This window comes from Cebus imitator, unplaced genomic scaffold (genome assembly GCF_001604975.1).
Source record: "Cebus imitator isolate Cc_AM_T3 unplaced genomic scaffold, Cebus_imitator-1.0 Scaffold247, whole genome shotgun sequence".
Classification (NCBI taxonomy): Eukaryota; Metazoa; Chordata; class Mammalia; order Primates; family Cebidae; genus Cebus; species Cebus imitator.
The window spans coordinates 1,870,603-1,942,691 of NW_016107562.1; the positions used below are offsets into that span (position 1 = coordinate 1,870,603).

General features: G+C 35.3%; 1 protein-coding gene across 1 annotated transcript; it reads right to left on the bottom strand.

The window, feature by feature from the left end:
* Positions 1-25,356: 25,356 nt before the first annotated feature.
* Positions 25,357-52,949, bottom strand: RGS18 (regulator of G protein signaling 18). Its single transcript, XM_017498642.2, has 5 exons — positions 52,556-52,949; positions 51,988-52,089; positions 50,873-50,934; positions 30,589-30,755; positions 25,357-27,792 (listed from the first exon to the last, which is right to left on the bottom strand). The coding sequence occupies exons 1-5, from the start codon at positions 52,672-52,674 to the stop codon at positions 27,535-27,537; spliced, it is 708 nt and encodes a 235-aa protein (XP_017354131.1). The 5' UTR covers positions 52,675-52,949; the 3' UTR covers positions 25,357-27,534.
* Between the last annotated feature and the right edge of the window lie 19,140 nt (positions 52,950-72,089).

Consider the following 72,089-nt stretch of genomic DNA (forward strand, 5'->3'; position numbering starts at 1 on the left):
ATTTTTGTGGTAGCCCTTAGTAAGACAAATATTTCCCCCACTGGCAATATTTTTTTCCATTTTATTTTTATAAATCTCACATATTTTCTAAAATCTAAATAAAGTACTGGTTTTTTTGGAAGCCTGTGCTTTGGAAATGCCCTTTCTGATATCAACTATGTGACTGCCTTGAGTTGTTCTTCAGCTTTTGAATTATTTAAGTCTTCATACCTCAGTCAAACAATGCACAAGCAACTAGGAATCCCTTAATATGAACTAGTAATTTTATATATTCCTTTATTTAATCTTCATAAAATCACCATGAGATATGTGTGATTATTTTTTATCTTTATTATAAGGGAATAAACTTTCTCTCATAGATTAAATTACTTTCCCAATGTCACACAGCTGATTAAATGTTACAGAGTATAAGTAATTCCCAGACTTCTGAATCTAATTATAGTGTGCTCTTTTTGTATAATGGGTACCATTTTTTTCCCAATAGATTTTAAGTTACTAAAAAAATGGGCTTGTGTCTAGTATATTTTTATGATTCCCTGCAATTTTAGGAGAACCTTGCACACAATAGAAATGCAATATATATTTGCTGATTGATAAATTAAACATACAGATCTTCTTCTTAAAATATTCACATTTCTGACCAGCTCTTAACTGAATTCTATGCATTTTTCAGAAGAAACATTTAAACTATGTTATTAGCCAACACTCTTATACTACATTTCAAATCTCTGTTCTACTGGTGCACTTGTTTTCTGTTGGGCACTTAATCATGTATCACCTTATTACCTGTTCCATATTTCAAATGTCAAATACGTTATGACTTTGGTAGTCAGTCATTATTTCCAGTTTCCCATTCAACATAGTTAATATCTGAGAGAAATCAAAGGCATCGCTGTGAGATGAGAAATATATATATTTTACACACACACACGTCTATATGTATATGTGTATATAGATGTGTGTGTATCTATATACATACACACATTAGCTTCTCAGTTAGCTATCCATGTATAACTTTTGCCTCCCCCAAAACTTTACTATTAAAAGGCTCTTCTGACCAGAAGTCTTACCAATAATGTACACAATTAACCTATATTTATATACTGTACTCTTAGAATAAAGTAATCCAGATAAAAGAAAATGTTAAGAAAATCATAAAGTAGATAAAATGCTTTTATTATTTATTAAGTGAAAGTGGATCATCATAAAGGTCTTTATCTCCATCGACTTCACCTGAAGTAGGCAAAGGAGGATGGTGGAGAAGAGGGCTTGGCCTTTCTAGCTCAAGAGTGGCAGAGTTGAAAGAGGTGGAAGAGGTCGAAGGTGAGGTAGGAGAGGCAGGTACATTCGGCGTAACTTTATGAAAATACATAGCAATCTTGGTTGACTGTTTTGCTTTCTCATTTCTCTAAAAATGTTTCTGAACAATAGCAATCATTCTCCCAGGATTTGCTTTAGTTTCAGTAACTTATCGTAGATGGGTCCGTGTCATGAAAGACGTCAAAAGCAGACTTGAATACTTCCGGTCCTTCTGCCAGATATTCTGTCCATTTGTTTTCTGGCACTGCTGTTTCTATGTCTTCTTCCTCATCATCTGGTGCTGGCTGGGAAACACTCATCTTCATCAAGTCATATTCCATTAATTCCTCTGTTATGATGCCTACTAGCTTTGGAATTTCTCCAAGATCAATAACTTGAAAGCCTTCGCCCCTCACCCTTTTTGCCGTATGCACAATCTCTTTCATGGTTGCCTCGATCAGCTCTGTTGTAAATCCTCTGATGTCAACTGCAACGTCTGAACACAGTTTTCTCTAAGAATTAATTTTTTCAGGCTTGGTGGCCTTCACAACTTCTATAAAAGTCATGGGATGGTGTATTCCTTCCACACTCTCCTTATATTCTTTTTATCGAGTTTCTCTTCTATAGCGTTGACAATTCTTTCCATAGAATACCACATATAATTAGATTTAAAAGTTCCAGTGACCCACTTGTTTAGAGTCTGAATTCATGACATTGTATTTTTGGCAAGTAGACCACTTTGATACCTTTCATATAGAACTCATTGGGTTTAGGGTGACCACAGGCATTTTTTCAATATCAAAATGACTTTAAAAGATTGTCTTTTATTGGCAAGGTAGTTCTGACTTCAGGGATAAAGCATCACTAGAACCGATGTAGAAAAAGAGCTCTCATTGTTCACGCCATCTTGTGAAACCAAAATATTAGCAGTTGATATTTATATTTTCCCTTCAAGGATTAGGGGTTAGCAGCTTTATAGATAAGGGACGTTCTGCTCATAAATCTGACTGCCTTTTCACAAAACAGTTGAGTTAGCCCATATCCCTTTTCGACTTAAGTCTTGGTGCTAACTTCTCTTTCTTACTAATGAATGTCATTTGTGGCATTTTTCCCCCAAAATAGGGCACATTTGGTCTGCATTAAAAACGTGCTTAGGTAGATATCATTTCTCCTTAATGATTTTCTTTTTTTTTTTCTTTTTTAATGGCACCTGAGAATTCATATGCTACCCCTTTATCAACAGAAGCTGCTTCTGCCATCTCGACATTTTTAAAGCCAAACCTCTTTCTAATATTATCAAACCGTCCCTTACTGGCATTAAATTCTCCAGATTCAGATTCTTCACCTTCCCTTTGCTCTGTATCATACAGTGAACTTTGCTTTTTCTTGAATCATGTTATGTTACAGTCTATAGGTATGCCTGTCTTACAGCAATTCTGCATCCACATAAAAGCTGCATTTTTAATACAAGATAAAAAGGTATTTTATAAAAGGTGCAGCATTAACACCCAAGCTGGTATAGCTGTAACAACAGCTTCAAACCTTTTTTTTTTCCCTTTTATTACAATGGTCCTTAAGCCGGATGCATTAATCCTGAAATGGCAGATGACTGCAACTGCAGACCTCAATCTATGGCACTTATCAAGCAATTCAACTTTTTCTTATAATGTCATGACCTATTTCTGCTTCCTAGGAGCATGTCCAGCGTCACTAGTGACACTGCATATGGGTTCCATGGTGTTATTCAAGGTTGATGGCATAGTGATAAACATGATGAAAAGTATGTGAGAATCACAAGAGATTACCTTTTACTGCTATATGCAATTTACTGGACAGACAAGCTGTTCATGCAGAGGCAGTTAGCATCACATGGCCTTTTTTTTTTTTTTTTTTTTTGAGATGGAGTCTCAGCTCTGTAGCCAGGATGGAGTGCAATGGTGCAGCCTCAGCTCACTGTAATCTCTGCCTCCTGGGTTCAAGTGATTCTCCTGCTTCAGCATCTTGAGTAGCTGTGACTACAGGTGCATGCCATTATGGCCAGGATGGTCTCACTCTCTTGACCTTGTGATCCACCCACCTTGGCCTTCCAGAGTTCTGGGATTACAGGCCTGAGCCTCCATGCCAGGCCCGCATGGCATTTTAAGTGGTTATTTGCAACACTTGAGATCACTACAGGGGCAACAGGAAGTGACTACAAAATTATTACAGTGGTACAGTATGTACTGACGTTAATTTTACAGTTATGATTTAACATGCATATTTATTTTTTACCTTTCTCTTCACTTTGAATGGTGCCAGGTGCAGTCTGTGTTTTTGTAAGTTTTGATAAATTGACTTTCTTTTCTTTTCTTTTTTTTTTTTTGAGATGCAGTTTTGCTCTTGTCACCCAGGCTGGTGTGACAAGAGAGAAAAAACCCAGCTTCCTGGGTTCAAGCAATTCTCCTGCCTCGGCCTTCCGAGTAGTTGGGATTACAGGCACCAGCTACCATGACTAGCTAATTTTCATATTTTTGGTAGAAACAGGATTTTATCATGTTGGCCAAGCTGGTCTTGAACTCCTGACCTAAGGTGATCCGCCTGCTTCGGCCTCCCAAAGTGCTGTGATTACAGGCTTGAGCCACTGTGCTCGGCGAATTTTAACTTTTGATAATAGATTGTGTATATTTCATTATGGTAAATGATAAAATAAGCTAGTGTTTACATATATTTCATGTATTCATGGCATACCTAAGTTAAATTAAGCAAAAATTATCCCTGAATTTTAACAAATTGTTGCAAATCTCCAAAATTTTTTTCCAGTATGTTTATTTTTAAAAGTCTGCATGTGAGTGGATCCATGCATTTCAAACCCAGGTTGTTCAAGATTCAGCTGTGTGTGTATGTATGTTTATGACATTACAAAGGTGTGTATATGCATACATATAAACATGTAAAATACCAGAAGGTTCAACTTAGTTTTAGTTTTGAAATTTGTGAGGCTGTTTCTGGAAAAACTGCTTAAATTAGTAATTCCACATGACTCTACATTATGTGGTTAAGTTTTTTTTTTTCCCATTGGGCTAAACTTTCCAGAGGGAAAGGATGCAATTCCAGCCAAGATCTAATCATATTCTGATATGGCTTCTTAATTAATTTCCTATAAACGGGACTGCTCTAATTATGTGGTGTTTTCCAAGTATATATTCTAAAGCAAAATGTGAACTACAAATGACTAATCTGACCTGTCTCAGGAGTAAATCTTAGCAACTTGCTCTGGACAATGATTCATATCAGATATTTGCATCAATAATTTTTTATTTTAATTAATATACTTTTTAAAATTTAGCTTTAGGTTTACAGAAAAATTAAACAGCGAATACAGATAATTCCCATTTGCTTTTTTCATAACCCTTGCCTGTGTATTTTCCCAGTGTTAACATCTGGCATTGGTGTTTGTACATTTGTAACAGTTGATGAAACTTTGTATTATTGTTATAATTTGTTTTCTTGAGCATAAGAAAAAATGTTGAAGTTTTCATTTTCTATTTTTGTTGCAATATAAAATGTCAAAACAATTGAAATTAAATAATATTCTCCTTGGCTGTAGTATTTCTCTCACCTCATCATCTTCAGGAATGACAGTCTGCTACTGATAAATTCCTCTTCGTGTCTATATATAAATTATCACTGTTTTTGAAATTGAAAGAGGAAGTAAAATCAGACAGAGGACTGACATATAACCTTCCACTAGGGAGAAGCTAATAGCTCTATTTAAGAATTTTTCTTCTGAAAACAATTACACCACAAGACATGATTTATATAACCACAAATTAGATTAGAAACAAATATACCATAATAAAAAGAAATGTGTTAAAATGTCTAAATCAGAGAAAATAAATTTATTTAGCCCAGGTTGTTTGGGGAGTTTTGTGTACCAATTGTAAAAATCCTATAGGCAGTTAAGCCTTTTACATAACATGTGTTATATGCCATAACAACACTGCTGTTCACATTTTCAAAACACACCCTGACTTCATTCTTACATGTTAAAACCTACTCATTGTATTTGCAGCATTTGGCACTGTAAACAACTTTCTCCTTTTTGCTTTACTTTCTGAGGACCAGGCGCATGCTCCACTATTTCTATGCATCATAATCTATTCACTTCTTTATGACACCTAAGTTTTTTGCTACATAGATCCTACCGGGTGGGAAGGTCAGTAATGTTATGCAATTGCAATTTTATTTTAAAGCCTGTTTCTACAATGTAAAAACATCTAATTACTTATTTTTTAACTGAGTTTTCATTTATTACATTTTTACTTGGATGGAATTTAGATCTCTATAAATGAAGTTAACAAAATGTTCTCAAATGACTATTTATTTTAACATGTGAAAAGAAGCATATGCTGTTATATACTTCTAACTATAAATTCCTCCAGCTAAAAAGAAATAATTGAGGGTGAAGTATAAGTAATAATTAAACTTACATAACAGGGTGATTAGTGTGCATAGCTCTTATTATGATGAGGTCAGAGCTTTCAAAAAATGTAAGCAGTTTCTCAGCAATTGGGAAATAAGCAGTGTGTACAATTTTAAAAATATTTGTGAATATCCCAACCAGAAGAAATCAGAAACCAGAGATGTTATCTGGCCACTTAACATTTCATGGATTTCAGGGGATTACAACACATAATTGTTCTGAACTCCATATTTGTGTTTCTCCAAAATTCATATGGTGCAACCCTAATGGGTTGGTATTAGGAGGTGGGGCCTTTGAGAGGTAATTAAGGTTAGATGAGGTCATGACAGTACAGCCTCCATGATGGAATGCGTACCCTTATGAGAGGAGAAAGACTTGAGCTTCCTCCTTTTTCAAAAAATATAAAAATAGAGCAGCTATCTACAAAAAGTCTAGAAAAAGTTTTATATACTTTTAATATTCAATCAATGAGTACAATGATGTCTGTGTTATGATATCCAGGGGCCATTAAAGACAAAATGTTAAATATTGTACAAGCATCTTACAGATAATTTTCATGTTAGTGTTTCAAGGGATTAGTTGTAACTACCATGGTAAAGATAGATTCAAAAAGCAAATATAGTGAATCTAGAATGAAAAAGGCAGTCAACAATGATTTACATCTGTCCAATAGTAACTTGTGTCTTTACTTTTTTATTGTTGTTTCAAAGCCTTATATCCATAATGAGTATTTAAAACCCAAAAGTAGTAACCCTTTTTCATCAAGTTCTTTTAGAACTCTGTGTTCTGCATCCTTGTTATCCTCTTAGTAGGTTTAATTTACAGCGGTTTTCCATTTTCACCTTGGGTTTGCAACATTGAAACTTTTATGGCAGAAACAGAATTGCTTCTGAATGCACAAAGTAAGCAGAAAGAACAGAGAATGATACAAAACAGCCATTGGTAAAAGAAGTCAGAAACAAAACATCTACCTCCTAAATCTACCTCCTAAATTCTGAAGGTAAATATTGTTCCAACCTTTGTAATATACATGACCCAGTACATTGAGAATGCTTAGTGAGTTTTAGTAAAGGCAACAATGTCATAAGTGCACAGTGACTTTTGTGGCTAAAATAACTTGCTCTTAGGTTAATAATAAATCTCCTTTGACTGAAGGAATATTAAATCTGTATTTTTTTCAGCAGCTTGTGACTATTAGCATATTTGCAATGAAAGAGAACTGTGTGTTGTTTTCTTTGCTATTGTGAAAGGTAATTAGGTTATTTGCTAAGAAATTACTTTTCCAAATTAACTCTGTTCTTGGTTATTATTTTTCCCTTTGGCAGAACTTAACTCTTTTAATACACTTCCAGTAACTTTGGCAGCTATATAAATATTCTATGGCAGAGTAAGTCACATACAAGTAAAACTTTAGAAATTGTAGGGACAGATCTATGAATTTCTGGATATTGAAATTCTGGGAAAAATCCTCATCTTAAATTGTCCTCATTATTTATAGGGTGCTGCAGTTCTCCTGTGGTGTGAAAGGATGTAGATTTTTATTAGCTTCCTAAACTGAGAGTGACGTGCCACCTGCACAGGGGCATTGACAGAATATTATTGATTCTGTCTGTAATAAAGCCAAGTCAGGGTGACTCCTGTTTGCTGAGCCATCTTGCTCTTCCACTGCTGCCAGTTGTCTTCCTAGGGAATTGGGGTATAAAGTTGATTCTTATTAAGATTTCAAATTAGCATAGACTTTTTTTTCATTTGTTAAAATAAACTGCCTCTCTGTCTTCTACACCAAGCCTTCTTGACCTGACTATCTTTTGCCTTTCTTTTTCTACCAAACCTATGACATCCTTTTAAGAGGAATCACTGTCAGAACTATGAAAGAGAACGAAGTCCCTTTATGTTCATAAAAACATGTACTATTCCTTGGGGTGGGGTAGTGGAACTGCACCCAGGGCCTGCTCAACCCATGCCTGTCCTAACTGTCAGATGTTGGTGGAAGCTGTCTGAGTTTTTCCTGAGTAGCTGATGTTGCAGAAGTGTCCAGATGCTTCTAGGATGGTAAGTAGAAACTTAGCTTCAGGAGTACAAGCACTGAAAATTGATGTTAGCAGGGTCTCTTCTTCAGATGTGGCATCAGCCTTAACATTTGGCATTCTTAGTGTCTTCTGTGGATTAGCAACTGGGTTTCCAGGTAGACATACCTTAAAAAATATAGGTATCTTCATGCACACATTTTCTTCCTGTGCTTATTTCCCTCTCTAACCCTTCAGCATAATTCAAAGTATATTCTGCTAGCTTATAAAAGATTTTGTGGATTTGGATGGAAGTAAATATAAAGCTTAGTGTTATTTACCTTCTCACTTTGATACTTTTTTTTTTTTGACTGCCATGCAAAGGTGTGGGTGACATTTAAAGTACAGTTAACTGATTTGGAAGAGTCTTTTTAAATATAATTCTAGAAGCTTTTAAAAGTCTGTGTGGGCTTTGAATAGCAGGTGGTGAATGACAGCTGTTTGGGCAGAATACAAATGAGAATGTGAGACACCTCCACATTATGGAAGTTTCAGAAACCAAATATGTTGGGTCTGATATATAACAATGCATGTAAAACTATATTTGCTTTTTTCCTTTCTTTTTTTAAAGTTCTGGTTATTTTTTCTTTAGTTTTAATTTAATATAAAAATAAAAATGGTTTAAATAAAATTAACTGTTTCAATTGAAAACCTGGTAAGATTTTCACCAAGAATAGAATTGTAGCTTTAACTATTTCAAATTTTGTACGTCTCATTTGTCTTTTTTGTAAGAAAACAAGTGGAAATCATTGTAATTAGAAAACCTGAATTTGATGTGTGGATCTGACTTCTGATCTCATTTCAACTACTGTCATTTAAAGGAGTTAACAGAGGTGAATATTTAAAACTGTTTTTAGTATAAAGTCTTAAAATCAATTTATTCTTTTCAGCTGACATTCATTCATTCATTGAATTTTTTTTCTCCAATTTTTCAATATACATGAGACCCCTTGTATCCAACACAGTGTCTCAGGTAAATCATGTTGAAATTTTCAATGAGCCTTTCATCCTTGGAGAGTGATAGTCTGTGATATGTTTGACTCTGCATCTCCACCCAAATCTTATGCCAATTGTGATTCCCAAGTTTGGAGAGGAAACTGGTGGGAGGTGATTGAATCATGGGGGCAGATTTCCCCCTTTGCTGTTCTCATGATAATAAGTTCTCTTGAGATCTGGTTGCTTAAAACTGTAGCACGGACGCCTTCACTCTCCCTCTCCTGCTCTGACATGTGAAGCCATGCTCGCTTACCCTTTGCCTCCTGCCATGATTGTATGTTTCCTGAGGCTTCCCTGAGCCATGCTATCTATAGAGCCTATGGAAACATAAGCCCATTAAAACTGTTTAAAAAAATTACCAACCTCATGTAGTTCTGTATAGCAAGGTGAGAACAGACTAATACAGTATGTAACATAGAAAACTATAAATATGGCCGGGCGCGGTGGCTCAAGCCTGTAATCCCAGCACTTTGGGAGGCCGAGGCGGGTGGATCACGAGGTCAAGAGATCGAGACCATCCTGGTCAACACGGTGAAACCCCGTCTCTACTAAAAATACAAAAAATGAGCTGGGCATGGTGGTGCGTGCCTGTAATCCCAGCTACTCAGGAGGCTGAGGCAGGAGAATTGCCTGAACCCAGGAGGCGGAGGTTGCGGTGAGCCGAGATCGCGCCATTGCACTCCAGCCTGGGTAACAAGAGCGAAACTCCGTCTCAAAAAAAAAAAAAAAAAAAAAAAAAAACTATAAATATGTGTAGAGGATGACTGCATTATAATGTGGTCAATACGTTTGTAGAATTTGGAGCATTTCTAAGTTCCTGTAGTTGAAGTGTGGAACAGGGAAGATAATTGTACCATATTTGAGGAATGGCTAACACTTCTACAAAACAAGAGTTGGAAACCTTCAAGGTATGGTTTGAGCCAAAATTTGGACAGTGGATACTATTGAGAATGTGAAGAGCACTTAAAGATACTTAACTCAGCAACAAGGAGTGTTTAACAAAATGTGGTTGATATGGTTTGGCTGTGTCCCCATGCACATCTTAATTGGAATTACAGTTCCCATGATCTTTATATGTCATGGGAGGGACCTGGTGGGAGGTAATCATGAGAGCAGTTACCTCCCATGTTGTTCTCGAAATAGTGAGTGAACTCTCACAACAGCTGATGGTTGTTTTTTTGTTGGTTTTTGTTACGCTTTTTGGGGGACAGACTCTCCCTCACTCAGTTGCCCAGGCTGGAGTGCAGTGACACAACCTTGGTTCACTGCAACCTCATCCTCCCAGGTTCAACTGATTCTTTTGCCTCAGACTCCCAAGTGTCTGGGACTACAAGTGCCTGTCACCACACCCAACTAATTTTTGTATTTTTATTAGAGATGGGGTTTCACCATGTTGGCCAGGCTAATCTCAAACTCCTGACCTCAAGTATTCTGCCCACCTTGGCCTCCCAAAGTGTGGGATTACAGGCATGAGCCACCGTGCCTGGCCACTATCTCACAGTTTTATAAAGGGCTTTTCCCCCTTTCTCAGCATTTTTCTCTCCTGCTGCCTTGGGAAGAAGGATGTGTTTGCTTCTCCTTCTGCCAGAATTGTAAGTTTCCTGAGTCCATCCCAGCCAAGTAGAACTGTGAGTCAGTTAAACCTATTTCCTTTATAAATTACCCAGTCTTGTGTATTTCTTCATAGCTGCATGAGAATGCACTAACACAGTAAATAGGTATGGCAGAGCAGGGCACTTCTGTAAAGTTACCCCAAGAAGACTCAAAGATGTGGGGAAGTTTGAAACTTCCTAGAAACTTGTTGAACGACTTTGATCAAAATGCTGATAGTGATATGGAAAATGAAGTACGGGCTGAGTTGGCCTCAGATAGAGATGAAGAACTTGTTGGGAACTGGAGTAAAGGTAACATTTGCTATGCAAAGAGACTGGTGGAATTTTGCCCAACCCTAGAGATCTGTGGAACTTTGAACTTGAGAGAGATAATTTAAGATACCTGATGGAAGAAATGTCTAAGCAGCAAAGCACTCAAGAAGAAGCAGAACATAAAAGTTTAGAAAATTTGTAGCCAGATGGATGTGATAGAAAATAAAACCCCATTTTCTGGGGGGTAATTCAAGCCAGCTGCAGAAAGTTGCATAAATAATTAGGAACTGAATGTTAATCACCAAGAAAAAATATTCAGGGCATGTCAGAGACCTTCATGGCAGCCCCTACCATCACAGGCCCAGAGACCTAGGAGGGAAAAATGGTTTCCTGGGCCTAACTCAGGCTCCCCCTCTTCTGCAACCTCAGAATGTGGTACTCTGCCTCCCATTTACTTCAGATCCAGCTGTGGCTATAAGGGGCTAATGTACATCTCAGTCCATTGCTTCAGAGGATACAAGCCCCAAGCCTTGGTGGCTTGCACATAGTGTTGAGGTTGCAGGTTCACAGGAGTTAAGAATTGAGGCTTGGAAACCTTTGCCTAGATTTCAGAGAATGCCTGGAAACACCTAGATGTCCAGGTAGAAGTTTGTTGCATAGGTGGAGCCTGCATGGAGAAACTCTGCTAAGGCAGAGTGGAAAGGAAGTGCCCTAGCAGAGCCCCCACACAGAGCCCCCACTGGAGCACTCCCTAGAGGAGCTGTGAGAAGAGGGTCACCATCCTCCAGACCACAGAGTGGTATATCCACCAACAGCTTGCACTGTGTGTCTGAAACAACCGTATACATTCAATGCCAGGCTTTGAAAACAAACAGGAGGGGGTCTGTAGCCTGCAAAACCACAGAGGGAGAGCTGCCCAAGGCTGTGGGGTTCCACCTCTTGCATCAGTGTTAAACGGCTGTGAGACATGTAGTCAAAGGAGATCACTTTGAAACTTTAAAGTTTACTGACTGTCCTGTTGGGTTTTGGACTTGCATGGTGCCTGCGGCCCCCTTGTTTTGTCCAATTTCTCCAATTTGGAGCAGACATGTTTACCCAAAGCCTGTACAGGCTCAGAGGTGGAAGGCACTTGCCTTGTCTCAGATGAGACTTTGGACTTAGACTTCTGGGTTAATGCTGGAATGAGCTAAGAGTTTGGGGGACTGTTGGAAAGGCATGGTTGTGTTTTGAAATGTGAAGACATGAAATATGGGAAGGACCAGGGCAGAATGATATGGTTTGCCTGTGTCACCACTCAAATCTCATCTTGAATTATAGTTCCCATAATCCCTACATTTCATGTGAGTGACCCAGCAGTAGGTAGTTGAATCACGAAGGTGGTTATCCGCTTGCTGTTCTTGTGATAGTGAGTGACTTCTCAGTAGATCTGTGGGTTGACAGGCAGCTTGTACCCCTTTGTTTGGCACTTTCTCCTCCTGTCTTGTGAAGAAGTTTGTGTTCACTTCCCTTTCTGCCAAGATTGGAAATTTTCTGAGGCCTCCAAGACATGTGGAAGTGTGGGTCAATTAAATCTTTTACCTTTATAAATTACCCAGTCTTGGGTATTTTTTCATCATAGTGTGAGAACAGATGAATACAATAGGGCTGATATAAAAGCTAGGAAAATAGTGGAGTTATACCAGCACATGGTGACACAAAAATCAAGAGATGAGAGGTAGTCAAGACAATTAAAAATGATTATAATAACATTTAAAAGCTTCCTTTTACCAATTACTTTGTGTCTTCAATAGGGCTGATATCAAATATATATTAATTGGATAAATGTGTTATTTTTTTAATCCCCAAAACAATTACATGTAGTAGAAATAATTATTTTCATTTTATATAGAAACTGATGAGTGAAAAACAATTAGCAAATTGAGAAAATCCTAAATTTAAAACAAGTGTTAAGTTTTAGAATGGAAATTAAAAGTCATCTCACTAGACTCCAGTTTTTATGCTTATAACTAACATACAATCCTGTGTGCTCCAGGAAGGGAATTCAAATACAGGTACCATAACACTTACTTATAGGCTCTTAGACGTACTTGTTACTAAATAACTAGAGTCCAAAGCAGAGAAATGATTTAAGGAAAATGTTCCAAATTCAGTGTCAGATCTACTACAAGAGTGACTTACTGCAGAGTTGCAAATTCACTGATCTGAGGTTGCCATTCCAGCTGTTAGTCATAACTGAACTCCGAACTCTGGGGTAGGGACAATAAGCTAGATGGGCAATTGGAACAGCCACCATTGTTACAAAAAAAGTTCACACTGTGTTCATTAAATGTGTTAATATAAGTAGAAATAAAAGCTTGAGTTATTATTCTCTAGTGGATTCTTCCTATCTGGTCTGTTCAATCTACTTTTAACTGATCTGTTAGAATCCACCTAGTCTAGGTGTAAATCTATTATTTCATCCTGACTCAAGACTTTCAAAACACAACAAGATAAACCGAGATAACAGAACCCATGTTTTGAATAGAAACTAGATAGTCTATTTAAACAGTTAAATAAACATAAACACATATGTATAAACCATATGTAATTATTGTACAAATGAGATATTATCCATAAACATATGTATAATATCTCAATAGACACATCCCAGGCCACCATCTTCCCCATCTGAATATGGGTCATTTTAACTCACTTGCCAATAGCTCAATACAACATGTTCATAATTCTCTTATTATTCAAATATATTAATGTTAAATAGAAGCAAGTGTATTTTGTTTTAAATATGCTACCTAATGAAATATATGATTGGGAAAATCTTCTTAGTTCTAGACATTTGAAATGAGCTGCTAGAATCCAAACCAACATACCTGATTCTGATCACCCACCTCCACCAATAAAACAACAACATCAACAACAACCACAACAGTATTTCAGCAAATGTTTGGATTTCTGTATAAATATATTCTGTGTCCTCACTCATGTGATTGATACTCATTTTTTTGTCAGTATGAGTTTTAGACACTATGGTAAGCTTATTATATATATTATATGATTTAATTGTCATCCATTTTAAAATTATAAATGTGAAATCCCAGTATCCTTTGAAGCTACGTCTGGCTCTATAACACAGTTTTGGCCAATGTGGTCAGGCAGAAGTCTTTTGGGAGGAGTCTGTCCAGAAAACAGGGCGGTGCTTCACTATCAAGACACCTTTTGCACTTTTTCATCAATTCTCCCCTCTGTTGGGAAAGCAGACATCATGCCTATTTTTTTTTAATGAGGTAAAGTATGTTAATTTCCACCAACAAATTCGCCAGACATTTAAAAAGCAATAGAGGTGAATCGTGTAGTAGCAGCCTACTGGCCTTCAAATTTCAGAGTATTGTTCTCTCCCGCTGAGCTGTCTGCCTTGACTCATTAGTCTAATAAATGCACAGAGAAGGTGTACGTACAACAAATAGTACTTGTCACTGTTTAACACCACGATCACGTGGAAACATTGAAAGGAATCAGGTGCAAAGCCGTCATGTGAACCACCAAATCTGATGGTTGGGCTAAGGCTAAAATCTTGACAGGGTGTTTCTAAAGTGCTGAAGTGCAGAACATTCAGGCTGGCTGGTTCACCCAGACCAGAGAGAGAAACTGAAGTGAGGTTGGGAGGGCAGGGGGCCCAGAAGTGACTCAGCAATAACCTGCCCTTGTGTTCATTTCCGGAGACCAAAATTTAAGAATCTCAAGTAATTAACTACTGTAGCCATGTTTACAGTACAGTATCAGAGTTTACAATATAGTACCAGAGTCTCAGGGATGGAAGGAATTCATCATACAAGATCCCAGGAATACACATAATAGTTTTTTGTAAATGCAGGGCTAATTGGTGACACATCTGTGTTGGAAAGATACATGCGTACCACAAAACAAAACAACAACAACAAAACCAGGATCCAACCACTTGTATGTAGATGCAACATATTTCAATCATGAGAACAAAAGCACACAGGAAGAAAAATAAAGCAAAAAAATGTAATACATCCAAACCACAGATGTCATATGATGCCACCGGAGGAGCCCTGGCCTGCTTATTGCGTGAAGCTGTACAAGTGAGGCTGTAAATGTTTAAAGTCACTGTTAATTTTTGGTTAATAAAATTGCCACACAGGAAGTTAAGGGCTAAGATAAAGCATGGACATTAGTGACTACAAAGCCGGTATTTTTTTTCTATTTTGCCAAAACTGTCTGGGTTCGTATCCTTAAGGAACACATGAATTCCATGGAAAGACAGGCGAATTAAACAGCCAAAGTAATAGTAGCTAGGATATCACTACTATCATAATTATAAGCATAGCTTCATTAACACTGTATTTCATGTAATTCTTCTTGACGGCCTCCTGGATTTTGGAGAGCTAACCTCGGCAGAATTAACTGGCCCTTCCACCGCCTTTCCATCCCTCTCACTCATCCTCATAGAATGTGTCTCCTAGAATGTGGGAGACAATCTTTTTTGCAAAGCGGGAAAATTTTTGTTTTGTTTTGTTTTTTTAAAAGTAACTGGAGAAAACATTAACTATCACATGAAAGATATTTTCTTTCTAAATTGATGTTTGTTTATAGTTGTTCTCAGAGGTCATAGAATTATTTAACGTGTTAATAATTTTAATGTGTATTAAAGAGTTGTTCAGAAGTTTAAGTATTTAGTGCCACAAAAACTGCTTATAAAACAGCTTTAACTCTGCATCAATCTACAAATCACAGTAGCAGTAGTTGTTTCTGGAAATGTCAAATGCTTTCTGGTTTCAAATCACTCCAGAACACCAATAGTAGCTCCTCATTGACATTTTGCTATTCTGCTTCAAGCTAAAGACAGATGGCTGTGTATCTGTGTGATATGAAAAGCCATGTTCTTTCTACGATCAAGTCATAGTAAGGTTTCACTGAACTTTTTGAAGAGGTGTTTCACTATTCTTGTTTGCATCTTTTTTGTTCTGAGTTTTTGCTTTTTCAGGCTTGACGTATGGCAGAAAGCAGTTAGAAATAAGAATTTCAATATAAACATTATCTCTTTTGGAGGCCTATCGGAATTAGTGGTAAAGCAATAATAATGATGAGGTTAAACTATACTCCAGTTTATCATCTGTCTGGGGAATTCTAGATTGGAATATTAAAGTTTGTATTTTAATGTACTATCCATACTATTTGAAATTATAAACCTGTAATTAACTATAAGTCTGACACCTATTGAACTTAAGGTTAAAACAATGCTTAGAAATTATGTCATTATTATTCATTTTTAAGCACAAATCATTGCCTAGCATGTTTCAAAAGATGGAGGAAGCTATTTGATCTGGTAAAGTAACTAAAAGTTGGCAGTTTTTAAATAAATAGGACACCATGGCAATATATTTGGAGAGGAGTGATTCTGTAAGTATGATCATTAAAGTGGCTTTGTTAATAGCAATCCTCTTTTGCATTTGCAAAGTATGCTTCCTTCGAGAGGCTTAGAGTGCTTTTTTAATATCTTTGTACTGCTTCACAGTAACTGTGAAAAATGAAACAAATCTCCTCTCTAAAAATGTCATTGCAAAAAGAATTTTCGCTATGGGAATAAATGACCTAACATTGAATAAATAACCAAAAAAAAAAATCTATTGCTACCTTTATCTATCTCAAAGTGTGTAGTCAGATCAATGGTCCCATTGAACTTTGCATTAGTCTGAAATCATTTGATATATTTGATCAATTTGGGGTGTAACATTTTAAAAAGGAGTTGTCGATGATGTTTAATTTATCAGTTTGTGTATCCTCAGTACTTCTTATATGTGCATGATATATAAGAGTTGTTTAATACCTGAATTAAAATCAGGTGATGACTATGTAAATGCTGTAAAAGATGTAGAGGCTTGGAGGTTTAAAGAAATATATTAGTTTTCTCTTTATTGTTGTGTAACAAATTACTAAAAACTTAGAGGCGGGCCAGGATTCCAGGCAGGGCTTAATTTTGTTCTCTGCTCAGGGTCTTAGCAGGCTGAAATCAAGTTATTGGCTGGGGCTGTATAACTATGGGAGTCAACACCTCATCAGAGTTTGCTATGTAATATGACCTAAGCAAGCGTTTGACTACCCACATATGCACATGTTAAGTCCACATGCAAAGATATATGGTTGTAAGTCCTATAAATAGGGAGTGAGAATCCTGAGAAACTTGGAGGCCATCTTGGGATTCTGCCTACCGTAAGGACACTCACACACAAGCACACACGCACGCGTGCACACACACACACGATGGCAGCATCAAGGGAGAACCTTATTTGAATTTTTTTTCTGTTTTTTCACTGTTATCTCCTATTAGGAATAAGGATAAGGAAGAGAATTAAACATTCTCAGCTAGTTGCAGTTCAGTTATCTGAAAATTGACTTGTTTGATGATATAACAGCTAACTTGCCATGGATGCTTACTATGTGCCAGAACCTCTTACATTTTAGCTACATTAGCTCATTTGATACTACAAAAGCTGTGTAGAAAAGGCAACATTTTTGTAACTTTTCAGAGTTGAAAAAAATGAGACAGAAAAATATTAAGTGTTTTTATCAGGTTCAGGATGCTGGTGAGCGGCAATGATATGATAATATGCCAAGTATTTATTATATGCTCGATAAATGTAGTTAGTAATTCAATCGATTATTATTTAGGATCATTAGAAAAGGAAATAGTATAGGATAACCTAAAGGACACATAGATTTTGCTAACTAGCACTGCTGGTCTTTTATATTAGAACTAGTTGAGGATTGTGGTCATCCTTTTCCCAGAGAAGTACCAAACCAAATTTGAAAGAACTTCTAATTCAGAATCACTTCTGTTTAGCAGTGCCCATGACCTCTGTTTAGAAATTGCAGCACTACCTACCCACCTTCTCAGTGTACTGAGTAAGGAAATGCAGGGAGTAAAGACAAAATCTTATAATGATCATAAAAATTAAAACAGAATGGCCAACCACAACCAGGTGGAATCTTCATGACATTTAAGGAAGGAGGCAGATAATGAAAAGCATTTAGAGCAGCTCTGATTTAGTGGCATAGCCTGAGTTCGACCTCATGGAAAAAAGCTAACAAATAATGTGAGACGTGTTATTTCTCTAAAAGCTTGATTTGGCTTTTCCAAAATCAACAGCCAAAGGACTATTCTTTTTCCTTGACTTCAACCGTCTGTCCTCTGCCCTCAAATACTGATCGTATCAACATATTGTGTTCATTTAAGCAGAGACAAGAAACAGTTAGGGTTTGGAATCTGAATCAGGGTTGCTCTAGGAGGTGAAGGTGGCTGTGGAAGGAGAAAGAGGCTGCAGCAGGCAGAGGTGTCAGAAATTGAATGCCCAAGACCCAACGCTGCAGAAGGAAACCCGAGAGCAGAATATCACTTGCAGTATGGTTTTTCATACATTGCAGCAATTCAGATCAACAGAGAAACATGCTCATGTCCCTGAATTATTATTTTGTAGGACTCATCATAAAATTTTAAGACACTCTTTTAGATGCTCAATATGGTTTCAGAAAATCTGACTTTCTTTGTCAAGAAATGTAGAGAATTGCTACTTATTTTGATTTCAGGAGAGTAGTTTAGGTATCAGTTGAGACTGTAATTTTATGACACTTTGACTAAAATAATTTTAAGATAAAGAGGCCGTGGATCAGCAGGTGTCTGCCACGCTATTGTGAATAAGAATGAAATTTCAAACTTGTTCAAATAGATAAGCATGGGACATAGTCAATAGAGAAATGTGTACTGGTTGCCAGAGTTAAAAAATGTTAGCTCTGCCACCATTGATGAGATGCAAGGAGATAGCGTCATTATAAAGTCAACTTGGAATTACTGGTTTAGTAGAACTCTTGCAACTGTGTTTGCAGTTGAAAAGTTGCACTGATAAATTTTCTGAAACTAATGAACATATTAATTGTGTTGAGGTAATACAAAGGACTGTTTATTCTTGGCGTTTGTTGTTATTCCACAGAACTATCTCTTCATGTCTCTCAGGATGAGAGCATATTAGTTGACATCATCAAAGAAAAAGTTTGTTGTAATCATTGAGTCATTCCTTATAATAATTGCTTTTATAGCCCTGAGGTTGGCTTTAAAAGCTTGAATTATGAATGTTTCATATTACATTATTTTCATATTCCATGTGCATAGCTCATGCAAATTAACTTTCTTATAGCTTCATGCTGACCTTTACTTCATTTAAGGAAATTAAATTGTGAAATGAATCTGCTTAGGAAAATCTTTTTCAGGAAATATCCCTTCCTCTATTTTGTTAAGGTTTAAGAGGATCCTTTAGCATTCCAAGTTATTGATCTTATTGCATAATATAATGAAATAAAAATCTAGATAATTAATAAAAATTAATTTGAAATACTAATGTTTAAAACGTTGGAATTCAGCAGAAATGAAGTGTAGCTGTTACAATTAGCTCTTAATATTTTTAGGATATGAGGGTAAATTTCACATCATATACTGGCTTATTTGGCATTTTCCAGGCTGTTTGAAATTGATAAAATATATATTTAGACATAGATATTCAATAAATATCTAAAAATCTTTAATTTGTATGTTTGATGGTATATTTATTATGAAAAAATTAAAATATACCTTAAACACCTAGAAACAAAGCAGATACATTTTTTACATAACTATTTTTGTTTTATCTGAGGATGGTCTTGAAGAACTTTTTACATCTCTGATGATTTCTGAGAGAAGAAAGACTGAACATTGTGTATTTTCTGTTCATAACATCTCAACCACCTACTAAAATTCAGAAATGTACCCTAACAATGGCTAATGACACTGATGCCTTGTACACAAAAGAAGGAAAAAAAAATCTCTGGGCTTCCTGCGCATCATTTGTTTTAAATTCACATTGCATTTTATTTTCAAAACTCTGAAGTCATATTACATGGACATTACCTCCTTTATCTAAACATTATGATTCAATTTTCATATTAAAGCGTCTTTCAATGTAACATCATGCATGGGATCAGAAATAGAGCTTTGGTGTTTATTCTTACACCAACAAATGGTTTTGTTTATAAGCCAGATTCAAATTGAATATAAAGAGAGAGTTTATGGATTTTAGAATAATCTCAATAATCAATTACTTTAGGAAGATGAAGTCCGAGAGATAAAATAACCAAATCCGTAAAATCACGAGTATAAACACAGACTTGTTCACTGAATCCAAAGTAAAACGAAGACTAACTAGCTCTTTCAGAAATTTTAGTTTTGAAAGAAGCAAAAGGAATGATAATAACATCTGCATAGTAAAACTGTTAAGCCTGTTAACTTGAGGAGCTGTCAAGTAAAAAATATAAACAGACCTAATAATAGTTTAACAAAGTCTATGATGTCAGTTACGTAAAATGTATTGACACATACAAAATTCTTATCTGAACACGTTTTCATAGGGATTATGGCTTACATTCAAATAGTGTACCAATTCTCTGGTTCTCCCAAAACCTCCCATCCCTACCCCACCCCCACTTCAGTGCTCCTGACAAAGCTTAATTTTTCTTCTCTATAGTTGTTTTGCTATATTTTTATAATTCTTTATTTTATGTAGCACAATTTGAAGTTTAAAAAAGAATGCTTATAAAAACCTGTAAATGTGTGATCATGATTTTAAATTTGACCCTTTTCTGTGTTGATGATGTCAAGTCTGATCTAAATCATTACTTACCATTTGAGGAAACTTGACTAAACAAACCATTCTATATCTTTGCCAAAGAGCCAGCCATATAATATGGAAGGAAAAAATCCTCTGTCTTCAAACTTACTAATATAATTTAAATGTTCGCCTTTTATACTGTTGATATTTTAACCAGTATTAGTAATTCTAGTATTTATACTACAGATGAATTAGAATCTTGTATGCAAGGAAATACTACGTACTTATTTCAGCATATGTAGCATATGTAAAACATTAAAGAGAAGCAATGGGGCATTTTATAAAACAAAAGAATAGATTATCAGTGGATATTGTCATAAAATTATTTAACCTAATATCTAAAAATAAAGGTAGCTTATAGTTATAAATGAACGTAACATCCATATGAATATATGTCTTTGGCTTTTAAAGCCAAAGACAGAAATAACTTGGTGTTTTGTAATTGTGTATTTATTCAATTAAATGTGTAATTTTAATGTTAAACATATTATTAAGTACCTATCTGAAATTATATGCACAGGATTTATGTATACATATATGACTAAAATTTTAATACTTTTATGTGTCATGCATTATGTCTTACATTCAAATACTATGCTAATAAATAGAATTAATTTACTTCATTTGTTTCATGAAATAAAATTCTCCCAGTGATCACTCTCCCAACAATTAACATTCACTTAAATAGTAGTGTCTTTGGCATTTTATAAATAAAGTTTAAAACAATTGATTTTAATATAGCTTGCAATTCTTTCAACAATTGTGTATATGTATATTTACGAACACATCTAAGCATAACATTAGCAAAAATAAATTTCAAGTAAATAACATAGTTTCATATTGGATTTTGATTAATGTTTAATTTCCATTTAAGTAAATGAGATAACTCTTGTGGCCGGATTGAGAAAATACCTAACATTATAAGAGAATCTTGCTGTTTTGTAGGTACTAGTGAATTCATGGTTGATAAGAGGAATACATAAATGATACCGGTTGATATCTGAGTGACATTTTTACTCAAATTATTTATTAATGTTTTAAAATTAGTCTGAAATGACTTCCTTCTTTTGCTCTAAAAAATGTGAAGGTTTGTTGGGACATGAGCTTTAATTTCCTTCCAGCACTAGTGTCTAATGATGAAATAAAATTTTTAAAATCTGCGTAGCGCATAGCGTCTACTTCAGGCTCCCAGTAATGAGGTAGATTTCCCTTATCAGAGCAATGTCATGCTTTTAATAGACAATTTCAAATATTGCAAATCTTTTATTATTCAAAAACATACCACAATGTGCATTATTTGTAATAAAACACTGCATTTTGGAGCTAGTTCTAAATAGTTCTATTACATAATATTATATGCATAGTTCTATTTATATAAATATATATATATAGTATTTAGATAGTATATCAATATTGTCTCTGTTTTTGAACTTAATTTTTTCTCATTCTTTATCTTCACATGTTTTATAATCCAATTTTTTAATATACTCTATGATTTACCTCAAACATATCATCACTTGTCAATTTTGAGATTTGGCTATATTTTATTCTTAACTTCATTCTAGTTCTAGTTCATATTGATATCATATAATACATTTTTATAATTAAGATATTTTTTCAAACATTAATATTGTCTTTAAAACTTGATTTTTATAATTAATGTAATTCTATGGAAATTGATATTCATATTCATAATTCATTATTTCAGTGACAAAAATTTGTAGTAGATTTTTAAAAGAATAGAAGAGAATATAAATGTTAAAATGTTTATTTCTGGAATGAAAGATAAGAGGTCTTTTTTATTCAAATTAATCTCCTCCCATATTGTTTTTATTAATCTTTAAGTGATATGTAGAATTAATCATGTTAACTCTTCAATAGGTAGACCTTTATAAAAACCATAGCGTGATATTAAAGTAATATTCTTTTTTCCAGAATATATACTTTGTTTTTATTGCCAATATATATGCCCTTGAAATTAAAGGATTTCCCCCACGTAACCTTTTTTGGTATGTTAAAGGTCATTTAGACATATGTCAATCATTTGTTGAAAAATTAGCTTTGATGTATTATAATATGCTATAACAATTATTTAATGATCTCTAGAGATGTGTTTGCTGACTCAGCCATTCAAGGAAATGGGACTTTCTATCTAAAATACTTTTAAGTTTCTAAAGGCCTCAGAAATTCAGTATGAAAAAATGAGAAAAATAATCATGGAATGCTCTGTCATTTTCCTCAGAAAGATAATGGCAGTTGCTGGAGTGAACTCCATCAATAATTCACAATATTCAGTGATCAAAATAATGCTGATTTTTGCATGACTGTTAAAAGCACTACAACTACTATTTTATTGACTTCTCTCCAATTACTATTATCAGTTATTTATAATCCCAGTTTTCTAATAAGTCTTCTGAGTGATATAAATGTCGTCTTCTTACATCACTCCAAACACTTCCCTAAAGACTTTCTTCAATGAGGAAGAAATACTGATATTCCACAGCAGAGAAAATACACTCTACTCAATAGACTAAAAAGTGCTTATAATCATTATATATTCCCTTTAAAAAACCAAACTCTCTCTGTGTGTGTGTGTGCTCCTGCTATTTGTCAAAATAGATACCTGGAGAAAAGATAAAACAGACAAAAAACAACAGAAGAAAATATATGATGAGTTGATTACTAAAGAAAAAATATTTAATGGGACCAAACTGCAAGATTAGTGTTCCCTTCATGATCATGTGAACTTTTTAGACAATGTGTTTATTATATTTTCCAATAGAAGTGTTTAAGAATAGCACAAATAAAAGAATTTCATGAGTTGGATCATGATTTTCCAATGAACTTATTTAGTTGTCTCAGTTATCATACATCTAAGATCTTTTGGTTGATATTCATTTATCAGTATCTCTTAACATTCTTTTACAATTCTACCAAAAATGTACTCTCAAAGCCTCTATGTTAAATAATTTTCTATTAATATAGCTTGAATATATTTCTGGGAACTCACATTCTAAAGTAAGTGATAGCCGTTTATGAGATCAGTTCAGATTTCTAGAGATTGAGATTTTAAATCAGATTTCAGTGTGAATGAAACAATCAAATACCTAATCCCATGCTATAAAATATACTCACACATATTGTGAAAACACTGCGACATGACTGCTGTTAGCTACATTGCATGAAATTGACTTGCCATTTTTTTAGACATAAGGAAGTCAAGATATATTTGATGTGAATGTTTCACATGTCATAGTGAAATGACTGATTTATCTGTTTGCCTACACAGGAAGACCATTCATTGTAATATTACAGTGATAGACTTTACATTATTTTATTTGTCTTTGTATCTCTACTCTTCCGTATGGTGACTGGGACAGAGGTGAAGTAGGGCAAACATTTGTTGAACTATAGGACTCTGTGATTAAATAAGAAGAAAGGAAGTATAAGATATTTCAAACTATAGGTTATTAAATAAATTTATTCCTGCTATCATTGATACTGGTTTGATCTCACATGGGTTCATGTTGCAATATTTCAGTTTGTTTACATGTAACAACAGTTCAAAGTTGGAAAAATGATAGTTGGGTTTTACATGTTGATGGCAATCTTTCCAAATGTTTCTTACTCACTTTCTTGCTCTAGTAAATAGCATAGAATTAAAAGAATTTTGATATTTTTTAGTGGACCAAAATTCAACAATGATTCAGTCTTCATTTTTCCCACAATTATTCACTGTTTGTTACAGATAACAAAATACAAAATAATTAGACTGTAGACAAACGATCTAAAATTTAATACTGTTATTTTTAGCAAATACCTGATGTTTAAAACAGTTGCTTAGCTTATTACTCCTGAAAGATTCATTTCTACTCTATAAAATTTAATTAGTAGGTAATATTCCAGGTAAATGTATATATTTACCATTAAATAATTATGTCCTTAAAAACTTAGCTCAAATTGATTTTTTAAAAATTTTCCAGATGTAATATTTTACTCCCTGTGCTGCTAAATTTGTATTGTTTCTCAAGTGATTGAAGTTTTTAAATGTTTCTCCAAATGTTGTGTGTTTTTTCATCTTCAAAGGACCCTTCTATAATTGGCATTACAGTACATTTATAGTGCAAAACCAATATAATGGCCAAAAAACTCAAACCCATAATAAAATGTACTGATATGTACATAGGCTTTCATTTCTGCTTTTGTTTTATAAAAGAGGCACAAAGATATGCAAATTGGTGAAACTTTTATATTGTCCTTAAATACAGGAGGAAATTAGCTGCTTAACTCCCAGCTTAAAAATGTAAGTGATCGGCCGGGCGCGGTGGCTCAAGCCTGTAATCCCAGCACTTTGGGAGGCCGAGGCGGGTGGATCACGAGGTCAAGAGATCGAGACCATCCTGGTCAACATGGTGAAACCCCGTCTCTACTAAAAATACAAAAAATTAGCTGGGCATGGTGGTGCATGCCTGTAATCCCAGCTACTCAGGAGGCTGAGGCAGGAGAATTGCCTGAACCCAGGAGGCGGAGGTTGCGGTGAGCCGAGATCGCGCCATTGCACTCCAGCCTGGGTAACAAGAGCGAAACTCCGTCCCCCAAAAAAAAAAAAAAAAAATGTAAGTGATCATCTCCACCATTGGTCGTAGAAGGATTTGCTGTTTGGGATACATAAGAAGAAGAGTTTGAAACGTGGCTTTTAGCTGCATGTTGTAGAATATACCACGAGGAGAGTTTTTCTTTCTCTCTGCTTCCCTGTCACTCCCGCTATTAAATTCACTTTTGAATGCCCAGAAGCTAGCAGTGGCAATCAAATAAAAGTCTTCAATAAATACTTGTTCATTCATTCAAGTTATAGAATATGGGTTTTGATATGTTGCATGAACTTTTATTTTCATTGTTGAAAAGACTTCAGATGACAGCTGAACAAACATGGTTAAATTTGTGTTGGTAATTTTTTTTCTTTTTTAGACAGATGATAAAGAGCAAGGAAATTAAATATAAGACCAGTCTATATGGCACAATGAAAATAAATTAATCTTTTTAAATTTGGTTAATGCCATAGCTAAGGCTTAGCATCTGATGGGGTGGGGTGGGGTGGGTATACATCTTCATGCTTTGTCTTTTTTTTCATCTTAAAGATTTGCACAGCACATAACTAAAATGTTGGGGTTTTTTTTATTTTTTTTTAGAAAAAATATTTAAGCTTAAAATGTTCCCATATTTTAATTTAGCTAAAATATTAATTTTTATGAGGTGGAAATTATAAAAGTTTTGATGAGAGCAATAGCCATCCCCATACTGTAGTCAAGAAAATCTCATTATTCTCAAAAATATTTTTTGATTTGTAACCAAGACATTATTAGAAAAATTTATATTATAATTAAAATGTGATACTTAAATACAGAGAATAATTTCTAAAATCTATCCACACACTAAAGTCAATTAATACTATACTTGGCACTTTTCAAATATTTCAAAATTTAATCACCATAAGAACACTGAAAATTTTATTTCAATATTACAAATAACAATTGAAGTTCAACATAGTACACTTGGTAGGTAGTAGAGATAGAATTTAAATAAAAATGCACCACATGTTAGAGCCTTTACTCCTTGCTGAAATATTACACTGCCTTCTTTATAATGCTTCCTTTTTATTTCACTTGACTTTTCATTCATTTACTGAGTTGTTATGTACGTAACTTGACAGCCTAGGTATTTACTCTTGCTTATGGGGTTCAAAAATGCCCCAAATTATCTAATTCAACCCAAATTTATTTATCATCCAATACTTTAAAGACATTGTTACCACACATTTGACTGGTCAAAAAAAAAAAATCATGCTCTATATCCTGTGGCTTCGTTATTTTCATATATTTCTAGGTTTTCTATAATCTTGTATGCTATTTTTAGACAAACATCCCCTGTTAATTTTTAGTCTTAAGTTTTCCATGATTAATCATACTTATTTGCCTCTTTTCCTTACTTGGATACAAGTCAAGTGTTGCTTTGGAGAATATCAAGTGAACAAATTAGAATTAGTGAGTGTGGAGACCATCAGGAACACTAGAAAGTAGAAATCCTGAGTCTTTTTATATTAAAAAGAATGTGGATTACATAAGAATAAAGAAAGAGTCCTTAGAAGTTATAGAAACTTCTGAGGACCCCACATCCAGTCAGGGAGCTCACACACTGAAGACTTCAAATCTTGTCTCAATGGGTGCATTTTCCCGTCTTTCAGCCGACACTCAGCGCTTTCTGTGCATTTGGCTTCTTTCGCTTGTCTAATTATTTATTTTGCTTTTGTATTTGTGCACGTTGTCTCTTCCAGAGAGTGCAAACTTTTTGAAGTCAGGCATTAATTTTATGAAAGAGTCCTGGTATGTTTTTGAAGCCTCTTATTGAATATTTCATAATTCAACCCAGAGATTAGATGATTTTGAAGTATATTATATATGGAAAGGCTACATGATACGTATTCGTGGTACCAGAACAATGCCATTCAAATCAGCTCATGATTTTTCTGATGACATCACAAAGTTTGTATCAAGTCTTAACTCTGTATATGAAACAATTAAATTCTATGAAAACAGATTGCCACAGAAAAAGAAAATATAAATTAACCAAGGAAAATGTAAAAATCACCTTTTTAGTTAATTTTTGAAATGCAAGGTACTTTGTTTTTATATTCACAACAGTTCAAAGAACTGATATAGCATTAAGATCAATGATGCAATACCTCAATTAATGCTTTCTATCCCAATATTGTCTGAGTATTATTATTTGTACAATAGATATTAAGCTTTTTTTGTAAAAAATCCAAACTAGATTTTTGTTTGAACTGTTGACAACTTTGCAAAAGCTTAGCTTTTAATTAACTCTGCCATCTCTACTGCCTTTTAATTAAGAAATAACTTTTTTTCTGATTATCAATGGAATGACATCAAGTAGAGGATTTTACCAACTATATTGGCAGATCTAGTATGTATTTTGTTAGCAAAAAGTTTTATTTTTACATTTTAAGATCATTTCACATGATATATCTCAGTTTAAAAGATGGGACCAATTCTTAAACATGCTATGTCTTAGAAGCAGATGTCCAAGTTTATCATAAAAATGAGCAAAATCAATTTTCTTTACAACCAAATGGCAACATCTGATTTTACATCTTGGAATTCATTGCAGGTAAATGAGCGTGATCGTCTCCTAAGATTTGTTGGTCTCTTAGGTCTTCCTTCAATTAAGTCTAAATAGATGTCAGATTTCAAAAAACGTGTATAACTGTCTTGTTCCATGAGCTGGTACACTCTGCTTTGTGCAGCATCAAAACAGTGAGGGGTGGGTTGAGTGATGCTCTTTGTAATGACATCTTTGGTGTGAAAGTCAAGGTTAACCTGGATAAACAGGACAAAAAAAAGTATAATTATAGTTAATATGCTTATGTAAAAAACTTTGAGAAACAGCACAGGACTAATGCAATGTTGGAGTGGGCATAGTGGGTTTGGAAGCTGATATAATTTGGATGCGCACACGCCGCCCAAATCCGATGTTGAGTTGTACCCCCAGTACTGGAGGTGAAGCCTGGTGGGAAGTTACTGGAGATGGGGGTGGATTTCTCGTGAATGCTTTAGCACCATCCCCTTAGTGCTGTCCTTGCTATGGTGAGTGGCTTCTGGCAAGGTCTGACTGTTTAAAGGTGTGTGGCACCTCACTCTCTTGTTCCTGCTCCTGACATGTGAGGTAACTGCTCCCTCTCTGTGTTTGCCATGATTGGAAGCTTCCTGAGATCTCAGAAGCAGATGCTGAGCTAGTTAAAGTTCTTTTCTTACAAATCGCCTAGTCTCAGGTGTTTCTATTTTTACTAGCATATATCAAAAACTTCATTCTCTCTGTGGCTGGATATTCCATTCTATGGGTATGCCTCGTTTTGCTTATCCATTCATTTGGGACAATTGGGACAATTGAGTTTTTCCACATTGTGGTTATTGTGAACATTGCTGTTGTGAACACTGGTGTTTATGGCAGTGCAAGAATGGCCTACTATGGATGCTTGGGTATTTTCCTCTGTTCTGGACCAGCATTTCGTCTGGGTCATCTCTCCTGGTATTCCTGGTCCTTCTTAGTCTCCACTAATTTAGAATAATGGAATATTGCAATGCTAAGGATCATAGAAATAACTAAAGCTTAACTTACTTTCAAATAAGGTAACTAAACCTCACAGAGGTTAAATTATTTGAATCGTGAGAAAGAATAAGAGCGGGCATATTTGAGATTTTAATATGAGGCTTCTATTGATTCCAGTGCTCATTTCATTATGTTATGATGCTTTCTTCCAAGCAAACATGTGCTGCAGTATGAATGTGTTTTAAAGATATAAAATTCTTTAATGCCGTGGATTATAGCACTACATATGTATCTGGTTCTAATGGTGGTAGGTTTTCAGGTAGGGCTTTCTTTCCCCTTGCTCATAACACAGTGCAACTAGCTGCCTTTAAAAAAAAAAAATCTATGTAAAACATTGGTTTTGGGAGAAGCGCTATTTATAAAACATATAATAGAAACATAGAAGTCCTATTTAAATAATATTTGAGGGCAGTCAAGTCATATTAGCTAGTCTTATAACCATTTTAGCAATTGTATCACAATTACTTCACACTGAATTTGGAGGAAAAGAAATCTCAATTGTTTTCCACTTGAAAACTTGCCTAGTTAGGTTTGCTTCATCTCTCTATTATAAAATTTTTCTTTAAACTTGTCTTTAAAGTAGCCCTGAAACAAACAAAACTCTGTATAAATAGATGAGCCAAAATTAAAATGTGACATGATGCAAACTTCTTGATTTCTCTTGATTTCATCACTTACAGAAAACTTTAGTTTCTATAAGAGCTTGCTTGTGCTAAAGTGATTAATAGGAAGAAGTGAATGAATCTAAATGTTGCAATTAATTCTATTCACTTTTAGTCTAGATTGAAAATAACTCTGAGGAGTGACTTTAATCATCCTTTTCCTTCTATGATAATATCTCACAATGTATTCCATTTGTATGGATAACTCTATATGAATAATTATCTTTGCTCAGGCAACATCATGAACATTCGGGTAGAATATATGGGGGTAGAAATTTGATAAAAGCAGATTATCTCAAAAGTTTAGCCCTGAATAGACATTTCTTAAAAAAAGACATAAAATGCCATTTTAGACAAAATGCTCAACACCACTACCCATCAGGAATATGCAATTAGAAACCGTAATGAGATATCAACTCACTGCAGTTAGAATGGCTATTGAAAAAGACAAAAAATAACAAATGTTGGTGAGGATGTGGGGAAAGGGAAACGCATGCACTGTTGGTGGGCGTGTAAATTAGTCCAGCCATGACAGAAAATAGCATGAGAGCTCCTCAAAATGAAAAATGAAACTACCACATGATCCAGCCATTCTACTTATAGGTATATATCTAAAGGAATTGAAATCAGCAAGTTAAAGAAATATCTACATTCTCATGTTTATTCTAGCACTATTCACAATATCCAAGAGATGAAATCAACCTAAATATCTATCAAAGGATACATGTATAAAGAAAATGTCGTATATATGGAATATTAATGAGATATATAAAAATGAAACTCTGTCATCTATGACAACATGAATGAACTTGGAGGACATTATATTAAGTGAAATAAGCCAGGCTCACAAAGGTAAATACTACATGATGTGACTTGGATGTGGAATCTAATAAAGCAGCTCACATACAAGTAGAGAGCAGAATAGTGGTTAGCAAGGGCTAGGTAAGGTAGGAAGGATGGGAGAATGGGAAAGGATTGATCAACAGGCACACAGATAGATAGGAAGAATAAGTTCTAGTGTTATATTATGTAGTAGGGTGAGTATAGCAAATAATAATACATGGTATATTTCAAGATAGCTAGAAAAGAAGATATTGAATATTATCACCACAAAGAAATGATAAATCTTTAATTTGATGAATATGCTAACTCTGATTTTATCATTATTCAATGCATACATGTATTAAAACATCACACTGTATCCCATTAACAATGTATAATTATTAAATGTCAATCATAAAATAAAAATAAGTTGGGAAAATATAGTTCACATAGTTAAAAATAAAATTATTATCTTAAAAGTTTTGAAAGCAGTTATGCATTTTACAGTTATCTTTACTGTACCTCTTGTGGAGCATCAGTCTGTATAAATTTCTCATATATTGCTTTTGCTTTAAGGTGAATTTGTTGAGGTTCCTTGCTTTTCTTGAAATCTTCACAAGCTATCCAAAATTCAATATTTTCTTCACTAAATTCAGTTTTAAGAAACCTGGTAAAAGCCTCCAGTCCATCTATCAAGAAAATAAATGGTACGACTATAAAATAATATTAATGTTGGAAACATTTACTGATTGACAATAAAGCATAACTGCAAATATTAACAGAAAAGCTACGTATTCCCTGTAATGTAGCGCCATAGCACACGTCCTCCACAATATACGTGACAGACCTCATGTAGTTTTCACAACTATAAAAGGCAAGCATTATTCCCGTTGAAATAAGGCCAGTGTCTCACTCAGGCTTAAGTTTGACTTTAGGCCTAAGGGTAAGAGGGACCCTTTACAATGGACGTCACTTTGTGTCTTTTTTTTTTTGAACAACCCCCCCACCCCAGATTTATATAGCTTAACATTTCCCCTGATCTAAAGAGAAATGTCAAAAGAATACCTAGGACATATACACAAGCACCCACCCCAATGAACTCAGACAACCTAAAAGGAAAAAGGGCAACGTTCTGTTCAACGGAGAAAATTATCTTGCCTTCTGGAAGATGTTCCCACCTCCCATTCCACATCCTCTTCCTCTTGCGGCCACATGGGCACCTTTCCCCGGCCAGCCCCTGAGCCTTAGTTTTTATTTTTCATGCCCTCTACCATGGGCGCATTCTTCAGCGTGTCAGGCAAAATCAGAAAGGGAATTTTGCTGCCACGGATGACTCTGTGTCTCTTTTATCCATTCCCCTCCCAGAATGTGAAGGGCGATTCCACAGTGTCAAGAAGCCATTACAGTTAGAACGAATCCTACCTACTTCCACACCAGGACTCTGGTATTCAGGATCTTGGGATTCCCTGACTAAAAGCTCTGTGCTTCCAGCATTTGCACAGTCTTTTTTCCATGTCCATCTACCAAAAACAAAAACACACAGACTCACTGGTATTCATACCTCAGGCCTGAGTATGAACAAGGCTTTAGTTTGCAGCCTGGAGTGTGTACTCAAATGTGCAAAGAGCTGCTCACAGAAACCAAATAATGGGTGGAAAGGAAAACATGGTAAGTGATGTTTATAGAGTAGAACTGTTAAGTGTCTGAACATTTTAAATTCAAACATAATCTTCCAAGTGGCTTACAAAGTATATTTGTAATATATATATATTAAACAGTTACACATACAGCATGGGGCCTCTTTTTCACTTTTTGTCTTGCCCCATAAATGTTAGGGGCAGGTATCAAGTCTTACGTAACACTGCTTGGGCTCAAATTCGTGTTCATTTAGTTACGATTTGGCCCTAAGCATTATTACCTTTTCTTTCTGTATCTTAGTTTTTTCAGTATTCGAAATTAAGATAATAATGATCCCTACCTGATAGGGCTGTTGAGAGAATTAAATGTGTTAAAATGCACAAAGTGTTTTGAACAGTAAATAGGACATATTAAGAACTCCCTAAGGATTTTAGTAATGGTGGTTGTGATGATGATGGTAATCTTGATAATTTTTATTTAAGGCTCACCAAGATGACATTTACATAACTAAAAAAGTGGCAGACTTTGGATTCAACCCCAAGGCAATGTGACTTCAAAACTGGGGCTCTTTCAACTATTTTTTTTAACAGTATGCTTATTTTTAAGCCTTTTAAATTAACTTTTAAAAGGCTTTTTTATTTAGAGAAAATTATAGATTTACGTGAACTCGTAGGAAATTACAAGAGAGACCCCATGTACTCTTTAGCCAGTTTTCACCAATGTAACAACTTTCAACTGCAGTGAAATATCACAGCCAGATAGTGACATTAATTAATATAATCAAGATATAGAAAATTATGAGTATAATTCATGTTGCCCTTTTATAATCACATTACATCTCCCCACATGTAACTCCTTTTAACCCCAAGGAACCACTAATCTGGTCTCCATTGCTATAATTTTGTCAATTCACGAATGTTACATAAATTAAATCATACAGTATATGTTGTTTGAGATGTTTCTGTTTTCCACGCAGCATGATTCTCTGGAGATTGATTCAGGCTGATGCATGTATCAGTGGTTTGTTTCTTTTTGTTGCTGTATTATATTCCATGATACGAATATACTACCATTTGTCTAACCTTTCTGCCATTGAAGGAAACATGGAGTTATTTTTGTTTTTTTAGTTATTACAAATAAATCTACTATAAACATTTATGTATAGTTTTTAAAAATGTACACAAGTCTTTACTTCTTTCGACTAAACTCCAAGAGGTGAAATTGCTTGTGTGTATGGTAGTTGCACTATAGGAATGTTGAGGGAATGGAAATATGTTCCTAATGGATTTTTCAGATAAACTTTCTCAGAGTAAATCACATTTGAGTTGGATTTAAATGAGTTTTAGCAATCTTTCTTTAGATTCGCTCTTACTCTCTAGTTATAGCCTATTTCTCTTTCTGTTCTCCTTATGTAAGTTATTGCATAAGGAAATATCATGAGTCCCATCTGGACTTCCCACTTGGCAGCATCTGATATTACTGACCCCTCCTTTTTCAAATACTCGTCCACATGGGACTGTAGGATGCCGTATCTCCTAGTTCCTACTGTCTGATCGTTTATTTGTGTGTTGTCTGTTTAGGTTTAGCTCCCTCTGTTCCCCTTAAATGTGATGTTTACTAAAATTATTTCCTTTATGACTGTAAAGGAAATAATTTCCCTCTTTTTTTTCCTTCCTTCTTTTCCTTCTTCTTTCCTTTATCTTCCCCATTCTCCCATATTCTCTCTTGAAATTTTTCCTGAACTCCTTTTTTTCTCACATCCAACTGTACTTTATGCATCTGGTTAACACCTGCAGACAAAATGAGGCATTACAAACAATTCTGAAAAGCAAAGTTTTTTTGTTTTACATATTGATAGTATTAAAATATTTTAATCTTCTTACAAGAAATCATTTTTTAAAATCTTAACTTCCAATATTCCTCTAGCTACTGACATATCTTTTCTCCCTACAAATATAAAATCTTTGATTACGTTTTCCACACTTAGTCTCTTAATCCCCTTTATCTCCTTGACTTCCCAACAGACAAAAATGTGGTTTCTATTCAACACTTGACTTAAATTATTGTTGCCAAACTGATTTAATGTTATACTTAGTGAACATTTTTTTCCAGTCCATATGTTATTTCATCTCTCTACAACAGCAGGCACGGTAGAGAATTGCCTGCAATTCTCTTCAATGGCAGCTAAGCTCCAGAGTTTCCTATTACACCTCTGACTATTGCATCCCCAAATCCTTCTCAGTTTATCCTTCTTTATCTTTCCCTTAAATTCATTTCCTGAAAAATTACTTCAACACTCAAATTCAGTCGATATGCAGATGATTCTTAGAGCTTATTTCAAGTCTCTTTCTTGAGTTCCAAGTTCATGTCAACCAACATGTGAAAAGCATACTGAACTGACCACTGAATTAGTCATATCAATGGTGCATTCATCATCTTTACCCAAAAGCTTCGCGGCATACATTTCCCACTTAATGACACTACCCACTCAGGGTGCAAACTGGAACCTGGCATTTATTCTTAGGGGTGCTTAATTTTCCTCTTACCTCACACACGGTTGATAATCAAATCTTATAAAACATCCTCTTTCATATAGCTGACATCTGTCTTTTTATTTTTGTGCAATCTGTAATTACTTTTATTTAGACCAGAATTATTTCTCACACAAATTAGTATAAAAACCTCCTAACTGGTGACTTTGACTTTAGGATTTCCTTGTCTCTTCCTCCAGCCTCCCAGTGAATTATCCACACTCTAGTCAATAATATCTTTCTACAGGACACATTTTAGTATGATTCTTTGTTGTTTAAAATTTCCCAATAGCATTCATGTCTTCCTGCTACATTTGTTTACATCGATTTAAGCTCCACTCACAGAGAAACATGTATGGTTGCATTCATGCGCCATATTCCTGAATCTCTTAGGTTTCGCTCCTGATGAGAACACATTTCCCTTCCTATTCTAATTCCTTAAAGCAATTTTATTAATCTAGTCCATACAGTCTATATTCATTGAGGTTTAAAGTATATTTCATCAAGTCTGGGAAGACTTCACCAATCTCTCAAGAATAAGCTGGGTGTCCTTCATATATGGCCTTCTAGCGTGCTGGGTAAACTTAAAATATTGTGCTACAGTTGCCTGTTAACTGTTTTCCAGGCCACACTGTAAGATACATAAGATGAAGACCCTTGTCTAATTTGCCACGAAATTTCCAGTACCCAACATGAAAAATGACCCAATAATTATTTAATAATACTAAAATAAATTATCAGCAAATAATCGAACTGATGATAAAAATACAGGATTATTTTTTAAAAACATGAAACAGTTCCAGGAAATGTTTTATGTCTTAGAAATATCAGACTATTATATTTACAAGAGACATGGGCAATCAGAGCTACTAACATTACAAAGCAAAAAGTAAAACAAAAATCCACAAAATTTTGTCCTATTTTGAATATGGACAGAAACATGTAATTAAAAATATACCAGTTTATTTAAAAAGTCAAGTCTTAGCTGGATGGCATTAAACATTTAATTAATGTTCTAGTTTCATGCTTGGCAAGCAAAATTTTTATTACAATTTGGCTGCTTCAATCATATGAAAAGGTAGGGAAATGGCTATCAGTGACAGTTTTATTTCTGAATCTGTATTATTAGTTTGGAATTCAACCTCATGAGTTTTGCCAATGTGAGCCTTCTACTGAGAATTGGGTCCTTCCTGACCTGCTAACAAGATGACAGCATGAATTTTGAGAACGTGTGAGGCTGGAGTTTGTGGTAAATTCCAGTCTCTATGAGTTTGGACAAGCTGACAAACATTTCTGGAGGTACACTGCTCTCTCTCGAATGTCACTATGAGTTATTCAAACATAACATATTTCTTACTTTGGTCAACCATTTTATGAAATATGTTTGTTTGCAAACTGAACTCCCCACAAAATACCTCATTAGTTCATTGAAACAATATTGATCACATGCTATGTTCCAGACATTCTGGTCTAGGTAGTAGAGACAAGCAATTTAAGAAGTGGACAAAGTCCTCTATTTGATAGTTAATCTGTAGAGCCCTACCTTAAATAGAAGAACACGTTAATATTGAACTATGAAGGAGAGTCATTGCAAAGTAAGAGGAACCAGCGTTGTTCTCCTATCACAAATAACTGTAAAACTAGACAAAATATTGAGGCAGTCATTTTCAAACAACACACCTGGCACCAGGTGAGAAGAAAAACACCTGAAGTGAGTGCTAGGTTTGCCCTGGCTTTCTACCTGGGGGCATTTTAAAGACTGAAACGCATGAAGACGAGGCTGAGCAAAGTAAGAAGTCTTGCTGAATTGAAAAGACAGAGATAAGAGTTCGGGCATTATGATTATTTGGAATTTGGGGGTCAGGGTACTGGAAAGGGGAGATGTGCAGAAGGTACAGGATAGCTTTAGTGCCCTTGTACTAACTTGTTTGCTCTCTTTCTCACTTGTAGTTCTCAAGAATAAATGTACAGTGTGCTGACAGTGCAACACCCTGAGACATGAAGAAATAAAAGGAATAACCCTGCTGTGTTCCTGTGCCACCATAAAATAGGCTCTTCTTTGACACTTTAGCCCAGGGATACCTGTATTCCTTGGGGCATGCAACCCAGGACAGGCTGCTTTCCGGGATCCCTCAGCTGCAGTGCAGTTGGAACATCACAGACAAGATTTAATTCACTCTTAGTAGCTTTCCTGAGCGTTGGGGGAGCAGCTCATTATGAATAGGCTTCTCTTATCCCTTGCTGCCTGTGTGTCAGTCCTAAAGTCGCTTTGCCTAACTGGTTGTATCCGTGTTCTATCATACTGGATTTGTGCAAGTAATCAAAATTGTAGCCCAAGATATAGGTGGCTTGAATGGTGACCAGTGCAAAGCGATTCTGCGTATAAAAGGACCCAGAAGCCTGCATGCGGTTTTCCTGCAGAGCCTTCACTGAGGGCTGAGCTGCACATGAGCAGGGCAAATTTTGTGAAGTCTTGACGAGGATAGCCGCTATGAGACTGAGGTAAATGGAGATATGAGAGTTTTGATAGGTCTGGATGACGTTGGATTTCTGGCTCTTGGGACAGATGCCAAAGAAAGGTCATGTTTCTGTTTTTTCCTGGTGCTAAGAAAGGTCTTGGCCTAATACTAAGAAAATTCTGAGAGATACCAGCCTTAAAGGATCAAACTGGCCAGAAAAAAATCAAGAGGATACAATAGTGATTTAATTAATTTCCAGAAAGATGATTCGATGCTCTTTAAAGGAAGACCACACAATCTACTCCTGCGTCTTCCTCCATGGTCACATACAATAAAAAAATTAGTCATGTTAGGATATTTTCAAAACTCATGATCAATATTTTGTTTGATTACAAAATATCAATAAAAAGCAATTATGAGGTATCTAAAATGTTGGGAATAGCCAGCAAAAACTTTAAAAGAGCCCCTATAATATTTTTTAAATACAAAGGTTAAAAAAGACATAAGACAAAATTTAAATTATAAAAAATAATCACGTTGAAATTCTGGAAATAAAATGTAAAATATTAAAAATTCAAAAATTATTAGATGGTCGTGGCAACAGATTAAAGACTGCAGAAGGGATGGGTGTGCAAGCAGACAGTTGGGCAGAAGATAGATTTACTTCATCTAAATAAGGTAGGAAAGGAGGAAAAGAAAAAGAACAACAACAACAAAATGAGGAAACAAAGGGAAAATAAACAGTAAGATGTTAGATGCAATCCCATGTATATCAAGGATGATATAACATTTAAATGAGCTAAACATTCCAATTAGAAGTCAGAGATTATATGACTGGGTTAAAAAGTAAAAACAGACTATATATTGGCAATAAGAGACACATTAAATAAAAATGTCAGGAAGATGAAGAAAAAGGATAAAAATGTTATACTGCAGAGGTTAAGCATAAGAAATCTGAATAAAAAATCTTCACGTGTCTTGAAAAAGTGACTTCAAAATAAAGAGTATTTCTATTTTGTAATTTTTAAGTGGCCAATTATTACTAGTGCATAACAATCCTAAACATATATGAACTTAATTTAGAGCTTTAAAATACATAAAGCAAACCAACAGAACTAATAGAAGTAGAAAAAAAATCACAATTTAGGTGTATATTTTAATTATGCTTACTCGTTAATTCATGGAAAAAGCAGACAGAATATCAATGACAGTATATAAACTTAAACATTGTTAACTAAATCGACTTAATTGACAATTACAAATGCTCTACCCAACACATCTTTCCAAATGCACAAAGACAGACTATGTGTTAGACTCATAATATGAGTCTAAATAAATTTCAAAAAGCTTGATACCTTACAAACATGTCCTTTGCCCACAAGGGGTTTGAATTAATAATTGACATTAGTACATACATACAAACAAAACGAAAACAAATATTTGAAAATAAGCACACAATAACCAATATGTTTGTGATAAATAGGTGTTAAACACAATAAACTAAGTGTTAAAGAAATGACAAAAAAACAAACCCATTCAAAAGTGGGTGAAGGATATGAACAGACACTTCTTAAAAGAAGACATATATGAGGCCAACAAGCATATGAAATAATGCTCATCATCACTGGTCATTAGAGAAATGCAAATCAAAACCATACTGAGATACCATCTCACACCAGTTAGTGTAGCAATCATTAAAAAATCTGGAGACAGCAGATGCTGGAGAGGATGTGGAGAAATATGAACACTCTTCCACTGTTGGTGGGAGTGTAAATTAGTTCAACTATTGTGGAAGACAGTGTGGCGATACCTCAAGGACCTAGACATAGAAATTCCATTTGACCCAGCAATCCCATTACTGGGTATATACCCAAAGGATTATAAGTTATTCTATGATAAAGACATATGCACACGTATGTTCATTGTGGCACTGTGTACAATAGCAAAGACCTGGAACAATCCCAAATGCCCATCAATGATAGACTGGACGAAGAAAATGTGGCACATATACACCATGGAATACTATGCAGCCATAAAAAACGATGATTTCATGTCCATTGTAGGGATTTGGATGAATCTGGAAAACATCATTCTCAGCAAACTGATATAAGAACAGAAAACCAAGCACCACATGTTCTCACTCATAGGTGGGTGTTGAACAGTGAGAACACATGGACTCAGGGAGAGGAGCATCACACACTGGGGTCAGTTGAGAGGGGCTCTTTTCCTAGAAAAGAGGAAAAATACATGTAATAGAAAAACTGTAGAGAAGATTAACAGAGCCAAACCTGGTTCTGTTAAAACATTAATAAAATAGAATCCCTACCAAGAAGACTCTTGCATTAGGAAGCAAACCATAAATAATACTACAGATCTTACAGATACTACAAACAAATGAACATTATGAATGGCTTAATGTCAGTAAATATAATTTATATTACATAGGCAAATTGTTTAAGAAAACAATAAACCTACCCAAACTGACACTTGAAGAAGTGGAAGATCTGGTAGTCCTAATTCAATTAATAGATTTTATAACAAAACATTTCTTTCCCCCAAAAAATGCCTGGGCCCAAGTTTAGTAAATTCCATCAAACATTTAAGAAAAAAAAGTATTTTAATCTTACACAATTGCTTCAAGACATTTAAGAGAAGATAAACACTTTCCGTCTCATTTTATGAGATAAGGGTAACTCTAATACCAAAACGTGACACTCTCCTAAATAAAAAGCAAGTAAAGACTAAGAAAGAAGGAAAGAAAATAAACAATATCTCTCATGATTATAGATGCAAAGATTCTGCACAAAGTATATTTTTAAAAATCCAGCTATTTATAAAGAAGGTGCAACTATTCTGGCATTATGACTGAAAAAAAGTTGAAATAAGTGTTGTAACTTTCTTTGTTCAACTCCTTTTAGCTTAGATTGCCACATTTTTAAAAATGTTTATCGCTCTCTAGAGCTATTCCTAATGGTCAATGACTATTACTAATATAAAAAGTTCCATATAAAATGAATCAAGTATAACGAATTTCTGTTGGTAAAATTATGGCAATAACTAAGGTTTTGCATTGATAACATGGCTAGAGGTTTTAAAGGTTGTTACTTATATGCATCACCTCATTTAATTTTTATAACAGATACATGGAATATGTCTTATATTCATTTTCATAGATGAGAAAACTGAGTTTCAGATTAGTTCAATCACCCCAGATTTCACTTTTATATATATGTATGCATATTTTCTCCGGAAGGTGTTGTTTTCTTTGGTAGGCAGAAAAATAACACTCCAAAGGTGTTCATGCCCTAATCTTCAAGACCTGTGTGAAAAAAGGAACTGAATATAGTTCAGTACCTTGAGATGGGGGAGATTATCAGGGTAGATCCAATCTAATCACATGAGTCCTTAAAAGTAGAAGAGGCAAAAGAGTAGGTCAGAGAGATGTGACCTACGAAGGACCTGACTGTGCTGCTACTTTGCATATGAAGAAGATGAGTCAGGAAACGCAGTGTATTCTAGAAGGTGGGTGTCTTAGTCTGTTTTGTGTTATTATAAAGGAATACCTGAGGCTGGGTAGTTTACATAGAAAAAGGTTTATTTTACTCACAGCTCTGGAGGTGGTATAAGAGGCCTGCTGGCATATGCTTGGCTTCTGGTGAGGGTGTTGTGCTGGGTTAAAACATTGTGAATATCAACGAAGAAGTGGGCAAGGGCACAGAGGAATCAAACCCGAAGGGCATCCTGACTCATAACAACCTACTCTCCAGGGAACTAATCCATTCCCCTGAGAAATAATCCAGTCTTTCAAGAGTGAAAACTCACTATGGCTGAAACTGCACAGAGCCATTCCTGGGGTATCTTCTCCCATGACAGAAACAAGTCCCCTGGGTGCCCCGTCCCAATACCACCACATTGAGAACCAAATTTCAACATGAGATTTGGGGTGGGGGAACAAACCATATCCAGACCATAGCAGCGGGAATGATCCTCAGTTTGCAGCCAGCAAAGAAAGGAAGCAGTTGGTCTCTAACTGCAAACAAATTAATTCTGCCAGCAATCCAAATGCAGTAAAGGGGTTTTTCTTTAAACCCTCCAAAAAAAGAACAGCCTGCTGACATCTTGATTTTATTTTGATCAAACCCATACTGGGCTTCTTACTTACACAACTGTAAGATAATAAAATTGTGCCATTTTAATCACTGTAGTTGTGGTAAATTGATACAGCAGCAACAGGAGACTAATACCATCCTCAAGTTATGCTATTTGTATCGTCATTTATATATCCTTTATATAGACCTTGTCCTCTTTGTCATGAACCATCTGTTTTAATGTTGTTAGCAAACTTTTGAAATGTATTAGAGTTCCAGGAACTTACCGTTAAGGAAATCAGTTGTTAGACAAAGACGTGACAACCTCCGGAAATCCCTAAGCTTTATAGTACGGAATGATTCCAGCCACTACCGTGAGAAAAGGAAAACATCGTCTCTTCCTCACCACTGCATCTTCCATTGGGAGGTTTGCAATCAGACAAAGGGAGATGCTGCCATTTCTTTTCCTCAGTACATTGACCAGAACTTAACATGTTAGTAGTTAACATGTTAGTTAAGAAACTAGAGAGACAAGGGAAGGTAGGGCTCAACAAGAATTTGAGGAGGCATTGGAAAACTGACAAGCACCTTACAGAACTTGTCTGCAGTCGTGAGATGCTAGTAAGATAATTTCTAGTCAAACGCAACTGTCCGATGAAGGGCTTACTGCTAAGTGATTCCTGAATGAGTCAGCAAACCCTGACCACGGAGAAGCAGGAGTAATCAAGTTGCTCTTCTTTCTCTAGCTCAGTTACTGTATTATTTTCAAGATTTATTTCTTGCACTGAGCAATATGCTTTTCTCAGAATGTAAAAGGGACGTATAAATGAACAATAGTTCTCTGAAGCAATGTGATAGGTTGTACATTTCCTCCAAATATCTAGAAATACATAGGTTCCAGAGTATACTGAATGGGCTAGCTACCAAAATAATTGCCAAAGTGAACAGCAGGGTGTCAAGTGTGCTGGTTTTACTGTGGCTTATTAATAATAAGCACTATAGGGCTCATTGTTCCTTAGAATGTTCCCATTTGATTTTCCTTCCCATACCTCCTTTCACAGTCTGCGTTTGAAAACTGGACTTACAAAAGCAGTTTGTGTCAGTGAATTGGCCAAGACTACATTCCTTTAATTTTTGAAAAGTGAATTGCAGTATTGTGGCAAAACTTCAAGTAAAACTGCGGCCTTAGACTGATGACTCTAGGAAATAAGCTGAATAAGTATCGTTTGGCTGCTGATTGGTAATTTGAGCAGCTTGAGAATTCCTTTCTTTTCCATTATGTAACTGCAGGAGTGGCATCATTGTTTATTATCTGGTTTTAGTGTCTTTTTGTTTGTTTGTTTTTAATTTTTCCCCCTCTGTCTTATATAATGATCTGGAATAAATAAGGAGGCTAAAACAAAACATGCTGACATGCTGTGTTAGTTCATTTTGCATTGCTCTCAAGGAACACCTGAGGCGGAGTAATTTATAAAGAAATGAGATTGATTTGGCTCATTGTTCTGCAGGCTGTGCAAGCATGGCACCAGCATCAGCTCAGCTTCTGATGAGGCCTCAGGAAGCTTTTACTCATGGAGAAAGGCAAAGGGGAAGCCAGTGCATCACAAGGCGGGGAGTGAGAAAAGGCAGAAGGTTTCAGGCTGTTGTAAACAACCAGCTCACATGTTAACTAATAGATTGAGAACTTGCTTATTACTGTGAAGACAAGACAGAGTCATCCCTGAGGGATTCACTCCACGACCCAAATGACTCCCGTTAGGCTCAGCTTCAGCCTCAGTGGTCACATTTCCACATGACATTTGGGTGGGACAGACAACCAAGCCATATCACATGCCTTTCAAACTCTACATGGTAACTGAAGTACAGTTTGAAATGTGTGGAAATGTCTAGGTCTGTAAAAGAAAACCACCACACAGAACAGTGATCTATGCACCGACTGGCCTGAACTCAACCTTAGGCAGTTAGCTAAGTTAGCCTCTGCCCAGAACTACTTAAAAAAATATATTCTTGAGAACTCTTCCCTTGATAAATATTTAAGATAATGGAAACCAGCTACTTGCCACCTGTACTTACTTCATCTTTCAAATTGCTAACATATTTGTCCTTTTTCTAAGTTAATATCCATTTTTTTACGAGACTTAATTCTAAAAAAAGTTATCTCAGTTTATCTCTGATAACTATTTTTGGAGCTGATAGATTGTTTTTTAAATAGAATTTTAAAATGTCTTATTTCTTATGGCAGGTCTGTATCTTAGTATGTTTTGCTTGATAGTTGTTATTAAGTAGATTTCCGAAGAAAATTTCTTGGCTAGATACTAAGAAACAATTTGAAGCAGGACAACAAAATAATTGGGAGAACATTTTCAGGTAATCCTAATTAAAAAGAAAACAAGTAGTCATATGGAAATGCGCCCTCTGCTGGTATTAAACGCATACCATTGGGTGCTATTGATCTGTTTGTTTATGATATAGGTCCTGCCTGTCCAAATTTCACAATAAGAGGATTTTATCTTGTCCTTCCTTGTTCCTCAGTTCCTATTTAAATGGAAATTGAAGCGAAGTTGACAAAATAAAAAGCCTCTTACATTACAAGAAAAAATCAACCTGTTTCAAGGTCATATCTAGTTTCCAAAGAGGAAAGAAAGTATGCTTTATTTGGCTTATAAAAAAAAGTTGCACTGACCCAGTGAAGAGATCAACTTTTTTGTTTTTAATATACTGCATTCTAGCCATAGGTCATGCATGAGAATGGACTGATCGATTTTTAAATATCAAATTATTCCTAAAGTGACTTATTAAATAATTGTCACAATTTCTGAAGAATATGACCATTACTTCTCTAATTAACAGATCAGAATTATAATATTTTTGTACTGACAGCTAAAATGCCCAAAAGCCAGATACCTGAAATTGTTATTTATTAAAATAACTTTTTGGCCTACCTTTTAATTACTGATTAAAAAAAAAAAAAAGAAAAACAACTTAGTCTGAACCTGAGAATTGTGTTATGTATTTAAACAGTATTTACAATAGTTAGGAGTTTTGCATGTTCATTAAGGTCTTAGCATATTGCTATATGCCTTTTATTGGCACAATTCCATTTAATTTTCACATCAGCCCTATGGAGTACCTGTAAGTCTTGTTATACTCATGTTTATAAATGAAGAAGTGAACATTCAGAGAGTTAACTTGCATTAAATCTTGGAGCTGGTAGAAGACAGTGCAAGTGCTTGAACCCAGGTTCATCTTATTTCAAATTACAGGACCTTTACAACTAAACTTCCATAAAGAAAACAAAGTCCTTACTGTAGAGGAATATGGAGATTAATGGGCAAGACAGGCGTGTGTGCACCAAGGACTGAGGAAGGACAATTACAAGAGTGACTTATTCTGGTCAAAGCAGGAGAGGAAAGTCAGCCTGCATAAAATTCACATAGAAGTCTTCCAGAAAACAACGTAAACATTATTTCAGATGGAGTTTTTCACTAACTCACAAGCATGAATGTTGACTCTGTGCCATGTTCTTGGCTCTGGAATGGAACACAAAAGCCCTTTGTTACCAGGGTGAGTCTCGTGTTTGATACGGACATTTGAAATGAAGTCAGCGTCAGAAAAGTGCTGTGTATACTCTGAGGGATCATGATGCAGAACTAAAGTGAATGGATTTTGTTGGCATAATATGAATATAATAGTAAAGAAAAAATACTAATTCAAGAAATGAATGATGAATGAGAAAGAAGTTTATTAACTAAAATTTTAAGTAAATAACTTTTTAAAAGTAATGTGCAATGCTGTGCAAGATTACCCCAGCACATTACTTACTTCCTGTTTCTCTTACTCACTTTGGGCAGCTGTATTAAGTCAGTTCACAATGGGACCATTTCTCACACAGAGGCAGTAACTTACTAACAGTCCTTAGAAGGCAGCAGTGGTGAATGCAGCTGCCAAAGTGCTTGATAGAACCTGGGTTTAGAATTCACACTGGAAGAAGCTGGCTCAATGTGTCATACAAATATGAAATGCTTGTAATTGCATGTTTCTATATTGAAACTCTGGCATCTGTTGGAGTATTTTTCTGATGCCAAGAAACCAAATGAAACAAAAAGTCAAGAAAATATGTAGTTGGAAACCCAAGTACCGTGTAATATCCTAAGTACTAAGTTGCATTGTTTCTTTTGGTTTGTAGCTCTGATTTGCCATAGAATGTGATTTCGTTTGCAATAATGAATGATTTACGTGATCCATTATAATTTGGACTGGGTTTTATTTATTTCTAAACTTTAGATAAGTTAACAAGTTGAGTGTTTGTTGGCCAGGCACGGTGGCTCATGCCTGTAATCCCAGCACTTTGGGAGGCCGAGGTGGGCAGACCACGAGGTCAGGTGTTCAAGACCAGCCTGGCCAACATGGTGAAAACTCATCTCTACTAAAAATACAAAAAATTAGCTGGGTGTGGTGGTGTGCACCTGTAATCCCAGCTACTCAGGAGGCTGAGGCAGGAGAATCGCTTGAACCCGGGAGGCGGAGGTTGCAGTGAGCCAAGATTGCACTACTGCACTCCAGCCTGGGCAACAGGGCGAGACTCCGAAAACTAAAAAAAAGAAGAAAGAAAGTTCAGTGCTTGTTATGGGTCGGCTTGAGTCAGAAATTTAAATTTTTAGAGCAGTGGAATTCTTTATCTTGCAGAAAATTGGTAACCAAAAATTAGGAACTGTAACTTGAAAAGCCACAAGGTGAAAAATATAAGAAGTACTCATTTCCTTCCCCAAAACTGAAGTATGTATTTCCTTGTAGTCCTTACTCAAACTTAGTTATAAGTATTTTCCAAAATACAGTCAGTTTGTGTTTTTAAATCCAGGATGTGCAATGACTTACGTAGTCTACTCCCATCTTACATGTTATGAATTGTTTTAAGAAATTACTTAGGATCACAATTCCAAGTGTGAAAATTTTAAGTAAATAGTTATTCATAAAAAGGTTAAAACTGTTGTAGTTATTAGCAATGGCTAGATAAAACCGTACACAGGGAAAATGAACAGTTATGTAGCAGGAAGATTTTCTAACTGATGGAAATTCCCCTCATGAGAAATAACATTCTCATTCAGATAATGAATTATCAAGTATGTGAGCTGCTTAGAAAATCTTAACTATAAGTCAGCCTTCTATATTCTAGGTGTGCACTTACAAAACCCTGCAAAACTTTTAATAAGGTTTACCATTGACAAAAAATGTTCAAACTCTACCCTGTTCTCCTTTTGCAAATCTTGTTTATCCACCTCTATTTCACATCTATTACAGGCATCATTGTCTTCCTATTATAATGAAAATAAAATCTAGGGATCTTTGGCTCATCCTTATTTTTTGTTTCCTATTCCTTCATCTTCTCATTCTATGACACACATACACACTAATTAAGTCACCAAGTTTATCCATTTTTTTTTCCCAAAGTGGTCCTTACTTTGAATTTAGCTTTTATATAACAACTGTGTAACTCTAACCTTCAGAGTTATCTTTTTACACACAAAGGCTTCCAAAGTTTGTTCTCAACTTAATTATACAATGTGTTTGTTACTCTTTGCCTCAAAGTCAGCTTATGCTTTTCTGGATCACGTCAAAATCTCTTATTCTCTAACCGTTTTCTTGCCTTTATCTCAGGAATTAGCTTTTCTTTTGCCTGTTGAATTCTTGCATACATCTGTTTAATCTCATTTAGTGATCTTCTAAAGCACACATGATATACTGCAAGTTCTGCATAATAGTTTTAAAACTACTTAGCAAGTTATTTTCAAAGTTATGTATTTTACAGCAATATCATTTTGCTTTCAAAGATGCCTTACACAGAGCCATATACATATATGTATACAAATAAAAACACATATGTGTGTATGATATACATCTGTATTTTACTGCATCAATTGATTTTATGAGTTCAAATTGATAAAATTAACTTAAAAAGCCAATAATGAGAAGACTAATAAAAACTAAATTGGAAATTTGTGATTATAAATAACAGATACAGTTTGATATTTCATTTTTGATTTACTATTACTTTTAAAATATAAATAGCCCTTATAAATTACTTATTTCTTTATATGTAGTATTAAACTGTACATTTTTATTATTTATTTTGAAACTTCAGGCAAATTTGACAATAAATAGAAATAGCAGAAAAAAATTAGACTAATAACAGCTCCATGGAACCAAATAAGAAACAGAATTTAAATTATTGGTGGACTTCATTGTGTGAAAATTTACTATATAACGTGCTTGAGATCATTTTCTAAAGTATTTCTTTCTACAATATGTTTAGATTTGCAGAACTATTTTGCAGAAGGTAGTATGGATTTAGAAGAAGGTCATACACTCCCCATTTAATTTCCCGATTATCAACATCTTACATTGGTATGGGACATTTGTTGCAATTACTGAACCAACATTGATACGTAATTATTAGCTAAAGTTCCTACTTTACTCATTTTTTAATTTTAAAAGAGTTAAAGTATGTGACTAAAATTTGAATAAAATAGAATTATCAGAACACCTCCCTGAATCATTTGATTTCTGTGGAATAGAGCAAAAATCAGCAACCTTTCTGTTTTGGTCTCATGGACATATTGTCTATCACCCTAAGCCACCATCCCTTTTCAAATTATATTTTTCAACGAAGAATTATTTTGTTTTTAATTCCTTAAGTAAATTGCATTGTTTACACCCCATTTCTGTACCGATTCTCTGTTTGGATAGTCTCTTTCTCTTATTATTCAGCTAGTGAATTTTGATTACTCCCCTAAAATCTAGGGTGGAAGCCATCTATCCTGTGGTTTCATTCCTAAAGCTGCTAATAATCAGTTTATGATGGTTTTAGTATTAACCGTTTTTGTCAAAGTGAATACCCAAATTTCCAATGTATCTGGGTTGATTTATCACTTCATTTTCCATTTGACTAAATTGAATACAATTTTGTTTCCTTTTAATAAACACAGCATACAGATTTTGAGAAAAGTTCACAATTTTATAAAATTTTATAAAAGAAAAATGTTACAAAGGGAAATTTTATAAAATTTGATAAAGCAAGGTCTTTCTTGAAGTGTGTGTGTGTGTGTGTGTGTGTGTGTGTGTGTATATGTGTGTGTGTGTGTGTGTGTAGGATCTTTCCCTTTAAATATCTATATTCTCACACACACACGTTTTTCTTCTGGGGTCAAATAAATACAAATAAACTGAATTTAAGCATTGCAACCAAAAGGCTTGTTTTATGTAATTATTTTAAGCTTTATAATTTAATATTATTATAAGCATTGTAATTAAAAATAATTGGATGGGGGGATTGAGTAAAATAATACTGGTAATATAAATTTTGTGAATTCAATATAATATATTTAGCAATGTTATCATGAAAGGTGATAATATCCAATGGATCAGTGCTGATTATTTTAAATATGTCTCTTCGTGATTTAAATTGCTGGTAGTTTAATGCTCTTTAATATTACCAGTAGAGAAAAGAGAGAGAGCGTAACAGATTTGATTTTGTCCTTTTGCTTTTTACTACTTGTAAAGAAGAAAGCTTACAGAATGCTAGGTGAGGCTTTTCTGTAGGACTAATTACCCTGTTAAATCTCTCTGTGTTTTGAATGAGTAATGAAAGTATGATGAAATTATTATATACCAATTTATTAAGTGACATATATCCTGTCTCTATGTTATTGTCAATTGAAATTTTAACCCTCCAATTGATCCTCATCTAGTTGTGAGTAGACTTGAAACAGAAAAAGGATTATTAAACTGATTAGTAATTATTATTTTTTATAATAGCAACAATCATTGACGTTTGTGTAGTGTCTAAGATTTACTGGTTTCTTATTCATCATCTCATTTAATTGTGACAGAAATCTATTTCTGTTGGAACTAGAAACATTATCTTCATTTACAGTTGAGGAAGCTGAAAGTCAGAGTGATTAGGAAGCTTAACTAAGATTATACAACCATTTATGTTTCAGGAGAAAACTAAAACTCGAATTCCACTGGAACTCTGGACTAACTTGTAGAAACAAATTCAGTTTTATTCTTTTTCAGGGGATGTCTGGGATTAGGGATCCACAGATGAAAAGACATATGGTTCCTTCTAGTAAATACTTATATTGTAAGAACTGAATCCCAGTCCTCTTTTTTTTTCCTCCTTCTCTGACTAGTAAGGAGGCTTAAGGGCAGTGTGGTACCAAAATGTTGGCTATAAGAGGAGATTTTAAAATAAACACAATTGGGGGACATGAATTTTGGAAGCAAGTTTTACACGAATCATGGTAATTAATCTATTAAGAACATATCTGACACTGAACCAAGACAGTGTGAGCAAGAAAGTGAGTATGAGACAAGCTTGACATAGATTTGGCAAGAATTTTAACAATAGTTAAGAAATTGTTGGATGCTGGGGCCGGGCACGATGGTTTATGCCTGTAATCCCAGCACTTTGGGAGGCTGAGACAGTTGGATCATTTGACGTCAGCAGTTCAAGACCAGCATGCTAAAAATACAAAAATTAGCCAGGTGTGGTGGCTTGTGCCTGTAATCCCAGCTACTCTGGAGGCTGAGGCAGGAGAATCCCTTGACCCAAGAGGCAGAGGTTGCCGTGAGGCGAGATCACGCTGCTGCACTCCAGTCTAGGATACAGAGCAAGGCTCAGTCTCAAAAAAAAAAAAAAAAAAAAGGAATTGAGGAATTGTTCTATACTGGAAATAAAGTGTGGGGTATGAGGAATAAAAGTTCCACTTTGTCAGCAGAAGCTTTCTTATCACAACTCTCCATTCTCATTGATGACATCCTGGCCTAAGTTTAAGCCTTGATTTCTCTACCTATAAATACTACAAGTCAGAGGTAGACACCTATTTTCATTGGATCATCTACAGAGGTAGAATTCTTATATCAGTAAATTCAGGAGAACATTAAACGGTCACCAAGGCATTATAAAGAGTTGGACAATTAAGGAGGGGAATAAAACAAAAAGAAAAACATGTCAGAAAAGAAAAGTTGTTGTTACATTAAATGGCGCACAGTATTTGAGCCTAATTACGAATATTCCACTCCCAACTGTCCTGGCAACAGGAATCCTTTCTTTCAGTGAACACCTTAAAATGTGAACGCCACGGGCAGTGCTATACGGAGCAGTTAGAGTAGTCTGGCTTGTCTCATCTTGGAAGGGTCTGGAAGAGCTGGGAAATTATTGTATTTCAGACAAAGACTAAGGGAAGAAACTGGACAAGTTCAAGGTGCAAAAAAAAAAAGCTGTGGGCTTGAAGTGGATGTTTGGTAATGATAAAGCATTGCTTTTTTAGCAGACTCTTGACAAGTTCAGGGTGGAGAATAATAAATCCTGTGGTTGCCTAGCCCCATCCCCTGCTCAGTTCAGTGTTTATATCTGCAAGAAAGCATAGAATGAGTAAAGATAACAGGGTTCACTCACTTGCTGCCTTATGTAAATTGACCCTAAAGACTGGCAATCCAGGGAGCCTGCCTCCTAGGCCGTGCTGTATTATCATAGTGTTCCAGAGTCAAAGGAGGCCTTGAAGCTTGTCCTCACCCTCCATCTCATAGACAAAGCTCCCCCTTAAATACATGCCCGATTCTCAACCTTTCTACAAAATTCTGCCTTAAAAATAGACAATTGCCATGAAGTACAGAATGAATTTATAAAATACTTTTTGAAACTGTTTATGTGGGTTTCCTGAATGTCCATCAAAAAATTACTCTATATTTTTAATCACTGAACAATGAAACTAACATGAATAATTTGTTAATCATGAATTTAATAAAACCAAAGGTTTGATTAAAAAATCAGAAAAATTTAAAAATTGAAACTACAGTATAAATAACTAATATTTTATCCATAGTAGGCAATACTAAACAAAATGAGAATTTTAAAAAATTCAATGATTTGACTTTTCTATTATTTAATTACTTCTGTTGATCAGAAAATCAAATTACTGAAAATTACCAATCAGTAAAATTTTTGTTACCTCTTGTTTTGTATAATTACATGCATAGTCGGTGTGGTTTTCCATTAAGCAATAAAGTATTTGGTGAAAGTACCACTAACCTCTATGCGAAAGCAGTTTTTCAAATGATTCACCCCATTTCACTGCTTCTTCAGGGGAGACTCTGTACAAGAAACAAAATGTTTTATAATGGACTACGCAGAAAGTCTGTTTCTGAATCTGTTCTAACATATGCTATTGTACTGCCCTTTTCAATCATATTTCACAGTTTCTCCTTTGATTATAATATAACGAAAGTTGTATTTACATTAGAAACTTTGAAAAGTTCAGTTTTCTTTTGGAATTTGTCTGTTGAATAATGTGCTAAAATAACATTAATATTTTCTCATAGATATGTGAGTTGTTTTATTTTTTAATTAAAAATTAATCCTTTGTTAGGTTAAAAGGCACAGAGAACAAATATAAAGAAATCAGGTCAACTATCTCTTTAAATTCAGCAGTAGGAAAAACTAAATCAACAGTATCTTTCAGTTAAAAAAAAAGATTATACTGCAATTTCCTTGAAGCTCTTACCACACTAGGCTACAAATTTTTTTAAAGAGATACAGGAAGTTTGACTAATAAAGTTTCAAAGGGATAAGAAATATAAGATATTTTAACACAAGAAATATTTTAGAGATATTGATAATGTGGAGAATTGAATATATTTTCTTGGATCTTTTTTAGATTATACTCAAATTTAGAAGAATTTGTATGAAACTAGTGTATAAGGCTTTTGCTTTTTTTCTGAATTAAATAAATGCTAAATATTAAAAGACATTATTTATTTGTGCTTTACTTGCTATAATGGGGGTGTTTTTTTTCAAACTACTGAGGAAAGAGATGAATATTCTTCACTATGACAATATTGCATTGCGAAAATCTTAAATTAATGAGTATTTTATCAGGTTATAAGGAGTAAAATATATCCTTTAAAACTGACAGGTATGTAATTTTAAAAGAGCAGCTTTAAGTGTTCATAGTATTATTGAATTGAAGTGGTAATTCAAGTGGTTTAATTTTATGAAATATTTCTAGTTTCTTCAAGTGAAATTTCTAAATTTCTTCATATTTCTGTGCAATTTCCAATAACATAGAAATACCTAATTGAACTTTTCTTAACTCTTTAATGATAGAATCAGCAAATTCTTCCTTAAAACACTGAACGTTTATTCACCTTGTTTCTTTGGCCAAGTGCCCAGATCTACTGGAGTGGGTATCTTCATGAAACTCAAGTTTCTGCACAAGAAGACTTAGTCTATTTCTTTTTTCCTTAGCTCTGTAATAAAAAGGCCCCAGCGTCAGGACAATTTAGATGACAGTTAAAATCTCTCCTGCTGACTACCAGGAAAGTTTGGAATTCGTAAACACCCATTCCCACCTATTCCCACCCCGACACACTCATGATCCCATTTAAGTACTATATTTATGGAGGAAGTAGGGTAACATATGGAAATGTTTCTCTTTTTGCTGCCCAACAATCAAGTATTTGAGGTTATATTTCAATAAAGATTGTACTAGTTCCTTTGTGAAGCTAAAATTGTTCCTTTTTTTTTTAAATGAAAACACTTTAGATTTAACAGTTAGTTGTTTACTCCTAAGAAATAAAAAGGTATTTTCCACCAATTATGACAATATGATCAATATATTTTCAACCCAATAGTTTAAAAACAAGTGGTAATGAATATTCAACCTCAATTATACTTTTAAAAATATAAGGCTAACTTAAAATTTTATAATTTTACCTGATTTTGGCTTCTTTGCTTGTTTCTTCTTTTCCTGAACCATGCATTAACTTGAAAAAAGTTTTTTCTTTTGATTCACACATATTTAATTGAGAAAAGAAAAGCAATGTTGTTCCCATCTTCTTTCTAAAATGAAGAAATGTCTAATTTATTACATCCTTCTCTATTTCACTTGTTAATGCTATTCCATATGTATACATAGTAGAATAAAAAGTTATCACAACTCTTTCAGTAATGTTTACAAAAAACAAGTCGAGAGCTGTGTTTCTTTCTGCCTCTGTAGAAATGCAGAACTGAGGAAATGAAGCACAATTTGGTCCTGAGTTGTTTAGGGAAATGATACCACAAATTTGCAAAATGGCTCTTGTCTCCAAGATAAAGACTAGTATTACCACAGCGCAACTTCTCGTTCAAGTTTGTGCAACCAGAATGATGCTTTAATAGACCCAAATAACACTGTCATTTCCCACAGGAACTTTTCAAAAAGTTTTAAAACATGTGGACTACGTGTTAAAATGTGTTATGGGAAAATATTACATCAAACATTAGGAGATATTTTCCCCAGTTCTTAAAAAAGTATTTTTCTTATGGTTATTCTTACATAAGTAAATCACATTTAATTGATATGAGATTATGCAATGTTAATTATGTTGGCTCAACATATTGTAAAAAAATAAGACAATAGATCAGAATTTTATGGTTAAAAAAGATAGGAGAAAGCATTTAGTTCAATAGTTTTAGGCTGGGCACAGTAACTCATGCCTGTAATCCTAGCATTTTGAGAGGCCAAGGTGGTCAGATTGCCTGAACTCAGGAGTTTAAGACCAGCCTGGGGAACATGGTGAGACCCCATCTCTACTAAAAATACAAACAATTACCCTGGCATGGTGGTGTGCAGCTATAATCCCCTCAGGAGGCGGAGCCACGAGAGTCAGTTGAGCCTGGGAGTCGTAGGTTGCAGTGAGCTGAGATCATGCTTGTTACTTTATTCCAGCCTGGGCAGCAGAGCATGACTCTGTCTCAAACAAGCAAGCAAGCAAACAAACAAACAAATAAATAAAGTTTTAAGCAAAGATTCATATAATGATTTTAGATTTTCTTTGAATTTTTATCAGTCTGTGAAGAAATGGAGAAAAATAATATGAAAAGATTTTTTTTCTTACAGCTTTATTTTAATTCTTTTGATATAAAGGACTTTGCTATTTTGAATTTGCTCTCCTGACTTTTTTGTTGTTAAAGTGTTCTTTATAATGTAAAAATGTTCTTTATAATGAAATGGATTAAGTAGAGATGGTAGTTTTTATATTTTTTAATTCCCTTGTTTTAAAAAAAAATGTTGACAACTCCAACATTTTCACCAGAAATAATTCTAGGTTGATTTTTCTTTTCTTTAGGACTTTGAAAGATGTTACATTTTTGTTTTCTGACCTCCATTGTTTCTGTTGAGAAATCAGTGCTAGTTTTCTATATTTTAATATGTCTTTCTTCTTCTGTGGCTACTTTTCAAATGTTTTTATATCTGTTTTTAAAACTTTGATTAAGATATAAATGGTATTTGTTCTACTTGAAATTTGCTGAGCTTCCTGATCTTGTGGGCTTTCGTATTTATTGAAGTTGAAAAATTTAAAGCACTAGTTCTCCCTTTTTTGCTTCTCTATCTCCTATCTTCAGACATTCCCTAAAATATTTTTGACTTAACACTGTTCCACTGGTCACTAAGCAACTATTCCATTTTTTCAGCCCCTTTTCTGTCTCTTTCTCAGGTTAGACAGTTTCAATTCCTATGTCTTCAAGTTCATTAATCTTTTCTTCTCTAATCGCTAGTCTGCTGTTAAACTCATATAGTAAAATATTCATTTCAGCTGCATAAGTTCCATTTTTATAGTTTGCATTTCTGTCCTTATACTCTTGTTGGTTTCATATTCAAATGCTTAAAAATATTTATAATAGCTGTTTTGAAGCCTGTTCTGAAAATTCATCTTTAATTCTGGGTCTGCTCTTATTGAGTGATTTTTCTACTAATGATGGCGTATTTTCCTGCTTCTTCAGATTTCTAATAACTTTTTCTTGGATGCTAGGCATTTTGAATTTTATGATGTTAAATATCAGGATTATTTTAGTCTCCGTTTAATGATGATGAAGTTGGTTGAACCAGCAATCATTTGTGTATCATCTTTGTCTTAAAGACCTGTGTTTAAATTTGCTATACTGGATCTAGAGTAGTTTTAGTTAGTAAGGTATAATGATTCTTAAATCTCTAATGCATTCTCAGGGGTTCAATAAGGCTTTTCTACTCTGGATGATGGGAACGTAAAAGCACCTGAACCCTGTATGAGCTCTGTAAATTAACGCACATCCCTGGCGGTAATCCTTTGTCAGTACTCACGCAGTTTTATTTTTCATCAGAGCTGCTTGGTATTCAGCTAGACTCAAAAGGACTCTAATGTAGTAGTTTTAGACTTTTTAAAAGTATTTTGTCTTGTAAATTTCAGGCCCCTCACTCTTCTTGAATTTAGGTAATTGTTTCCTCAACTTAAATTAGTGTTTTTGCTCTATTTAAAGAGTACCCCTTAAACTCAACTTCTAAATTCTAAATTTGAGATTTGTGTTCTCTCCCTGCACTGCAGTCTTTAAAGAAAGGTAGGGCTTACTTTGCATGTCTGTCTTTTGTTACAGATCACAGTTCTCTATGCTGTTTATTTTCAGTGGCTAAAAACCACTGTATTGTGTATTTTTACAGTTTTCAAGCTGTTTATGGCAGAAAGGGATGTATCAGTTAATCATAATAATCAGGTCATCTTTAAACATATATAATATGCATATACAGTTTTTGTATATGAATATTATACTCTGTTACCTGAATTCCATTATTACTGTTATTGTTGAATAAATCTATCATAGTTTTAAAATTAATTTTTTAATATTTCTCAATAGATAATTAGATTAAACTAATAAGTATTAGTTTTAACAACCTTTCTAGTTAACATAACTTTATTTTTGTAGTTTAATATCATTGGTTTACCACTTGAGTACAGTAAATTAATAGTTGGAATCCTTGTCTTCTTTTCCTTGGCATTAGGAGAAAGTAAGGCTAATTAAAATGAGGCTAGGTTTCAGATTTATGTTTTGTGTATGTGTGGATTTATATAGTTATGTTCCTTATTCTCTTATAGCATCGCATAGAATTTGCCCTTTATACATTGCTATTATTTTCATGTGAAATTAGTTTTCCTGTACTTTTTAGAATACGGCATATTTCAAGAAAGCTTTTTTAGCTTTAATTAATTTGAGTTTAGTAATCACAATGGTGGTAGTGCTAGTAATCTAAAAATAATTTAAAAATGAATAATTAGTGGCAGCTCTGATTTATCATATTCTGTGTCCTTGAGAAAAATAATTCTTAATATGGAATAAGGGACATGAAAATGCAAATGCAATAGAGAATAGTTTAGTTTAAAGCACTTTAGTCTTGGAAATTTGACTGCAAGTATCAATGTGAACAGAAAATTGCTGCTGTGTGGGTCACTGTTTCTCATCTTTTATAGTGGAGAGATCTGGGGTATATATAATTCCTGCCTGGAAGTATTTTCTACTCTTTTCCACTATAAATTCCTAGAAACAATGACTAATGCAGCAGCAATAAGACCTAGATTGTGGTCTTGAAATGTCACTTCTCACTCCCAGAAAACTAGATTTGCTCAAGACATCACTGATTCCAGGTCTCAGACAGGAAACAGGCAGGTGGAGCCTAGCAAATATTGTCATGTCAGTTAGCAAATAAGCTGTCAAAGACTGATTGATTTAAAAAATTATTCAGGAATTTGGTGGGGTTTCCACTAACCAAAATGACAGCATTTGAACTTCAATAATTTTAATAATTGCAATGAATTGATCAGATCAAACTTATTTATATCTATAAGTACATAATGATATCAAAAAAGAATTGCCTACTTTCAGATTATCAATAGAACCGAATCCATTGTTATTAAAATTGTTTAGGATAGGTGAAAAAGTAAGCAGGTAGCCTGCATTTTTCTATTAACTCTATATGGGTAACAAAATACTGGATGAGATAATTTTTTTAATAAAAATATTCTAACAAACACATAAAAATAAAATAATTTCATTAGAATCTCATAATTTTAACCCCTAACAGATGATTAAACTTAGGTATTGTGATTCAATGGCTGTTAAGATCACATAAAGACATGGCAAAATTACGTGCTTTTTGTAGCCTTGCTATACCCTACTTACAGGTTTTTAAAAAGACCAAAGTACGATTCATTCTCTGGACCCAGCTGCCAATGAGTAGAAATGGCAGGACAGGAGACAGAAGATCACGTTGAGCTGCACCATAAATATGCAGTCAGCAGAGCTCAGACCGTGGGGGCAACTGCAGCACAGTTCTTCAACACATACATTTTGTAAGAAAGAGAAACAGATTAAAATTAGAGGGAAATAGAATTGTCTTGTGGATTCAGTGAAAAACGTAAACCTTTGAACCAAATAAATATAGCTTTACAAATAAAGGACTAATTGCCTAATGAGTTCTGCCTGAAAGTGTGAATGACCTATCAAGCATGAAAATCAGCATAAATATTTTACTAGATATTTTGAGAATAAATTTGATAAAAAGCATGAGGTAAGGGAATATGAAAAGAATTTATATACCAGAAATCAACCAAGATTTGTTTTTCACAGTTATCCCCAAACTACTCTCAATCATAGTAATTTAATTATTATTATTTTTTTTAACACACCAACACTGCAAATCCTGGATCACACTTGTCTTCCTAAATTTATAATACTCCAACAGTGTTTCACCATGTTGGTCAGGCTAGTCTCGAACTCCTGACCTCAAATGATCGGCCCACCGTGGCCTACCAAAGTGCTGGGATTACAGGAGTGAGCCACCACACCCAGCCATATCTTTTTAAAATGCCAGTTGATCATGTTAAAATAAAAATACTCCTACTACTGAGAGTAATAGGAATGAATAAAATATTACAGAAACCAAATTTATTCTCTTTCTGTAATGCAGAGGTGAAAAGGACACACACATTCCTCACATCACCCAGTGAAAATGTTAAATATTATTTGTTAAGGTAGCTCACAGGCAGAGAAGCAGCAAAGCACATATTTTCTTTCACACTTGCATTATTCCAATCAGAAAGCTTGTCACGGGCATGAGTGTGCATGACACATCATAAAAGGCTCCAGGAGAGCGACCTCACCTCATCCACTCAACATCTTTATAAGGAAAGAAGGAGAGAAAGCGTCTGTGTACAATGGGAGTGTCCCGGACAAGGCAATGACTTATTAAGAAAGGGAGAACTAGAGTTCACTGCGAGGTTGGTGCGAAAGTCATTGTGATCTTTGTCATTACTTTCACACCAGCCTAATACATTTTTTCTGCTGAGCTATGTCACAAACTGTTAGGCAAAATTCTCCCTAAACTCAGATGAAAAAGAGGAAATGATCTTCAGGGCCTTCCAGTTTTGCCTGTTCTCATTCCCTGATGACAAACAGAAAGCTTCCGTCAGCTTCCTGATGCGGCCCCTAACCATCTTTTCAGCCTCTTTTCTCAACTCATCGCTTACCATTTTAACTCCAGATGTTCCGCATTCTTGCCCTTCTTAGGATGGGTCATGCTGTTTTGCAACACCTGGCCTCTGGAACAGTGGCATTCCAGTAGAAACAAAGTTTAATCATTGGAGGGCTAGCCAAGAAGAAGGACGGGAGTTTATTACTCAAATGAGCCTCCTGGAAAATTCAGAGGCTAGGGTTTCTCAAGGACAGTTTGGCAGGCAGAAGCCTAGGAATGGAGAAGGCTATCTTTTGCATTAGGGATGAAATCCTAGGGAGTCTAAGCTGTCTTCTTGCCCTGAAGTTCCTGGGTGGGGTCACAAGACCAGTGAAGGAAGTTTCTTAGTATGGATTGCTACTCCAGGTGGTGCCACCTGGTCCATCAGAATGCAGGGTCGGAAACACACCTCAAACACAAATCTTAGGTTTTACGATAGTGATGTTATCTACAGGAGCAGTTGGGGAGATTACAAATCTTGTGACCTCTGGCTTCATAATTCCAGAGCCATAATTTTAACCTTGTAGCAAACTGGGCTAGTTTTACGAAGGTGGTTTCAGTTCCTGAGTCAGGAGTGGGTTAGTTTTGGAAAGGGGCTGTTATCATCTTGGTTTTAAACTACAAATTAAATTCCTCCCGTAGTAAGCTTGGACTATGCCCGGGAATGAACAAGGGCAGCTTGGAGGTCAGAAGCAAGATGGAATTAAGTCATATTTCTTTCACATTCATAATTTTTGGAAAGGCAGTTTCCATCACAGCTGTGGACGAGCGTCATCCCACAGTTGAGAGAGTTAAAAATGAGAAAAATTAAATGATTTTCTCACTGTCAGCATATTATTGCCGTGATTGAAAGTAGAATATTGTCATAAGTCCAATCCTTTCCTAAGCCTCTCCGCAAATGGCTAAAAGCTTTTGGAGAAAATGGTTTAGCAGTGCCCCATGTTCAGCACCTCTCTCTTTGCTTGTGACTTCACTAGACCTCGATGAGTTTCCTTTTCCTCTGCGAATGAAGTTTTAATCTGCAGCTGGATAGAAGATCTGAACAGCCTACCTTTCTCTTGGTTTCTGACAAATCTCCCGTTCTCTATGCCCGACTGTCACGCAGTTTCCGGGTGTTCCTCCCTATGTGCAGTCCTGCGAAGGATTTCTTTTCTGATACTCAATTGTTAATTTTGCTAGGACACAAGTAATAAATACGTATTTTAAAAACCCAAGTAATATGTATTTTTAAAGCCAGTAAGAAATTTATTTTATTTTTAATAAGTCTTCATTTTAGTCAGTGTGGGCTTCTGTAGCAAGATACTGCAAATTGGGTGATTTGTAAACAAGTATTTGTTTCTGACAGCTCTGAGGCTTTGAAGTTCAAGATCAAGGTGGCAGAAGATTCAGTGTCTGATCAAGGCCTGCTTAATAGAAAGCTGTCTTTCCACATGGCAGAAGGGGTGAGGGAGCTCCCTGGAGTCCCTCTCACAAGGGAACTCATCCCATTCATGAGGGTCCTGCTCTCATGACCTGATCACTTATCGAAGGACCTACTTTCGCACTGTCACATTGAGGATAGGGTTTCAGCATCTGAATTTAGGGAAACATAAACATTCAGTTTATAGTAGCTTTTCTTATTTTGTCAAAACTGTAGATTTACTGAAATGTTATTAAAATAGGGTAGAGTTCCTATATGCTCTTCAGCCAGTTCCCAGCATTATCATCTTAAATAATCATGGTACATTTGTCAAAACTAAGAAACCAATACGGGTGCCTGGTTATTAATTAAACTGTATGTTATTCAGATTTCACCAGTTTCTTTCAGTTCCAGGATCCAATCCAGAATTCCACATTGCATTTGGTAGTCATGTCTCATTACTTTTCTTTATCTGGAATAGGGTCTTAGTATTTTTTCATTTTTCATAACCCTGGCAATTTTGAGGATTTGGGTCAGGTACTTTCTAGAATATCTCCCTGATTTCTTTATCATGACTAGACCAGTGTTATGGGTTTTGGGGAAGAATACTACAGCAGTGAGGTACCCATTGCACCGTATAAAGGCAAACATACCATCAGCCTGACTGTCATTGGAGATGCTGTCCTGGCTCACCCGGCTGCAACTGTGTTTATTAGGTTTCTCCCCTGAGAAGTTACTTTTCTGACCTTTACATACTATATTCATGGGAAGCAAGTCACCAAGTTTAGCCCACACTCAAAGGGGAAGAGGACAGAATTAAGGTTCACCTTTGAAGAAGAGAGTATCTACACAAATTGTTTCGAATTCTTTTATAAGGTAGAGTCCTCCCTTTTCCTCTACTTATTCAACACTTTATCAGTAGAGGCTCATGTATGCGTATGTTTTGAGTTATCATCCAGTACCACATTATTTATTTTGATATTCCAGCTTTGGACATTGGTAGTCCATTCAGAGTGGCTCCTTGTTGCAGCCACTATTATACTGTGGAAAGCAAAATATTGTCACATATCAACAGAGCCTACAAAAATATTTAGACTGTGATGCATTTTGCTTATTTAGAAAGATAACGAGAAAAAAGTGATACAATTTTTTTAAGGTAGTGTCTCCCTTTGTTGCTCGGGCTGGAGTGCAGTGGCACCATCTCTGTTCATTGCAGCCTTCCCCTTCCAGGCTCAAAGGATCCTCCTGCCTCAGCCTCCCAAGTAGCTGGGACCTTAGGTGCATGCTACCACAACCACATGATTTTTGTATTTTGTTGCAGAGAGAGAATTTTGCCATATTGCCTAGGCTGGTCTCCAACTCCTGGGTTCAGGTAATCCACCTGCCTTGGCCTCCCAATGTGCTGGAATTATGGGCATGATCCACCATGCCCAGTCTGTGGTATAATTATCACTGAATTTTGAAAGTAGATAGAATAGTATATTGCATCTCCATATAATTAACTCCTAGTTTTAAAATTAGCAATGTTTTATTATATATTTTATACTTTTTTGATGAAATATTTCAAATTAAATCCAGACATTAATATTTATCTTTTATAACTTTCATATATATTTGTGAAAGATATTTATTGGATAACTGCAATGCCATTACAAAAACTATAATATTCCGACACCCAGTCCATATTCAAATTTCTTTGATTACTCAAAAACGTCTTCATATAGTTTTACAGAGAGTCTTAAAATATGTCCACACATTGCCGTTGTTATGCCCCTTAAATCATTTTAATACAGAACACGCTTTTTCCACTCACTCCCTTTTTTCCGTCAAGATATTAATCAGTTGAAATAACTGGCTGACACACAGGTTTGTGTCCATCGCCTGGATTCACGTAAATTGAAAGTTAGAACAAAGGCTTGTGTTGTTTACCCCTTTTTGGGTAAGAGTATTTCACAGATGGTGATGTTCACCTCATAATGTATCACATTAAGAAGAATATACTGACTGGAGATCCTAAGATAGTTAATGGATTTCAGGAGGAAATAGCACGGCTCCTTCATTATATCATGGCATTTGTTTCCTGATGGTCAGCATGTAATACTTTGGCAGTATATGAATATTGTTATCCTGTACCAGGTACATTGATGACCATTGCCCAAATCTGTTATTTAGATAGCTATCGCAAAATGATCTTTTCTAATTCTGTATCTTCCATTTGATTTACATGGATTTTTAAAAATAACTTTTCCAAGCTGGGAGTGGCGGCTTATACTTATTGTCTCAGCTACTCAGAAGGCTGAGGTGGGAGGATTCCTTGACACCAGGAGTTCAAGGTCAGTCTGGGAAACATAGTAAGACCCCGCCTCAGAAGGATAAAATGAAGTAAAAAAGAATAACTTCTGCATTAACCAGGACTTTTTGCTTCTTCTGACATACAGTTCATCTGAAGGACTCGACAAATAATTTGTCTCCTATAATTACTAATTTTTATGGTAGTGAGTTGTTTCCCTACTACTTATAATATTTTGGGTCTATTTGCTTTTATTTGCTCTTTTCCTTTTTGAATATCATTATGACTTCATGGGCTTTTATACAGTCAATGTGTTAGATATCAATTTCAGTTATTTATCTTCTTAATACTCAAATTGCCTTATCCTGACCCAGGCGAGCAATTTCAAGGTGGCACCTGTGTCATTAAGGAACTAACCTGTTAGCTTTTGTATTGTTTCATTTATTTCTGGCATAACGAGATGTTCAAGCTCATCTGTACATTTCTTGCCCCAGTCCTAAAATCAGTCATATTTCCAAGGAGCTCTCATCCATTTAGCTTGGAAATACTGTTTAGAATCCAAAATGAGGGCACTATGGAATGTTCTTTGCTGTGGGGTTGTTGTCATTGCTTCTAGAATAAAATGTGTATTTTTAAAAAAAGTAAAAAGTCTGTACTTTGATTTTACTTTTTCTACAAGGGAAATTATTTCCTAAAACCCTTATTATTTCATATATTCTATAACGCACACAAAATGATTTAGCATTATCAGTAACAATATTACCACCAAAATAAGGCTACTGAATGACATTTAAATTTTCTTTGTTTTTCCTTTTGTTCTTACAATATATTCCACCAAGGATATGTACTCAAAATATGAAGTTCTGATCTTTCCCCTGTATCATTATGTGACTAGGTATTATTCACACTATAAAACAATATCAGGGAAATATTACTTCTATCCACATCATCTTTCTCCCTTCATTCTCTTCGTACATACATGCTGTATATATAATTCCTTCATACAGATATGTGTGTATCACTTCACGCAGATATAGATACATATTTCTTCTATATCTAGATATATATAAAACTCTTTGGTTTATAAAAATAAACTAGAGAATAATAAGTATATGTACTTTTTAATTTTTTTAGTGTTTCTTTTTATAAATATAAACACACCCGCACATGAAGTTTCCCACCTTACAATACAAATGCAACATATTATCTGTATTCCTCACTTACCATTCAAAATTTTCCATACACAAACTGTTCTGTAAACATTTTTATTTACCTTGCTACTTTCACTTAACAAATATATGTGGAGATTGTTGCATATCAGAAAATACAGATCTCCCTGCTTTCTTTATCTACTGAATTAGGAGTATTTTATAGTCCAAGACCATATGGGTTACTTTTAATCACTTACCAATATAAACAGGCTATGGTCAATAGCCCTGTGTTATGTCATTTAATTTTTGTGTCTGCGTATTTTGGGGATAGACGTGGGTGTGATGAATTTAATGCTAAATGATAAATACTGTGCTGTAAAGGTATCTCTCTAAAGGTATCCTATTTTGTGTTCTCACCTACAATGAAAGAAGCTCACCCCAGAGCTTCACCAACAAACTGCATTTTCAAGCTTTTGGATTTTTACCATGTTATAAATATGAAGTGGTTCTTCATCATTTTGTTTTGTTTTATTACAGTGTTTTATGCTTGATTTTTGTTTTGAAAAATAACCTTTTATTTTGAAATGACTATACATATAAAGAAAGGTTGAAAATACAATAAAGGGAATTTATATATCCGTTTCACCTAGCAATCCATAAAGTTTGTATGTCAAATAATCGTGGCACAATTATCAATACAAGGAAATTAACACTGGTAGAATACTATTCACTAAGTTATAGGTTCTATTCATATTTTACCAGTATTTCCAAGAATTCATTTCCAACAATATCTCTGTGTATTTAACTTCACCATCTCTTATAACCGAGGGTGAGTCTAGTTTCATATATTTAAAGTCCATTGTAGTGTTCTTCTGTGAACTCCGTTGTATAGCTTTTGCCCATTTGTCCCTCAAGTTTTGATCTTTCGCCTTTGATTTATAGGAACTCTTTAAGTGCTGAAAGTACTAGTACCTTCTATATGTTCTGTATTCTGTTTTTCTCACAGTTTGTCTTTTGGCTTTTGCTTATGGTTTTCTGGTGTATGTGTTAATAAAATTCTTTTTTAATATAGTCAAATTTATCATTGGTTTGAGTTTATTATTTTTGGATTTTGAGTTATATCTAGGGAGATTCCTATCCTCTATGAGGTCTGAATGAAATGTGCCCATGACTCCTGTTAGTGCTTGTATAGTTTCATTTTTAATATTTAAATCTTTAGAGCATTTGGAATTTATTATCTTCTAAAGGCAACGTAAGAATCTAGATTAATCTTTTTTTAATGATTATTCATGTGTCACACCATAATTAATTTCAAAATTCCATCTTTCCCCACTGGGTTGAATTCAACTTTCTTTTCTTAGATATTAAATTTATCTACATATTTGAATCTATTTCTAAACTTTTAATTTGTCTTATTGGTCTATATAAATGCAGGAATGGTATGTTTTCACTTGTGGAGGCTCTAATATGTTACATACTTAAAATCTCAGTCTTCTTCCTTTTGCGTCATGATTTTCATGGCTATAGTTGCTTACTCTTTTTCTCATGTTATTGTTCAAGTCACTAGTCTCGTACTGGATTCTGTGGCAGGAGCCTGGCAAAGACGTTGTATGTTTACTTCCATTTTATTTATATTGTGTCTCATTTTATTTAACATTGAATTGTCCTATGTGTATTTCAGGTGTGTTTCAGTTTTGACTCAGATGAATTTTATGTATTTTTGTCATTTTGTTACCCTTTCAAAGTGTGGGAAATAAGGATCTAGGATATTTTTCTTAAAAAATCAGTCTCTAAATGGGAATGTTGGAAATTGTATTACTGTGGTAATGCATGGATAAATATTACACATAAAAAATGACTTGTGACTTCCAGTTTCAGCCCCAACAAATAAAATGCTTAGAAGTCGTCATTTCCATTTTTATAGCAACAGTAAAATAACTGAACCATGATGCCTTGGACTCATCAGAGAACTGAGGTCACAGGGCAAACCACCACCCAAAAATCTTGAGAGACAGGTGCATCCAGAGAGAGCTAGCCACTGAAATCTTCTCACCTGGAACAAAAGCTCCTTTATGAACTTCTGGAAATTGAGTGAAGACTAGTATGAGGATGAGAACCTCCTTGGGGTTACAGTCTTAGGGAGCCTCCATATTTCTGTGGGCTTTCATTCCAGGAATGCCACTACATTTTTATGATGAAGGTCCAAGAAATATCCCTTCTTGGCTCTGGCTAGGGGAAGGGAAAGGTAACCACTATGACCATGCTCATAGCCTTCTCCATAACAAATACTTATTTTCCAAAGAAAAGGATTTTGCCAGTTCTCAATTCTGAAATTATCTTAGCGGAAGGAAAAGAACTTCCTTCTGCCTTCCTGTCTCACGTAAGGGGTGGAAAAACATAAGGATCAGGAATGAAAGCTTCAGAGAAATAGTTTGAGAATGGTGTAGCCGAGAAAGGAGTGGGGGTCGGGGGGTGAAGATAAAAACAAACCAAAAATAAATGAACAAACAAAACCTCTACCACTGAAGAAACACTTGCTTTTATTCTATTTTATTTTATTTTTTGAGATAGGGTCTCACTCTGTCACCCAGGCTGGAGTGCAGTGGCACGACCATGGCTCACTGCAGCCTAGATCTCTTGGGCTCAAGCTGTCTATCCTCGTCAGTCTCCCAGGTAGCTGGAACCATGGATGCGCACCACCACTCCTGGCTAATGTTTTGATTTTTTTTTTTTTTTTTTTTTGAGAAGGAAGGTTTCACAATGCTGCCCCATCTGATCTCAAACTCCTGGGCTGAAGCAATCCTCCTGCCTCAGCCTCCCAAAATGCTGGGATTATGGGTATATGAGCCACAGTTCCCAGTCTGAGAAACACGTGTAACATTTGTGAAGGTCACAATCCCAAGACCACCTTACTGTCATCTCAACAGGGTATCATATAATCATAAAAACGAATTATTCCTAAAAGAGTTGCAGGATGCAGGCTCTTTGAACAAGAGTGCTTAGGGAAGCCCGAAGTCAAGCGAGGAGACAAAAACAAGGACGGTAGAAGAACTAGGATTTAAAAATCTCTCATGTTGTCTCACCATGTGAGATGCTGGATGTGACTTTCTCTAGAGAATACAAGCTCTTCGTGGGCAGACACCATGTTGTATCATCTTGGCATCTTCTGTGCTAAGAAAGAATAGGCTGTCATCATAGCTTTTTAAAGTGAGGATATGGATAAATAAAATGCTTATGATTTCATATTTTGAGAATTTATACAGGAATGATGGAAAACCCAGAGACTTAAAATCCTGATTCTATCATATTTATTATTTCATTCAAAATATCCATTTGTAAATGTTGATATTTCTTCCTGTACACATGGTGTGCATTTACTATAGATGAGTGGGTAAATCAGAGGAGGCCAGTAATGGCTAAGTGTGTATTGTAGCTGGCATCTCTGTTGGAAATTTTTGCATACTTTTGTTGTTATTTTTAATTTTACAAACATTTCACATAGAGTCCTGGAGTGTTTGATAATGAAATTTCCTCCCATCTCCACAGGCAGAAGTTTATTCACACGCTCCTTTTTAAAGATAAAGATGGTTGCTGTTTTGGTGAGGTTTGTACATTTCCTTTGTGGTCTTGATTGAACATGCTGACATTTATCAGTAATTACCTATGACTCCACGTTTCCTTCAGTGATGGGTTACTGATTATTCTTAGGAAGTGTGTGAGAGAAAAAGTCAAAAAGATTTTATTTGCTTTAACAAATACTAGAATATACTTAGCTAAAAGGAAGAATATTTAAGTTATAGTGCTGATGCCAAAATTAGGAAGGTAACTATCAATAATCAAAAATACGTGTGTGTGTGTGTGTGTGTGTGTGTGTGTGTGTGTGTGTGTGATAGAGAGAAACAGAGAAAGAGAACTTTTCTTCAGAAATGCTTTTGTTTAAAACATTGCTTATAAGTGGGTTACTGACAAACACAGGAGATCATCTAATTCCACACGACTGAGTTTTATCCTTGGGACATAAATAACACTAAAATTAATATACATAGCAAATACATTGTGTTTTTTGTATTTTAAACATTTTTTCATAATTATATATTTAAGTGTTTCAAATGAAGTTCATAAAATGATTTAAATACTGCAATTTGACATTTTTCCTTTCAGTTTAGTCCAAAAAATTGAGAGAAATACTATGCCAAGTGACATTAGTGCTCAGCTCACTGGAGAGCTAGATTTAGATTTTGTTGAAGCAGAGTTCATCAAGCATTTTCATGATCTGGATAAAATATTTTTTGAGGCTGCTATGATCTGAATGTCCCTCCAAATTCATGTGTTAATTTTGTTTTTTTTTTGGGACAAGGTCTTGCTTTGTCACCCAGGCTGGAGTACAGTGGCATGATTTCACTCACTGTAACCTCCTCCTCCCAGCTCAAGAGATCTTCACATTTCAGCCTCAAGTAGCTAGGACTACAGGTGCGAACTACCACACCCAGTGAATTTTTTACTTTTTTGTTTATACTTTTATTTTAATGTCTGGGGTACATGTGCAGGTTTGTTACCTAGGTAACTGTGTGTCATGGGGGTTTGTTGTGCACATTATTATATACCCAGGTATTAAGCCTAGTACCCACTGGCTACCTTTCCTGACCTTCTCCCTCCTCCCACCCTCCATCCTCTGATTGGCCCCAGTGTGTGTTGTTGCCTCTGTGTCCACGTGTTTACATCACGTAACTCTCACTTATAAGTGAGAACATGTAGTGTTTGGTTTCCTGTTTCTGTGTTAGTTTGCTAAGAATAATGCCTCCAGCTCCATCCATGTCCTTGCAAAGGACATGATCTTGTTCTTTTTTATGTCTGCGTAATATTCTGTGCTGTATATATATCACATTTTCTTTATCCAGTGTACCACTGATGGGCATTTAGGTTGATTCCATGTCTTTGCTATTGTAAATAGTGCTGCAATGAACATGCACTTGAATGTGTCTTTATAATAGAATTATTTATATTATTTTGGGGATATACCCAGTAACGGGATTGCTGAGTTGAATGGTATTTCTGTCTTTAGGTCTTTGAGGAACAGCCACCCCGTCTTCCACAATGGTTGAACTAATGTACACCCCCACCAAGAGTGTATAAGTCTTCCTTTTCCTCCACAACCTTGCCAACTTCTGTTATTTTTTGACTTTTTGGTAATAGCTGTTCTGACTGGTGTGAGATGGTAAATTTTTGTATTTTTTGTAGATACTAGCTTTCTCCATGTTGTCCAGGCTGGTCTCAAACTCTTGAGCTCAAGAGATTCTCCTAATGTACTGAGATTACAGGTTTGAGCCACTATGCCGTGCCCATGTGTTAAAACTTAATCCCCCTGTGATGGTATTAAGAGGTGGGTCCTGTTGAGAAGTGGTAAGAGATAAAGGCTCTGCCCTCATGAATATCTCAGTGCCATATAGAAAGGCTGAGGGTAACAGCTAAGGCCCTTTTAGCCCTTCCATTCTTCCCACCATTTAAAGACACCCAGATGGTGGCCATCTATGAGGAATAGGCCTCCACCAGACACCAAAGTTGCCAGTGCTTTGATTTTGGAATTCCCAGCCTTCAGAATTGTGAGAAATCAATTTAAATTGTTTCTAATTAGCTAGTCTGTGGTATTTTGTTACAGCACACAGATAGACTAAGACAATACCCCTCTAATTCTTTTGCTGTTTTTCTTTGCCCATTGAGCAAACAATCTTTCAGACAACCTCCGTTGCCGTGATACTGAAAAGGATACACGCTTAACAGAAGACTCAGGGAAGAGGTGCATCTTGTTTTGAACACATGAATTAGATTTCTGGTTTATCATCGTTCTCTTTTATGTTTGGTTGTAGAAATCAATCCTCCAGAGCCTAATCAACTGAGAGGGTACTGTCAAAATCCAGATCCTCACAAAATGTGTACCAGACCTGGGAATGACGTTACCCTGCCCGCTACAGGTGTCCGTAAAAGCTACCAGCTAACATTCCTGGATGCTAGGGGTCCCAGGTTCCCAACCCCAGGCCACGCACCACTCCTGGGTCTCTGACTTGCTAAGACCCAGGCCACAGCAGGAGGTGAGCGCTGAGCTGCGCTGTCACCTGAGCTCCACCTCCTGTCAGATCATGTGCGGATTGGAGTCTCACAGGAGAGCAAACCCTATTGTGAGCTGCGCACACGAGGGATCTAGGCTGTGCACTCCTTACGAGAATCTAATGCCTGATGAGGTGGAACAGTTTCTTCCAGAAACCAGTGCCTCGCCGCCATGGAAAATCGTCCTCCATGACCTGGTGCCAAAATGGTTAGGACCTTTGCTGGATGCTGCTCTATTCTGCTCTGTACTCTCTTTTTAGGGAACAAGGATTTCTTTAATGTTTTTCCCCTCTTGATATTAATCCATTAAGACAGACACATTTAAATAAAAATCAAATGACTGTCTTTTTTTACACTTGAATATATGGATTTTTTAATAACAAAATTATAGTTACTCAGAGCTTCTACTGCCTTTTCCAGTGTTATTCATTGTTTTCTTTCTTTTTTTTTTTTTTTTAAGATGGGGTTTCACCCTGATGGATAGGCATGTCTTGAATTCCTGACCTCAGGTGATCCACCCACCTTGGCCTTCAAAGTGCTAGGATTACAGGCGTGACCCACCATGCCCGGCCTCATTGTTTTATTTCCAACTTTACTCCTCTACCAAGGATTTCTTCTCCCTCAGATAGTCCCTCACAGATCACTCACACTTCCTATAACCATGTGCTGTCAGTTCTGCCCACCTCTGTGCAGTCAGTGCTGTGATGACCAAGCCAAAGGCCAAGTGGTCCTGAAATGACCCGAAATTGATCCCACTTGGTAAAGTAAGTGCTTTTCAACATCAGTTGTACACTTCTGCCTCATTTCTACTGGCTATTTTTTTTTTCCCTGAAGAGAAGCAGGGCATCTGTGCTTGTTATATATAGCATGGTCAGCTCCACCATAAAAGTCATCATGTTCAACAATTATGTGGGGAAGGGTTAAGCTAATTTATGGTTTCACTTGCATTTATTCTATGTTCCTGAAAATTTACATTTCTCTAATGCATATAACTTCGCCTACTGTATTAGTTTCCTATTATACAGTGGGCCAAGGTATATTATACAGTGAGCTAAGGTATACACTGTAACAAATTACCACAGATTTAGCTTCTTTTGTGTTTGTTTGTTTTTGAGACAGAGTCACACTCTGTTGTCCAGACTGGAGTACAGAGTGCAATGGTGTGATCTTGGCTCACTGCAACCTCCACCTCCCAGGTTCAAGAAATTCTCCTGCCTCAGCCTCCCATGTAGCTGAGACTACAGGCATGAGCCACCACACTCAGCTAATTTTTTTGTATTTTTAGTGAAGACGGGGCTTTACCATGTTGGCCAGGCTGGTCTTGAACTCCTGACGACAAGTGATCCATCTGCCTCGGCTGCCCAAAGTGCAGGGATTACAGGCGTGAGCCACTGCGCCTGGGCAGATTTCGCTTCTTAAAGCAATACAAATGTATTCTCCTACAGTTCTGGTCAAAGTATGAGACATGCCTCATTGGGCTGTAATTAAAGTCTTATCAGGGCTGTTTTTTTTTTTTCCTGGATGTTCTAGGGAAGAATCTATTTTTCTTTATTATTATTATTATTATTATTATTATTATTTTTTGAGACCAGGTATCACACTGTAACCCAGGCTGGAGTGCAGTGGTACAGTCAATGCTCATTGTAGCCCCAACCTACCAGGCTCAAGCAGTCCACCTGCCTCAGCCTCTTGAGTAGCTGGACCCACAAGTGTAAGCCATCACGCTCAGCTGATGTTTTGCTTTTTATTTTGGTAAAGATGAAGTCTCACTGTCCAGGGTGGTCTCAAACTCCTGGGCTCAAGCGATCCTTCTGCCTCAGCCTCCCAAAATGCTGGGATTACAGTATGAAGCACCATGCCTGGCCAAGGATGCATTTTCTGGCCTTTACCAGCTTCTAGAGGCTGCCTACATCCCTTGGCTCATGGCTCCCTCCCAAAGCCTACAATGGCTGTTTCAGTTTTCCTCCCATGGTATCCCTTTAATACTGACTTTTCTGCCTCTCTTTCCTTATTTAAAGACACCTGTGACTACATTGACTCCACATGAATAAACCATGATACTCTCTCTTTTAAGGTCAACTAACTAGGAATCTTAATTTCGTCCATTACCTTAATTTCCCTTTGCCATATAACTTAACGTACCCCCAAATTTTGAAGACTGAGGCCTAGATGTCTTTGGAAGGTGATTCTTCTTCTTAGATATATTTATGGCAAAAAAAAAAAAAAAATCCCGAAAACAGTGTAGGGGTAACATTAAATCATCTGATAGCTGAGATTTTGGTTGATGACAGTGTGCCACATCTAAGGTGGGAGTCATTTGGAGTCTACATGTATTTCGTTGTTCAGACAGATTTCTGCTACAGTCTCTCTGGCTGATGCTTACATTTTAGAATCCAGATCTCTAATAAAAATGTAACTGTGGAAAGAAGAGGAATTTGTTTTTTTTGGTCTTCACAGTTCGTTTGTGTCCTTTGCCTCTTCACTCCTGGTACAAAGCAGTTCTTTTAATATAGTGATATATTAAAGTTATCTCTGAGTCACAGATGAGTGATATATTCTCTGAAAAGGAAAATATGACCAATTTGCCTGTCAGCAACAGCCTTTCAGAGCAGCTTTTCCCAAATATTTCAAACACAAATATGTTCTTATAGTATGAATATAATTTTACACCATGCTTGTTGTGATACCTTCAGCATCTGTTGATTGAGAAATACACCATGACAAAAAATCACAGTGATTTTAGTAATGCTTTTAAATAAGTGTGTACATTTTTCATCATGGCATATATGTGTTCCAGACAATGGAATATATAAGTGCATGATGTAATACTACATATTAATTTTATATCCATGGCTTGTATGCAAAAATATTCACCTTCACTTTGTAATCACTCTGCATTTCAGAAATCCATGGTATACCATGGATTATAAACTACTTCCTAAAAGTCAAAACCACTCAACTCTGCCTTTCCAATCCTCATCAATAATTATGTTTTTGTTAAAAAATGC

Coding starts and splice junctions, on each gene's coding strand:
- RGS18 (XM_017498642.2), bottom strand. CDS start 52,674: ATGGGAACAACATTGCTTTTCTTTTCTCAATTAAATATGTGTGAATCA. Junction 50,935..51,987: donor CACTTGGCCAAAGAAACAAG/GTGAATAAACGT, acceptor TTTCTTGTACAG/AGTCTCCCCTGAAGAAGCAG. Junction 30,756..50,872: donor AAAACTGCTTTCGCATAGAG/GTTAGTGGTACT, acceptor TTTTCTTGATAG/ATGGACTGGAGGCTTTTACC.